At 51.9% G+C, this 66129-nt stretch overlaps 3 protein-coding genes across 3 annotated transcripts in view; all 3 read right to left on the reverse strand.

The window, feature by feature from the left end:
• ZIM2 (zinc finger imprinted 2) overlaps positions 1-594 on the reverse strand; it is a 17644-nt gene extending 17050 nt beyond the window's left edge. Inside the window, exon 1 of the mRNA XM_059876526.1 lies at positions 537-594. The gene's annotated coding sequence lies outside the window, so the exon portion shown is untranslated. The remainder of the gene's footprint in view (positions 1-536) is intronic.
• Positions 595-12719: 12125 nt separating this feature from the next.
• Positions 12720-21626, reverse strand: LOC508098 (uncharacterized). The gene is given in 8 exon segments (NM_001130749.2): positions 12720-13056; positions 14201-14292; positions 14751-14840; positions 17076-17226; positions 18471-18562; positions 19146-19172; positions 19174-19236; positions 21531-21626. Coding segments are annotated over 7 exon segments (708 nt in total). The 5' UTR covers positions 19217-19236; positions 21531-21626; the 3' UTR covers positions 12720-12843.
• A 5471-nt stretch (positions 21627-27097) lies between these two features.
• On the reverse strand, positions 27098-39513 carry MGC157368 (uncharacterized LOC789809). The gene is made up of 7 exons (NM_001083801.3): positions 39345-39513; positions 36997-37086; positions 36157-36248; positions 34089-34194; positions 31741-31830; positions 29582-29673; positions 27098-27404 (listed from the first exon to the last, which is right to left on the reverse strand). Exons 2-7 carry the CDS (start codon positions 37067-37069, stop codon positions 27222-27224), a joined length of 636 nt encoding a protein of 211 aa, NP_001077270.1. The 5' UTR covers positions 37070-37086; positions 39345-39513; the 3' UTR covers positions 27098-27221.
• Positions 39514-66129: the final 26616 nt, after the last annotated feature.

Consider the following 66129-nt stretch of genomic DNA (forward strand, 5'->3'; position numbering starts at 1 on the left):
TCGAAACGGGGGGGGCGGAAGGGAAGGGCGGAGTCCTCAAGGGGGAAGGAGGGTTTTCTAGGGCAGGCGTCCTTGAGGAGGCCAACAGGTGTCTCTGAAGGGGAAGGCCCGTGGGGTCCTCGGGGAGGGTCCTCAAGGACCAAGGAGCGCGTTCTTGGAGGGGAGAGCGGAGGGGCCCTGAAAAGGGGGGTCTGCGGGGTCCTGGCTGTGGGGAGCAAGGTGCTCGACGTGGGAGGACGAGGACGGACGTACCCCTCCTTCCGGAAGGCCTTCAGGCCGAGGCAGCATTGGAGAGAGGGCGTGAGCAGCAGGGAGGCCGCCGCGTCCTCCTCAGAACCGACTTCGCCCGCGCGGCCTCCCGCACCCCTTCCCCGCAGGGCCGCGACTTCGCGCCTCCCTCCCCATCGACTTCCCCGCGAAGGGGCGCGTCTGCCCCGGCGTCCTCTCAGGGACGCCCGCGCCTCCCTGCCCGCGAGCCGGCCGCTCGCCCCCAGGTCCCCTCCGTCGCGTCCGGGCCCGGGTCACCGCGCGCTCACCTCGCACACGGACACCCTCGCCTGACCGAACCTCGCCACCTCAGACTTGCCGCGCAAACCCGCGACGCATGCGCAGCGCGGTCTGCGCGTGTGCACGGCGGGACGGCCGCAGCGCCGCTCGGAAAACGCAGGCAGCTTCCGGCCAGCTCCGCCGGGGGGCCCACGAGGACCGCGCTGCACAGAGAGCGCTGGGAGGGGCCGGGGAACTACTTCTTCTAGGTGCTTTACTAATTTTTTCAGTAGTTAGCACGTGGTTTAAAAATTTTTTTTAAATAAACAGTATGCAGTGAAAAGCCTTCTCACTGTGGGTGTGCTGCTGCTGTTGCTGCTAAGTTGCTTCAGTCGTGTCCGACTCTGTGCAACCCCATAGACGGCAGCCCACCAGTCTCCCCCGTCCCTGGGATTCTCCAGGCAAGAACGCTGGAGTGGGTTGCCATTTCCCTCTCCAATGCATGAAAGTGAAAAGTGAAAGTGTGCCACCGACCAAATTTTCATGCTATAAACAACGTAACACTCAGGTGACAGGTGTAATTATTTGAATATTTATGAATAATTATATTGAATAATTATGAAAGCTTGAACATGTTTTCAGTGTCCTTCCACAGTGTCTTTGTTTATATGTAAATAGAGATATATGTATATACATATGTGCATTATACACACATACATGTGATTATTATTGATATAAATATATATACTATAAATTCGGCACATATATATCTGTAATAGATATAAATATTTTAAAATATAAAATATATTTTCTAAATAAGAAATGTGATGATATAACACAATCTATAATGTGACACAATGTGGTATATACTGTAGCTTAAAATTTATACTTAAGTCATATAAGTACTTCCTTGACAGTAATATAAGGCTTCCCTGGAAGCTCAGTTGGTAAAGAATCCTCCTGCAATGCAGGAAACGCTGGTTCGATTCCTGAGTCAGGAAGATCCGCTGGAGAAGGGATAGGCTACCCTCTCCAGTATTCTTGGGCTTCCCTTGTAGCTCAGCTGGTAAAGAATCCGCCGGCAGTGAAGGAGCCCTGGGTTCAATCCCTGGGTTGGGAAGATCCCCTGGAGAAGGGAACGGCTACCCACTTACTATTCAGCATTGGCTAATGGCTACCCAGTATTCTTGCCTGGAGAATGTCATGGACTGTAGAGTCCATGGGGTCTCAAAGAGCCAGATACGACTGACCGACTATAATACATATATCATGATGACACACAGATTCATATTATATATAATTATATATTTGTACAAATATAATACATATATTTTTATGTTTGCAAAAATACTCATAGTCTCATTTCCTACCTGTTTTATACAAAAGGTGGCAGACTGTACACATTGTTCTATGCCTTAATTCTTTCCTTATCTCGGAGAGCTTTTTACATCAGTACAAAGAGAATTTGCCTACTGTTTTTGAACAGCTGTTTGAATTCTGTTGTCCTGTTGTTGTGACTTGATTTATTTAACCCGTTCCTGACTACTGGGTGGTTGAGTTGTTTTCATCCCTTTGCTACCAGTATTTATGGAAAACTATGAGCTTCAGCAGTTCTGCTGGTGTGTACACCTTCTGGGAAGATTAAATTCCCTGGAGTGGAATTGCTGAGCCACGGTGCAAATGTGTGTGTCATTTTGATAGAGATTTCTAAGCTGCCTTCCATAGACACTTGCATCTCAGACCCCCACCAGCCTGTGTGAGCAAACCTGCATTCTCAGGATAATAGGATGCTTTTTCAGTTTTTCCAAAACTAGGGTTGAGAAATTTTTCATGAGCAAGGTAGAATATTTTTCTGTGTTGAGGAGCCATTTGTATTTAACTAAAGAACATTTATCAGGGCCTCAAGATATGTAGGGAAAGTACAGTGAAACGTGCAATAATTATTTTATGCATTGTGATGTTGATTATGATGATGATGACATAATGGTTAGTATTCTTATCACTGACCTTATACCTGTGACAAAAATTAACTCAAAATGGATCACACACCCAAATGTAAAACCAAAACTAGAAAACTCCAGGAAGAGAACATAAGAGAAAACCTATAACCTGAGATTTGGTGATGACTTTTTAGGTATACACATGCAGTTCACAAACCCCTGGTGTGGGGGATTCCCCAGAAGGGCTCTCCTATGTATTTTATCTGAAAACCTACAATTTGGAGGTCATTTAAGCTCTCTGAGCCTCATTTTGTCCTTCTAAAATAAAAGGACAGCAAGTAAATGTAAGGATTAAAATTCGTAGAGGTGGAAAATCTTTTCTTCCATCTGCTGAGGGTCGCTGGGTGGGTCTGAAAATTAACCAACAAAGACAGATTAACAGGAAAAAAGCTTACAACTTATTTTGATATGTTTTAACTGACACAGGAGCCTTCCTAAGGAAATGAAGACCTAAAGAAACCGACTTGAGTATTTCAAACTAGGTTTGATGAGGCATGGACAGTTGTGGAAGAATATGATAGATTAAGGAATAAGAGCTAAGTGTAGTAAGCTGGCAGAAACTTAGCAAGGCCCGTGTGTTAGTCTTCTTCTTGGAAGTGTTCCTCAGCCTTTACAGATAAGAATGCTCCTTTGCTCCTGGTATAGGGAGGGTACCTCTCCCATTAGGGAATTATGACTTGCTTTACGGAAGAAGGGGGAAGGGGAAGTGAGAGTGAACTTCCTGCTTCTGCTGTTTTCTCAAACTGCTTCACCTTCAATATGCCAGGTGTCATATTTTGGGGTGAGGTATTCTGAACCCCATCATATGTCAAATGATTAAAGTGGTGTCTGAGATCTATACAGGCAGTTTATATGTTGACTACAATTTTATTAGAAGACTCTTGAGAGTCCCTTAGACTGCAAGATCAAACCAGTCAATCCTTCATCGGAGGGACTGACATTGAAGCTGAAGCTCCGATACTTTGGCCACCTGACGCGAAGAGTCGACTCCTTGGGAAAGACCCTGATGCTGGGAAAGACTGAAGGCAGGAGAAGGGGATGACAGAGGATGAGACGGTTGGATGGCATCACTGACTCAATGGACAAGGGTTTGAGCAAACTTTGGGAGATGATGAAGGAGAGGGAAGCCCGGCGTGCTGCGGTCCATGGGGTCTCAAAGAATCGGACATGACTTAGTGACGGAACAATAACAGCAACACAAAAAGTAAGAAATAACAGTGGTTGAGGAAGGAAGGGAGATAAGGGGGCAGCAAGATGGGCATTTCTAACAGGGATCGTTGATTCCTGATTAGAAGTCATCAAAGAGTTAACACAGCTTGGGGTCCAGAGGAAAAATAGGTCAACAACCCAGCTTGGAATGTCCCCGGGAGTCATGCACTAAATGCCAGACCTGATGCAAAGCTCTCTGTTGTGTACATTTCCATCTAATTAAAGAAGCAGACATTTTTCTCAGAATCCACTTGAAACCAGAGAAGGCAATGGCAACCCATTCCAGTACTCTCGCCTGGAAAATCCCATGGACGGAGGAGCCTGGTAGGCTGCAGTCCATGGGGTCGCTAAGAGTTGGACATGACTGAGTGACTTCACTTTCACTTTTCACTTTCATGCACTGGAGAAGGAAATGGCAACTCACTCCAGTGTTCCTGCCTGGAGAATCCCAGGGACGAGGGAGCCTGGTGGGCTGCCGTCTATGGGGTCGCACAGAGTCGGACACGACTGAAGCGACTTAGCAGCAGCAGCAGCCACATGAAACATCCAGAGGTCAGGAGACTCCCACTTCTAAGTCACACACTTGTCTTAAGTGCACGTCAACTTCTTGGAAGTTCGTATCTTGTTCTGGATCTTGTTTTTCTCACTTTTTCTTATTTTCTAGGCTGAAGGTAACTCACGAACATTTTCTTATGCATGGGGGTCTTGTCCAGGGTGCCTGCCAGGGGCACGACACAGAATCAGAGTTAAAAAGCTGTATGTTCAACTTACGGTTGCTGAGGGGAAGGATGGGGGAAAGGGATGGTTAGGGAGTTTGGGACAGACATGTGCACACTGCTGTATTTAAAATGGAGAACGAACAAGGACCTACTGTAAGCATGAGGAATTCTGCCCAGTGGTAAGTGGCAGCCTGGATGCGAGGGGAGTTTCGGGGAGAATGGAAAAATGTGTATCTATGGCTGAGTCCCTTTGCTGTCCACCTGAAACTATCTCAGCATTGTTAATTGGCTATACTCCAATATAAAATAAAAAGTTAAAAAGTTTGTGTTGAATATATTAGCAGCACCTCTTAAAAGATCATAACTAGGAGGTTACACTGTCCTTAATGGTTTTCTAACTCCTTATGTTAAAATCAGAGCAGCAAGAGTAGATACAAGGATATGTGTTCATACATATTTAAGATGTCACAATATGGAATCACCTAAAAACAATGTATGCACATTTTACTCTTGATTTTTATTTGCTGAAAGAGAATATTATTAAGACAAAAAGGAAAAATCATCCCCCCTGAACATGATATTACCCCCGTGGTTCTTGCTGCCATGCAAATACTTTATTTAGTCATCGTATCTTTATACAACTTAAAAAAAAAAAAAACTTTTTGTTTTGTATTGAGGTATAACCAGTTAACAATGTTGTGATAGTTTCAGGTAAACAGTGAAGGGACTCAGCCATATATATATATATATATATATTTACCCATTCTCCCTCAAAGACCCCACCCATCCAGGCTGCCACGTGACATTGAGCAAAGCTTCCTGTGCTATACAGTAGGACTTTGTTGGTTATCCATAAGTTTAACCATAAGAATAAACCATAAGTTTGTTCTCTAAGTCTGAGAGTCTGTGACGTAACTTCATTTATATCATTTCATTTTAGGCTCCACATGTGAGGGATGCCATATGACGTTTCTCCTTCTCTGTCTGATTTCCTTTGCTCAGTATGACGATCTCTAGCTGCATCCATGTTGCTGCAAATTGCAGTATTTCATTCTCTTTAACGGCTAACATTCCATTGTGCTGTGTACAACTCTTATTGTATGTATATATTTTACACTTTACATAACTTACTATGTTGTCTCTTTAAAATGAGTATCCCTAAGATCTAATAAGAGTACATCATGAGAAATGCCGGGCCAGATGAAGCACAAGCTGGAATCAAGATTGCTGGGAGAAATATCAATAACCTCAGATGACACCACCCTTATGGCAGAAAGTGAAGAAGAACTAAAGAGCCTCTTGATGAAAGTGAAGGAGGAGAGTGAAAAAGTTGGCTTAAAGCTCAACATTCAGAAAACAAAGATCATGGCATCCGGTCCCATCACTTCATGGCAAATAGATGGAGAAACAGTGGAAACAGTGGCTGACTTTATTTTTGGGGCTCCAGAATCACTGCAGATGGTGACTGCAGCCATGAAATTAAAAGATGCCTACTCTTTGGAAGAAAAGTTACACCCAACCTAGACAGCATATTAAAAAGCAGAGACATTATTTTGCCAACAAAGGTCCGTCTAGTCAAGGCTATGGTTTTTCCAGTACTCATGTATGGATGTGAGAGTTGGACTATAAAGAAGGCTGAGTGCTGAAAAATTGATTCTTATGAATTGTGGTCTTGAAGACTCTTGAGAGTCCCCTGGACTGCAAGGAGGTCCAACCAGTCCATCCTAAAGGAAATCATTCCTGGGTGTTCATTGGAAGGACTGATGAAGCTGAAACTCCAATCCTTTGGCCACCTGATGTGAAGAGCTGACTTATTTGAAAAGACCCTGATGCTGGGAAAGACTGAAGGCAGGAGGAGAAGGGGACGACAGAGGATGAGATGGTTGGATGGCATCACCGACTCAATGGACATGAGTTTGGGTAAACTCTGGGAGTTGGTGATGGACAGGGAGGCCTGGCGTGCTGTGGCTCATGACGTCACAAAGAGTCAGACACGGCTGAGCAACTGAACTGAACTAAAGATCTAATAAATACCCACATCCATAAAAAAGCTGAAAGTTCAAGTGAATTTTATAACATTCAGCCTACAACATTCAGGGCTCCTTAACCTCAGAGCATTGCTCACTAGAGCCTGGATGACTGGGGGGCCATCCTGTGCATCACAGGCTGTTGGAAGCAGCGTCTTCCGCCTCTACCCACTAATCCCCTGTCCTCAAACTGTGATAAAATGCTGCCAGACACCCTCTGGGGACAGGCAACCACTCCCAGATGAGAAACAGTGGCCAGAGTGATGTGAAGAATGTGTTTTTGTACAGTGTGATCTATCTCCGGCATATCTTTGAACATTTATGAGCCCGAGCACAGACGCAAACATGCACCACATCTGAAGGGCCGTGAGCCGAGTGATGGAGAATGTTGAGCGGACGATAAACATCACCCTGACCTCCAGGGAGGAGGAGGCACAGGAGATGGAATTCAATCATGTGGCAAATGATGAAATCAACCCAGCCTGCATGATGGAACGCTAACAAAGACCTGGGACCCCCATGATGGAACACTAACAAAGACCCGGGACCCCCATGATGAAACACTAACAAAGACCTGGGACCCTCAATGCTTGAATGAGCCTCCCTGGGGACACTCCTGGATGTGCAGGAAGGGGAGGCGCCCCGAGGACCCCAAAGCCCAGTGCATCTCTGCATTTGAGCATCACAGCGACTTCCCTGGTGGTGCCAGGGCTGGGCCTCCCCGCTCCCAGTGCAGGGGGCCCCGGTTCCATCCCCGGTCAAGGAACTAGATCCCACATGCTGCAACTAAGAGTTTGCCTGCTGCAACTTAGGCCAGGCACAGCTAAATGAATAAAAATAGCTATTAATGTATATATCCACATATATAACATCACACTGTGAGCACGGCGCTTTCCTGAATTCTGTGAGCCCCTCTAGTGAATAACAGAACTCCGAGGGAATTGAGGAATCCCAAATTTGTGGCCAAATGATCAGAAGAGTGGGCAGCCTGGGAACCCGCAGAACACTTGTCTGGTGTCTAAAGAGAGGGCAGTCTTGTGTACCCCCCACCAAGTTAGGTATATAGACCCCAAATTCTGTGACAGAAACTGGGACAAGGCAGGTGAATGAGAGCGAAACCCACAAAGACTTATTAGCATGTGTCTTGTAGAGTGTGAGACACACGGAAGCACCCAGAGATGAGTGACTCAAAGAGGGGTCAGAATTTGCAGTCTACGTACCTAACTTGTGGGCTTTCTGCTGGCTGAGACATTAAAGAATCTCTCCCGCTGGCTGGGGAGGCTGGAGACTGTTGCACAGGTCTGTGCTGTGTATCAGCTTCAGGTGTACAGCGAAGGGACTCAGTCAGACAGATATACGAATCCGCTCTCAGAAAGGCCATTTTGATACCTGGCAAAAAGGTGGCAAACATGAGTTCATTTTTCCCTCACGGGGACACAGCAAACACAGGTTCCCAGGGGGCTGTGAAAGGAGTCACTTCCCGGCCCCCCGGGGGAGAGGAGCCAGGCAGGTCCGGCAGGATGGAGACCTTCGAGCACGGCGCTCATCTCCCCTTCTCGCCTCATTACTCCCGAAAGCAGAGCGACATCATTTCCAAAAGCCCTCGAGGATTTCCCCAGTCGTGACTTTACATTCATCTCAGGAGGCCGTGCCTCTAGGTGACTTTAAACCCTGGACTGAGTACCACTGTGTACCGGATGGCATTTCTGAAACCAGAAGTCCACGTTTATTATTTTAAAAATACACACTTGGCAGCCGATGCCTGATGGAGGGTTTGCACCCCTTCCCCTCCCCCATCCTGTTCTCTGCCCCTCAGGGGGTTCAGCTCAAGGATTCAGGGTCTCGCTTTGGGTGACTGCAACTGGAAAATCTCCAGCAGGAGTTAGAAACCAGCCTCAGTTCCTTCCCCTTCAATCCCTTTCCTGCCCCTTCCCGGCTTGGGAACAGAAACAGCGGGGAGCTGCACACACACACCTGCACCTCTCCCCCACCCCCCGCTGCAAGCCCCCGGGGGCATGTCAGAGGAGCCTCTGCTTCTTTTATACATACTTGCAAAAGTGAAAAATTCTTACTGCGTACGTGTCACTCGGGCTTCGCCTGTGGCGCAGGGGTAAATATGCTCGCTATTGCAGGAGACGCGGGTTCGATCCCCGGGTGGGGGAGATCCCCTGGAGGCGGGCGTGGCAACCCGCTCCAGTATTCCTGCCTGGAGAATCCCACGGACAGAGGAGCCTGGCGGGCTACTGTCCACGGGGTCGCACAGAGTGGGACAGGACTGAGCGACTAAACGACAATTTTATTGTTCTTAGCCGGTGAGGGTCAGAAGACCTCTCCCGCCACCCGCTCTCCGGGGGGCGGGTCTCAGATCCCCTGCTGTGGCCCCGGCCGTGAGCCCCGCGCTGCCCGCCAGCCGGGAAGACGCAGCCGCGAGGGCCCCTCGGCGCCGGCCCGCTAGGTGGCAGCAGGCCTCCGCGGGAGCCCAGGCCGCCCGTGCGCCCGGCCCGGCCGAGAACCGCGGGCCTTCCCGGGAGACCACCCCGCGCGCCCGCCCAGCCGGTCGGCCCCTCCCAGGCTCCCGGGCAGCGCCCCCTCGAGACCACCCCGCACCCGCACACCCGCTCCCAGGGCGCCCCCTCGCCTTCCCTCTGCGCCTGCAGCGCCACCCCCTGCAGCCCCGGCCCCCTCCGCCCCCCAGCCGTGAGCACCGCCCCCTACCCTTCAGAACCGCAGCGGGGGACTGACCCCGCCCCCCCAACCCGGCTGAGACCCGGCGCTGGTGCCCGGGGGCACGGAGTCGGGGAGGGGGGGCGGTTGGCGCAGTGCTGGCCCTGGCATCCCGCGTGGGGCGGGGGTCCTAAAAACGTGCCTGGGGACCACCAGGACAAAAGCGCGGAAGGAGCGGCTCACGACCCCCGCACCCAACCCGGGTCCACACGGGTACTCGGATCGAGCGGTTAAAACAGTGGCTGAAACAAATTTGTTGTTCTCAGGGTTGGAGGACTGGAAATTCTGGCCTCACACCCACTTTGTGAGCCAGCCTTCCGGCATCACTGTTTCCCTGGCGGGGGTTCCACCTGGGCCCCGCCAGTGCCCTTTCCCCATCTGGCCCACCGCCCCGCCCCCCCCCCCCCCCGCCCCGGGCCCAGGTCTTCCAGGAGATGGCAAGTGGGGTTCACAGGGAAGAACCGTGTTATAGTTCAGAGCCACGAAGACCCAGGGGCCTGGATGCCCGGGGCGGGGGTGGCACTGGGGTCTGGGGGCCCACCCCGCACAATCTTCAGATACACAGAGACCCCCCAGGCACGCGGTGACCCCTCTCCCAAATACCCACACACTCACTGCTGCTCACAATGGCCTACTCTCAAACCCCCAAGATGGTGGCAACTGAGACGCTCTTGAGATGGGCACACAGTTGTCGAAACACACCCCGCCTGGCCTGTCTGTTAAGCATGGTCCTTACCCTTAAGGATGGTCTCTGGTCAGACCTTAATTAAATGGACTCCCAGGACAAAAGATGAGAAATAATGTAAGCATTTGGGTAGCTGGCACTTTGGGACTATTATGAATGGGCCTGTTATGAACATTCTTTATACACATGCATGTATGTATGTAAAGTTTATATATACATACATATATGTATATATATGATTCATTGGAAACACTGATGCTGAAGCTGAAAGTCCAATACTTTGGCCCCCTGATATGAAGAACTGACTCATTTGAAAAGACTCTGATGCCGGGAAAGATTGAAGGCGGTAGGAGAAGGGGATGACAGAGGATGAGATGGTTGGATGGACCGACTCCATGGACATGAGTTTGAGTAAACTCTGGGAGTTGGTGGTGGACAGGGAGGCCCGGTGTGCTGCAGTCCGTAGGGTCGCGAAGAGTCAGACGCGACTGAACTGAACTGATATATATATATGAGTTAACCTCTATTTTTGCAGGCAAATTCTTTACTGTCTGAAACACAAGGGAAGCCTATATATACTGGCAGGCTGCAGTCCATAGGGTCGCAAAGAGCAGACACTACTGAAGCAGCAGCACACATATATATGAGTTAATTTTTGTTTTTGTTTTATGGAAGTATAGTGGATTTATGATGTATTAGTTTCTGGTGCACAGCAAAGTGATTCAGATAGAAATATATATGATTTTTCATTACAGGATATTAGATAGAGCTCCCTGGGCTATGCCACAGGACCTTATGTATTTTTGTATATAGCAGTTTGTATCTCCTAATACAGAATGCTTAATTTATCCCTTCCCCAACCCCTTTCCCTTTTGGTAATTATAAGTTTGTTTTCTATGTCTGTGCATCTGTTTCTGTTTCCTAAGTTCATTTGTATGAAATTCCATCTATAAGTTATATCATAAGGTATTTGTCTTTCTCTGACTTCACTCAATATGATCATCTCTAGATCCATCCATGTGGCTGCAAATGGCATAATTTCATTCTTTTTGATGGCTGAGTAATATTCTGTTGTATGTATGCACCGCATCTTCTTCATCCATTCATCTGCTGATGGGCACTTCAGTTGCTTCTATGTCTTGCTATTGTAAACAGTGCTGCTCTGAACATAGGGGTGCATGTATCTTTTCCAAGTAGTGTTTTCTTCAGATATATGCCTGGGAGTGAGATTGCTGGATCATATGATAGCTTTATTTTTAGTTTGTAAGGAACCTCCACACTGTTCTCTAGAGTGGCTGCACCAGTTTATATTCCCACCAATAGTGTAGGAGGTGCCATGAAACATTTTTGTACATACCCTCTGTTAGCTTAATATGCATTTGTATTGGGAATATACCCAAGAACGGGGTTGTTGGGGTCGGACATGCATATGTGCAGTTATGCCGGCCACCAGTTTTCTCTTCTAAAGAGCAGCACCAATCTACACTTCCGCAACAATGTGTGAGAGTTCTAGGAGTTTCACTGCCTCACCAACCCTCATGTTTTTCCTTTAGTCAGTCTGAGGGATATGTGCTTGTACCCCTGAAATCTGGTTTTTGGAAAGCAAAACTTTTGAAAGACATTTCTCAAGCTGAATAGATTATAAATATCAGCAAAATTAAAACTGCAAAAAATAGAAGATAGAGAAAGAGAGAGAGACTTTTTTTGTTTTAATGAATCCACCTTGTTATGACTTGGGATTCTTGTGAAATGCATGTATTATCTTACAGAGAAAACTCACTCTATAGTCTTCTAAATTGTTGAGGTGCTGAAGCTCACGGGTGATCATTTTACTTCTCAGAAATGAGTGGGTACTTTCCTATATAACAGAGGGCTGGAAACTGGTGATAATCTTAAAACGAGCCAGCACCAAAGAACTGTCATAAATATCTCATAAGCCGTAAAGTCACCAATACCTGCATAGAATGAGGAACTGGAAAAGATTCGGATTGAGTCAACAACAGAAAAGCCCTGGAAGAAGCGCACTGCAGGGGAGTAAACAGCCAGGGCAAAGGCCCGGAGTCAGGGTTTTTGTTGCTTGCCACCGAAGGAGTCTGATACAAAGGATGGTTGTTGTTGTTTAGCTGCTGAGTCCTGTTGACACAGACTCTGGAGTCAGCCTCCCTGGATTTGAATCCTGGCTTGGATGATCTGTGTGACCTGAAGCAAGTGACGGGCACTCTGTGCCTCTGTTCTCTTATCTCAGAAAGAGACAGAATAACAGAACTGGCCACATGGTCGTGAGCATTAAGGGGATCAAAATGTGTAAAGACACTGGCTTGCGGCCTACCGCATGGTCAATGCCCAAGAAAAGTTCCTCATTCTAATTATCTGCATAAAAAGGGAGGAGATTCTGGTCAATGGAGGAGAGATACAGAATTGAAGAATACATTTATTCACTTGGGTGTTCATCACAACACGTGCTGGGGATAAATTAACATAACACACCCAGTCGGAGGTGAACACATTATCCATTCTCCTTTGCTATAGTGATAGAAGCTATTGGATGGCACATGATTGCCCGGCTAAGGACTACAGTTCCCGGCATCCCTTGCAACTAGATGTCACCATGTGACCGTCTCTGGCCAATGAGCTGTGAGGAAAAGTGATCTGGGCTTCTTGTAGGAGTCACCCTTTGAAGGACTGAAGCATGTCTTCCTCTCTCCTCATCCCCCTACTTGCCCCGAACCAGAATGTGGACTGGGTGTCGGGGTGAGCCCTCTCCAGCCACGTGGCACAGAGCTCCGAGGTCAAAGGACCCTGGCTGCCCAACTCCACAGAGCTGCACCGCCCCGGTCCTGGGAGTTTCACACACAGACCACACACAGCCTTGAGAGAGACAGCAAGTTGGGTTTATTGAAGCCGCTGTATTGGGGGATTTTACACTACGGTAGCCCAGCATGCATGATTCGGGGGCGCGCGGTCAGGAGCGGAAAGCGGAGGGCCCTCAGCATTTAGGAAGCAGTGACGAAGCTGAGGCAGCACAGGGGGCACTCGCACACCTTGACCTCGCGGAACTCCAGCACAGGCATAGGAACGACGGTGCAATTCGGGTCCGATTTCGAACCGTCAGGAGCCGCCTGGGGCTCGGGCTCGGGCTCCGGCTCGGGCTCGGGCTCAGGCTCAGCGTCATCCGGTTCCAGGTAGTAGCTGAAGCAGACACTCGGCTGGAAGGAAAGAGAACAAAGAAACAAGAGGGGAATGTCAGTGTCACACTAGTGACATTTTGGGGTCTTGTCATTCCTTGCAGAGTGTGTGTGTGTGGGGGCATCCTGTGCTTTGCAGAATCTTGAGTACCATCAATATTATATCTAAATATATATTTTAAAAAACATGCAAATAGAATATGTGGCAACACTCGGTGAATTTTGATAATCTTTGTACTGTTTTTTAAAAAATCTTGGATTCTCACATTAATTCCTAATACGAAAACTTCTTTAAGAGTAGTACTAGTCACACTAGTAGGTAAGACATTCTCGCAGGCAATCTGACCCAGGGCCTCCCCTGACCTCTCCCCAAGGGCCTCCTGGTTCTCACCAGGGTCTCTCCAGCCTCCCCTCCTGCCTGTTAAGAAGACCCAGAGACAGAGCAGACGCCTCATTGGCCAAGGGTGAGTCACGTGCCCAGCCCAGGCCCAATCACTGGGAATCTTGGCACTGCCGGCTCTGATTGGTCAGGGACGTAGGCTCTGATTGGTTAGGGACGTACCTGGAGCTGGTCTGAGGATGGGATCAAATCCATCCAAAGTGCGTGGGGACAGGAGCGCCCCCCAGAAAAGTCAAGGGGGTTAGTAGAAGGAGGACTGGTACCCAGGTAGACAAGGCCATGCTTGCCTCCGCAGGAAGGACCGTTCCCTAATTCATTTCTTCATTTAATCAGCCCGAGTGTATACAGTGGCTGACACTGGTTACATCTGATCTAGACAGGGGATATGTCACTGAACAACTTCTCTAGGAGGGGAGACAGATGATGAACACACAGATTCAAGGTATGTTCTTAGGTAGCAATAATTATCTGATGAAAATTCAGCATGGCAGGGGGTTAGAGAGAAATGGTGCAAAAGTGAGCAAGGGAGGCTTCGTGGAGGAGGTGGCATTGGAGCCGAGATTGGAATTTAGGAAACAGAAGGAAGGCAGGAAAGAGGGCAACACCCCCCAGAGGATGGTGGCCATATCCTGGGGGGGGGGGGGGCATGGACAAGGGGCACCCAGCCACCCAAGGGTCTCTGCTGCACAGAGGAAGTGGTAGATGTGCCTGACCTCTCATAACCTAGGGGATCTCAGGTCAAAGAAAGGAAACAAGCAGGCTTACTATGGGACAGAACGGCAGGACCTTGAAAGACAGTCTTCCCTTCATTCCTCTGGGCTTCTTCTTAGGCTCATCAGGGTTCTCAGAAAGCAGAGCTGTGTGGGGGGGAGGAAAGAGGTGTGAGACCATCTTGCCTGCTGGGGCTTGAGAAACTCAGTATCTTCATCATCATGAAACCAGTGACAAAAGCTAACACGTACTGAGTGCTTGCCATGTCCAGGCGCTCATGTACTTTACATGTATTAGCTTAACTGATTGCTCATAATGACTCTCTGAGACGGACACTATCATTGTCCCGCTTTAGAGATGAGGAAACTGAGGCAGAGAGGTGAGGACCCTGCTGCAGGCTGCAGACTCTGAGCAGAGGAGTGACAGACAGCCTGACACGAGGTGATGTCAGTGACTTCATCCTGTGTGTCCTCAGGGCCCCCTCCACAGGGGGAGACGCCTGCGTGGGACTGAGCCAGTCTCCAGAGTCAACCCCTCCTCATCACCTTGCCCTAGACCCTCCCATTCCCACCTGCCTATACTTTCCACCCCACGTGGGTCTCACCTCCTTTCTCCGGAGGCTTGGTCTGCACCTCCTCGGCTTCCTTGTCCTCGATGGTGCTCAGAGGCAGCATCATGACGCGGCAGGCCCTCCCTAGAGACAGGAGACAGCGCAGTTAATGCCTGGGCTGTGGAGCCGGGGGGCCTGGGTGTGGCTCTCAGAGCTCGGGTGGACTCAGACAGCTCCATCCCTTCCCAGGTCTCCAGGTCCCCAGCATCCAAGGGGACGTGCTGGCAACGGCTCCTGCTGGTTTCCTCCAAGGCCCAGGGTGTGATCTGGGGAGAGCGGTTGTCATGGCGCCTGACAAGGACAAGGGCAGGGCTCGTGGTACCTGGGGCTCACCCCCCTTTAAAACTAGAACAACTGTGACACCAAGTGCTGGGACCGGGAAGCTGCAGCTCGGCTAACTGGGTATCCAAAGGGCCTCTGGAGGCTGGCATACAGCAGGCACTCAGTAAGTGCACTCGTGGAGCAGTCTCAGTGCTGTCTTTCAGCTCCGTCCCAGGGCTACCAGGCAGCCTGCCCAAGGGGTTCAAACAGGCCCTCCCCTCCTGTCCTGGGCCCCTCCAGGTACAGGAGGCATCAGTCCTGCTCTCAGGACCATGGTGAGGGGAGGGGCCGGGCCCTAGACCTCCCAGCACAGCCCTGGGGCGGGGCCAGCCCTGCAGGAAGGGGGCTTGGCACAGGCTCAGTGTGGGGACCCCACCTCTGCCCCAGCATCACCCTGGGCAGGACTTAGGCTGTGTGTCTGGGGAGTGGACTTGGGGGAATTCCAGCCTGCTAGTCACTAACTGGGGATCTCAAGGATCAAGTTTGCCAGATTTAACAACTACATCACAACAAATACACAGCACACTGAGATGTGACTTTCATACACACGGGTCATATTGCACTGTAACAAGTCCCAAACACTGCATGGTAAGTATCTACCTAAAATCATTTATTTAATATACTAACCTATGTTTACGTATATATCCCTGGAGATACTTGGGACATACTTATGGCCAAAGGTAATTCATTATTTGCCTGAAATTCAAATGTAAGTAACCCTCCTACATTTTGGATGGCACGGAGATCAAACCAATCAATCTTAAAGGAAATCAATCCTGAATATTCATTGGAAGGATTGATGCTGAAGCTGAAGCTCCAATATTTGGCCACCTGATGAGAAGAACTGACTCATTAGAAAAGACCCTGATGCTGGGAAAGACTGAAAGTAGGAAAGGAAGGGGACGACAGAGGATGAGATGGTTGGATGGCATCACCCACTGGATGGACATGAGTTTTGAGCAAGCTCCAGGAGTTGGTGATGGACAGGGAGGCCTGGCGTGCTGCAGTCCTTGCAAAGAGTCGGACAGGACTGAGCAGCTGAACTAAACTGATCCTGCGTTTTACCTGATAAGCTCTAATTCAGGGGTTATTAACTCTTGTTATGTCAATTCTCCCTTCCAGAAAAAAATGAGTAAAATTAATTATTAAACATGAAGCTTAAATATGGCTAAATTGACACATATTCAGAACACATTATCTGGAAACAAAATCAACACCTCTGCCTTCTTTAAACCTTCTTTAAACATTTTAAAGAAACATAAGATGCAATCAGAGACCCTCACATATAATCCCGCAAAGAAAAGATGCATCAGTTTCGGGGAACTCTCTCTGGCGGACTCCCAGGCCCACCCTCAGCTTCGCCCGGGCCCCTCCCCCAGAGGCTGACCCTCAAAATCTCGCGCCCCAAACGTGCTCCCAGCCCCCACCCACAGCCACACAGGCGCACAGAACCACTGGAGGCGCAAAAGCTGTTTTCCACGCGCCCTTCTCATCAGCGAACTTCTCATGCGTCTTCCGTGAAACCCCAAACACATCCATAGGGCCTCCTGCCTCCTGCAAACTGCCCTCTGGACTCCCCATAAAGTCGTTAGCCTATGTTTCATTCTGCACTCGCTAGCTGACCCCTGACACCCCGCGGGCCTCCCAGGTTGGGAGCAGCCCCCGGACCTCCGCCTCCCCCATCAAACGGCAAAGTCCCCGGGTCCGCCCCTCCCGCCCCCAAAAGCTGGGAACTAGGACCCGGGCCCCCCTCCGCCTGTCCTGGAGGGGGTCCCCGCCATCCCCGCCTCCGGACACCCAACTCCGCGGGGCACCCACTCCTCTGTCCCCTCCAGGATTCGCTCCCCACAGTGGCCCCAGAAATCCTGGGGCCCGGAGTCCCCGCGCGGCTCGGAAGGGTCCGAGGCCTCCCGCCGCCCTCGGGGAGCCCCCACCGCGCCCTCCCCGCGGAGATCCCCCTCCGCCCTCCCGCCGCCCCCCGCCCCGAACTGCTCCAACCTTGATGGCCGGACCCTTCGGAGCTGCGGCCGCGGGAGCGACCTGCGGCCCCGGCCTCGGGCTCGGTCTCGATGTCCGGGCTGGAGCGCGCCGGCTTGCTCACCGCTTGTCCTGGGGGCGCGGGCAGGGCTGGATCCGAAGTCCAGGGCACCTGCGGGTGAACTCGCAGGAATGAAGAGCGCCGAGCGGCTCCGCATCACTCACGACGCCCCACCTCCACCCCCAACACAAGCGGGTGGTTAACAGCGTGCCTGCCGCCAGCACGGGCGTGCTGGCTTCACTTTTATTTTGGGGGGAGGGTCCCGGGCCTCCTCCTCCTCACCGCTTAGAGAAACTGATACAGAGGGTGGCCTTGGGCGGCTTTAGGTGGAGGAGACTCAGTTGTGCAGGTAGCAAGGTAAGCAGTGGCTCTTAAACTTGTTACTCAGATACGAAGAAACACAGGCCCCACACGTAGAAACATGTATGTCTCATATGTGCTGGACCCAAACAGCAAGTATCCACCCCGTGCATCAGAGTCACAAGAGTTTAAGAGTTTCCCTCCTTTTTCTAAGCATTCTCACACCTTCTCCTGAACTGATGCCAGCCTGCATCTATTCGAAGCACCGTCATTCACCACTGTCGTGGAAAGTGTCATGGCAAATTGCATAGCCTTTCTGGATCATCCAGTCTGCGTCTCAGCTGCTGGATTTTACATGAAAACAGCCCTGACTCTACCTAAGGTTGGGGGTGGATGTGCCAAGAAACCCTTATTCACACAAACAAGCTGTGGGCTGAATGACCGTAGTCTGCCCACCGTTGACCTAGGGAAATTTTTGTGCTAGCTCCTGCTGGAAAAACAAGGGTGTTGTAGAAGGAGGACTGGTAGCCAGGTGGACAAGACCACAGCTGCCTTCGCAGGAGGGACCGTTCCCTGACTTATTCCCTCATTTAATCAGCCCGAGAGATTGCGTGCCTGGCGCTGGTTACATCTGTGCTAGGCAGAGGGGATATGTCATTGAACAACAGAAGAGGCTCTTGACCCCACAAAACTACTCTAGTAGGGGAGAGAGATGGTTGAAAAATAGGTACAAGGTATGCTGTCAATAATTACTCTGAAGAAAATTCAGGAAGGCAAGGGGCTGGAGAGGAACGGGGTGAAAGGGAGAAAGGGAGGCCTCATGGAGGAGGTGACATTGGAGCAGAAGTTGGAATTAGCAAGGAGGAGGCAGGAAAGAGGGCAGCACCCTCAAGGAAAACCATCCCGCCCCACAGGCTGGGGCCACATCCAGGACAAGGCAGGGGCAAGGGCCACCTGGGCACCCAAGGGTCTCTGGTGAGCAGAGAGGGTGGCAAATCTGCGTGATCGCTCAGCCAGGGGCCTCCGGTGAAAAGGGAGGGAGCAAACAGGCTTACCGCCGGGCAGAACGGCAGGACTCTGAAGGACACCGTTCCCTTCATTTTCTTGGACTTCTTCGGCAGAACATCAGGCTTCTTAGAAAAGAAGCCTGAGGGAGGAGGAAAGAGTCATGAGACCATCTGACCCTCTGAGGCTTGAGAAACTTGGTGATAATAGTCTTCATCATGAAACCCGTAACGGAGCTAATACGTGTGGAGTGTGTTCCAAACGTGCTTTTAAGTATTGTACACGCATTCGTTTATGTGGTTCTTCATAATAACTCTCTGAGATGGGTATTATCATCAACCCACTTTAGAGATGAGCGGACTGAGGTACAGAGAGGTAGGGACACTTGTTGGAGGTCACCTAGGAGTGAGTGAGACCTTCATTCAGTTGTAACCCAAAGGCCCCCAGGGAACAGACAGGAAGTGTCAGGGAGGGAAGGGTCTGGGGTAAGAAAACAGGGGTGTCCAGGCCACAAAAAGGGGCCCAAACGGGCTCAGCTCCCAGGAGCTCCCAGCGGGCCGTGATGGGACCCGCTGACGGGAGGTGATGTCAGGGAGGTTGTATCCTGGGTGTCCCTGCCCGGAAGAGCCAGTGGAGACATTTGGTGACAGGGCCAATCTTCAGGATCATTGCTTTGCCCTGGAGACCTCCCCACTCCCGCCTGCCCACAGTTTTCCGGGTCTCACCTCCTTTCTTCGGCGGCTTGGTCTTCACCGGGCTCGGTCTCCTGGCTCTCGATGGTGCTCAGAGGCAGCATGGTGACTCCACAGGTGCTCCCTACGGACAGGACACACAGCAGTTAGTGCCTGGGCGGTGGAGCCGAGGGGCCCGGGTGTGGCTCTCAGAGGTCAGGTGGACTCAGACAGCTCCATCCCCTCCCCAAGTCCTCAGGTCCCCAACAGCTGAACGGACATGTTGGCAATGCCACCCGCATAGAGTTGCTTCAAGGTCCAGTGTGTGATTTGGGGAGTGTGTGGCATGGTGTCTGGCAAGGGAAAGGGCAGGGTCCGTGGGTTTATGATCCTTTAAGAAACACAAGAAATATGACACGAAGTGCCAGGACCCTGGATGTGCAGCTCAGCAAACTAGTACAGAAAGGGCCTCTGGAGGCTGGCATACAGCAGGCACTCAGTAAGCGCACCCGTGGAGCAGTCCCAGGGCTGTCTTTCAGCTCCGTCCCAGGGCTCCCAGGCAGCCTGCCCAAGGGGTTCAGACAGGCCCCCCCTCTCCTGTCCTCGGCCCCTCCAGGTACACGAGGCTTCAGTCTCACCCTCAGGTCGGCGGTGAGGGGAGGGGCCGGCCGCAGACCCCCCAGCACAGCCCTGGGGTGGGGCCAGGCCTACAGGGAGGGGGCTCGGCACAGGCTCAGTGTGGGCTCCTCACCTCCGCCCCAGCATCACCCTGGGCAGGACGTGGCCAGTGTGTCTTGGGTGAGAACTGGGGGATTCCAGCCTGCCAGTCACTAGCTGGGGATCTCAACGATCAAGTTGGCCACGTTTTAACAACAGCAATGTTATAATAAATACACAGTAAATGGAGATTTGAATTTCAGATACACGAATCAAGTTTTAGTTTAAGTAGTCTTTTTAAACACTGTGTGGGTCATATCTACATTTAAAAAAAATTATTAAAAATGTATTAGATTATCTTTACAGATGGGCTCCCAGGAAATATTTGTGACACATTTATACTAAAATGTAATTCAGTATCTGTCTGAAGTTTGAATTTAAGAAAGCAGCCTGCATTTTAACCTGGCAGGCCCGGATTCTGGGTTTTTTAACCTCTTGGGCTGTCAGCTTTCCCCTCCATGAAAATTAAGACTATAAATGATTAAACATGAGGATCAAATATGCTTAAAAACATACTGAGCACACATTATCTGGTAACCTAGCGTCAAACCTCTTCCTCTAAGCCTTTTTCGAAGAGGCATGAGACCCATCGCAGACCCTCACGCATAATCCTGCAAATACAGGGTGCGTCAAACAGCGCGGGACCCGCAGGCCAGATACGCACACGCTCACACACACACAGTCAGTGGAAACACACGTTTTCAGATGCAGACTGCGGGAACCAGGGCCTAATGACGCAAACACACCTGCAGACAAGCCCAGGGAAATTCAGAGACCCCACCACGCAGGCGGGCAGGCCTGCCGCTCAGTGCTGAGCACCCTCCTCACAGGCAGTCCTGATCTCTCTCACACACTCTCACACACACACACACGCACACACACACACCCTCCAGACAGGCACAGAGGCAGACCCACAGGCTGGAGTGACCCCCCACCCTCGCCAGTACACTTTCCCTCTGGGGGACCCCAGACCCACCCTCAGCCTCCCCCGGCCCCTCCCCCAGAGGCTGCCCCTCAAAACCGCGCGCCCCAAACGTGCTCCCAGCCCCCACCCGCAGCCACGCAGGCGCACAGAACCACTGGAGGCGCAAAAGCTGTTTTCCACGCGCACTCCTCATCTGTGAACCTTGCTCTGCGCCCTTAGTGAACCCCAAACTCACCCAGAGGGTCTCCCCGGCTCCCCACCCATCACACCGCCCTCTGGATCCCCCCAGAATCATGTTCCCATCTTCTGTGTGGCCAGTTCCTTACCTGAGCCCGATACCGACTGCCCTCTCTGGTGTGCAGAGCAAACCTGTGCCTCCCGCCTCCTCCAGCAAACTGCGAAGTCCCGGGTCCGCCCTCCCGCCCCCCAAAACCTGGGGACCAGGACCCGGGCTCCCCGCCGCCTGCCCTGGAGGGGACCCCTGCCATCCCCGCCTCCGGACACCCCAGCCTCCTCTGTCGCCTTCAGTTTTCGTTTCTCCCAGTGACCAGTGAAATCTTTAGACCTGGAGTCTCCCCGAGGTGGAAGGGATCCGAGGGTCTCCATCGCCTCCAGGGGAAAACTTGGATTTCTCCAGGGCCCCCACCGCCCGCGCCCTGGGGTCTCGGGGCCCCCAGGCGGCAGCCCCCGCTCCCGCACCTCCTCCCGGGGCGCCCCCGCCCTGCTCGCGGGGACCCCCGGCCCGCGCCCCCGCCCTGCGGGCGCAGACCCCGCGGAGCGGCGGCCGCGGGACTGACCTCGGGACCGCTTCGGTCTGGGCGGCTGGGCAGGGCAGGCGGGCTGGTTCCGCGAGCGTCCTTGGTGCCTGAGCAGAGCCGGCTCCGGAGGCGCTCGGGGACGCGGTGGACAAACGCGCGCTTATGTACAGGCTGAGCCGCTCGGCGACTCGCGCAACCCCCAAGCCCGCCCCCAAGGCCGAGTCAGGTGGTTCAAACCGCCTCTGACACCAGCACAGGCGTCAGAGGTTCGCGGCAACTTGGTTATTAGGGGGGAGGGTCGGGGGCCTCTTGTTTTCGTTGCTTCGAGAAACCGATATAGGAGGTCATGATGGGCAGGTCTTAAGGGGACGAGAATGACCTTGTGCAGGTCATAAGAGTAAGTCAGTGGTTCTAAACTTGTGCTTAGAGTAAGAAGAGATGCCACACAGGTCGAAACACACGTATGTGTTAATAGCATGTGTCCTGGACTCAAACACAAAATATCTTTTAACGTTGGGCATCACGGGCACGGGAAGTTCAAGAGTTTCCCTCCTTTTGCTGATCATTCTCACACGTTCACCCGTGTGGATCGCAGTTTGCGGCTATTCAAGTCCGGGTCAGTCACCTTTCTTGGCCAGGGTGTGTGGCAGGTACTTTAGACTCCTGAGCCATCAGGTCTGTGTCGCAGCTGCTCCTCTTTGCATGAACCCGTCCTAGACAGTCCTAAGGATGGATGGAGTTATGTCAACATGCCCTTATTTACAGTCTGTGGGCTGGATGGTCATCATCTGCCCATGCTTGTCCTAAAGAATTTTTTTTGTGCCAGCTCCTGGAGTAGATAAACCAAAAAGTTGCTGTGAAAAGTGCAGTTTGAACAGAAAGGTGAACAGATATGTGTTTTTAATATATATATATATATATATAGTTTATGGAAATTTAAATCCTGTAAAGTATACTATAAAAATAGTAATATAGTCTTGGTATATGTGCAAAATTTGAAACAACCACCTTTAAAAACAGCTCTGGTGAGCCTGGGTGACTTCCCTATACGTTGGGGATCATTTTAGTTCCTATTTCATAGGATTCTGGTGAAGGTTACATGAGCTCATCTGTGGAAAGTGCTCAGCACCGGACCTGACAGATGGAAAGTGCCCGCGAAGTGTTAGAGTTTATCTAACACTATCAGTAACCACTTGGTTAATCTCTCCCAGGAGAGGGGGTGCCCTTTGGGGCAGGCACTGGCCACTCTGAGACTCAAAGTGCCCAGAGGACCGTGCAAGGAGCCAAGAGTCCCCAAGATGCACTGATAAGGTTTTTTCAGGAGACTGTGCTCCTTCACGTTCTCATAGCTGCAAGCCCACACCCTCGCTTTCTGGGGGCCACGGTAAGTGATAACCTAAGGGATCTAAACCAGTCCTGACGCAGACCCTTCAGTGACCACGGAAATGTTGTGTATCTGCAGCGTCCAGGGCGGTAGCCTCTGGCCACATTCGGCGGCTGAATCCTACCCTGAGCTGCCAAGAAACTCTGTTTTGAATTTTACTTAAGATTGATTTGTTTACATTGATTAGCTTCATGTGGTTACTTAGTGATTACTGTGTTGGAGAGCCAGAAAATTGTACCTAATTCCTTCTGAAATGCATCCCCCAGAGTGTCACTGACATTTGCGACCTGAACGTTCTTTGTTCAGGGGGTCTTCCTGGTCCACCGCACCGTGTTTAGAATGGTCTCTATCCACTAGAGTCTAGTGTGTTAGTTGCTCAGTCATCTCTGACTTCTTGCGACCCCGTGGACTGTAGCCCACCAGGCTCCTCTGTCCATGGGATTCTCCAGGCTAGGACCCTGGAGTGGGTTGCCATTTGCTTCTTCATCAGAGCCTAGTAGAGGGGCACCAATTTGGGACAACCTGAAATAGTGCCAACATTGCAGACAAGTTCCAGGAGGGGGCGCTGAAGTATCACCCCACATGAGAACTTCTGGTCTACCCAAAGATGTTGGCGGTGAAATGAAAGAAATCTCTATTCCCAGAGGTTCTCCATGGTTTTCATGTGCGTTTCAGTTATAGGTTTTTTCCACACTCAGAAAGTTTACTGTCTTTTCCAGCTTGAACTCTCTGGTGGAGCAGCAGGGAGGAGACCTGCCCGAAGCCCACCCCCACCCCCCATCCTCGGTGCATCGTCACAACTTCCCCGAGGTGTGGGTTTTGCCGTGACGATTAAGGGGTGAGCCCTCTGTGAAAGCTTCCCCACACTCAGGACTCCTGTGGGCTTCTCTGTGGCATGCAGGCTCTGAGGTCTCTGGACATTTGACTTACACAGAAAGTCTTTCCTCCTCATCTCTCACACTGATACCTGCATCCTCCCAGAGGCTCTTCTGATGCTTGAGAAGGGTCACCTGGCTGCTGAAGGCTCTCCCCCATTCCTGGCTTCCCTCCCAGGTGCCAGGCTGGGGAACCCTCTTGTGTTGTGACAGGTGGAAGCCCATGGACGTTGGGGATGTAGTCACAACTCTGCATTGAAGTAGACTGCACACATGGCCTGTTTTCCACCCTGCCTTCTTTCTATCCCCTTTGTGCTTTAAGTGTGCAATGCCCCCTTGTTCTGAATTTGCATTTGGCCATGGAACGTGCTCTCAGCAGAGGAGGCTGGCAAAATATGATCCAGCAGGAGGTTGAAAAGTGCTTGTGAAATGACATTTGTTTCTCCCCTGCACCTCTACCAGTGCCATGAGGATGAACCTGCCCAAGCCAGCCTGTTGGAGGAGAAAAGACATTGAGAGCAGGGCCAGGTCTCCCCAGTCCCCCAGGAGAGGCCAGCCTAGGAGAGCTGAGGACCAGTGTCCACCAGGCGCCGGAGGAGCTCAGAAATGGCACCACAGCCTCCTCCCTGACCTCATATGTCTTGTCCCTGAAGTTTGCCAACTAAAGGATGTTCCCCACCACACACCACCACCTACAGTTCACCCTGAAAGGAATTCAGAGTGAAGATCTGGGTGAGGCACTTATGTTCTGGGAGAAGTGGCAGAAAGAATCCTCTGAAAGCAAGTCCTTTGTCCGTTTCCTGTCTGCTCAATTATGTCCCGCCTCTAAAATAAACTAATCATAGGAATGAGATCACTAAGTAATTGAAATTAACTCCTGACTTATGAAGAATTGACACTTTTGAACTGTGGTGTTGGAGAAGAATCTTGAGAGCCCCTTGGACTGCAAGGAAATCAAACCAGTCCATCATAAAGGAAATCAATCCTGAATATTCATTGGAAGGACTGATGCTGAAGCTGAAACTCCAACACTTCGGCCACCTGATGAGAACAAACTCATTGGAAAAGACCCTGATGCTGGGAAAGATTGAAGGCAGGAGGAGAAGGGGACGACAGAGGATGAGATGGTTGGATGGCATCACCAACTCAATGGACATGAGTTTGAGTAAGCTCCGGGAGTTGGTGATGGACAGGGAAGCTTGGTGTGCTGCAGTCCATGGGGTCGCATGGAGTCGGACACGACTGAGCGACTGAACTGAACTAATATCCTCTCCTGAATGCCTTGTCTAACCTGTTGATACTTTTCCTGGATAAATAGAAACGTGACTAGCTCTCTTCCTCCAAAGTGCCCCTAAGCATCCAGAAGGCAGATTGAATGGGCAAGCTAACATCTGAAGAGACCTCAGCCAGTTCTGCATACAATGGAGAATGGTGTAGAACCCAACCTCCTGCCTTGACGATTCACAGAGATTCCTCCATTTTCCCAAAGGTCTGTATAATCAAAGCTATGGTTTTTCCAGTAGTCACGTACGAATGTGAGAGTTGGACCATAAAGAAGGCTGAGCACCGAAGAATTGATGCTTTCAAACTGCAGTGCTATAGAAGACTCTTTAGAATCCCTTGGACAGCAAGGAGATCAAACCAGTCAAGCTTAAAGGAAATAAACCCTGAATATTCATTGGAAGGACTGATGCTGAAGCTGAAGCTCCAATACTTTGGGCACCTGATGGGAAGAACTGACTTATTTGAAAAGACCATGATGCTGGGAAAGATTGAAGGCAGGAGGAGAAGGGGACAACAGAGGATGAGATGGTTGGATGGCATCACCAACTCAATGGGCATGAGTTTGAGCAAACCCTGGGAGACAGTGCAGAATAAGGAAGTCTGGTGTGCTGCAGTCCATGGGTCACAGAGTTGGACACCATTTAGCAACTGAAAAAACAAAAGGCTGAGAAGAATGTCTTGAGTTGGTCCCTGGACACAAGCCCACCATCTTCCCAGGTGTCATCTTTTCTGATAAAAGCACCTTTCCTATCTGCTGACACCTGCCTCTTGAATGATTGACTTATGAGTCCCAGGTGGCCAAACTTGGGCTCAGTTACACCTCAGATGCTCGATATGTTCAGGAGAAAATAATAGGACGCAAGAGCCTTAGATTCTTCCTTACTTAGAAAAGCACTAATCACATTAACTGAGATGTCCATGTATCATGACCAACATGAACCGTGTACTGAGTTATGTACTTCATTGCATGGACCCCCCTTTCCAAAATCACATGCAAACTGACCTCTCACCTACCTGTTTGGAGCAGCTCCTCACAGCTCTCCGAGAGACTGTCTCCTGGGCTATAGTCCCCACTAAACCCCCAGATAAAACAGAAACTCTCACATTGTGCATTTTCACCTCAGTGAACACCCTCTATGGATTTTGTGGTGGTGGTTGTTAACTGGCACTATTGTGGCTACAGATACGTGCTACACACATATTCCAAGTATTTCTGCAGCATCTGAAGAGTTATGTGAAGGGAATTGGAAGGTCTGAGTGTTGAAAGAGGCTCTTTGACTCACAGGTGTGTGGCCATCTGGGAATCTCCCTGTCTCCACCTCTGTGAGGCGGATACCATGATGGTTAAGGGCGTAGACTCTGGAGCCAGCCTGCCTGGGCTTGAATGTTGGCTTGGCTCCTTCTGATCTGTGTGGCCTGAAGCAAGTGACGTGGACTCTCTGTGTCTTGTTCTCTTATCTCAGAAAGAGGGATAATAGAACCAGCCACAGGTTGTGAAAATTAAGCAGCTCAAAATGTGTAAAGACATTAGCTCAGTGCCTAACACAGGGTCAGTGCTCAAAAACATTTATCCTGCTAAAAACGGAGGGGATCCTAGTCAATGGGAGAGAGATACAAAACTGAAGAATATATTTATTCACTCATGTGTTCATCACAACATGTGCTGGGGATAAATTAACATAATAGACTTGATCCGAGGTGGACACATTATCCATTCTCCTTTGCTATAATAACAGAAGCTATTAGATGACACGGGATTGTCCAGCTAAGGACTACAGTTCCCAGCATCCCTTGCATCTAGATGTCACCATGTGACCGTCTCTGGCCAATGAGCTGTGAGGAAAAGTGATCTGGGCTTCTTGTAGGAGTCGCCCTTTGAAGGACTGAAGCTTGTCTTCCCCTCTCATCCCCGCACTTGCCCCGAACCAGAATGTGGACTGGGTGTCGGGGTGAGCCCTCTCCAGCCACGTGGCACAGAGCTCCGAGGTCAAAGGACCCTGGCTGCCCAACTCCACGGAGCTGCACCGCCCCGGTCCTGGGAGTTTCACACACAGACCACAGCCTTGAGAGAGACAGCAAGTTGGGTTTATTGAAGCCGCTGTATTGGGGGATTTCACATCACGGTAGCCCAGCATGCATGATTCGGGGGCGCGCGGTCAGGAGCGGGAAGCGGGGGGCCCTCAGCGTTTAGGAAGCAGTGACGAAGCTGAGGCAGCACAGGGGGCACTCGCACACCTTGACCTCGCGGAACTCCAGCACAGGCAGGGGGACGAAGGTGCAATTCGGGTCCGATTTCGAACCGTCAGAAGGAACCTGGGGCTCAGGCTCAGGGTCATCGGGCTCCACGTAATAGGTGAAGCAGACGCTCGGCTGGAAGGAAAGAGAACAGAGACACAGGGAAAGAATGGTGGTGTCGCACTCTCAGGCCGTTCTGTGCAGTGTGAGTGTTTGGGGGGCCTCTTGTGCATTGCAGGATGTTAAACACCATCACTGCCCTCTACCCACCAGGTGCTAGTAGCTTGCTTCCTTTACTTGTAACAAAGAAGAAACGTGTCCCGACACTGAAGGTGTCCCCCGGGGGGTGAATTGCCTCTGGTTGAGAATCACTGCTTCGTCCCATCCTTACAGCGGTTAGGGAAAGGCAGGGACCGTCTGCCCCATACACGCCCATGGATACAAGATGTAGGGTTCTCATCTCATGAGCTGACGGTTGGTTCCGTGGTGGGCACAGGACCCAAAATGAACTGGTCAGAAAGCTCTCTTTCTAGAGTATTTGGTTCATCTCCAAGCATCTCCCCACTGATTTCTTATTAGTTAGTTGCATAGAGAAAAGAAAAATCAGTAAGTATTCCGTGGAGAAATGTGATAAACATCTTGACTGAGTGGATCTAAATTCAAGTGCATTTAGGACACGGCATCACTTAGGTGGTGCTCCAAAGATCATAGCTTACCCTGAATCTCATTAGGGGGATAGCATAAAAATCAAACAAGTGTAGAAATGAAACAAAACAGAAAAAGCAATCAATATTGTGCGAGGTGTGACTCGGATGTTCAAAATCGTCTGTCATAAGAGGCAAAGGAAGACTGAGGAGATTGTCTAGCTCAAAGAGAACTAAAGATATATTGTGTGCATGCTCAGTTGCTTCAGTTCTGTCCACCCCTTTGCGACCCCATGGGCTGTAGCCCCGCAGGCGCCTCTGTCCATGGGATTCTCCAGGCAAGAAGACTGGAGTGGGTTGCCATTTCCTCCTCCAGGGGATCTTCCCAGCCCAGGAACTGAACCCATGTCTCTTACATCTCCTGCACTGGCAGGCGGGTTCTTTACAACCAGTGCCACCTGGGAATCCCAGGTGGCACCAAGTGCAATAGCTGGCCCCAGTTTTCCCCCAGGTAGGAGGGAAAAGAACACCAGACTGCATGTAGTGAGTGAAGAAACCAAGAATATGGAGCAGGTGAGATGGAAGTGCATATCACGGTTAAGACCTCAAAGGTCACAACAGGCCCACAGTTATATAAGAGAATATTCTTCTTCTAAAGTGAAACACACGGAGGAATAGGAGCATATATACATAGTACATATATGAGAAACATGCAAATAGAAAAAAATGGTAACAACTGGCAAACTCGGATGATCTTTGTACTGTTTTTGTAAAATCTTTGATTACATTATTTCTTAACAAGATTTTCTAAAGAGTCCTCCCCGGGACTGCTGCAGGCACTAATAGGAAAGACATTCTCACAGGTGTCTGACCCTCTGCCTCCCCTGACCCCTCCCCACGGGCCCCCTGCTTCTCACCAGGGTCCCTCCAGCCTCCCGCTTTGCAGGTCAAGAAGCCCAGAGACAGAGCAGACACCTCACTGGCAAAGTGTGAGTCACGTGCCAGCCCAGGGCCAATCACCAGGAACGTTGGCACTGCCGGCTCTGATTGGTCAGGGGCGTACCTGGAGCTGGTCTGAGGATGGATCAGATCCATCCAAAGTGCGTGCAGACAGGTGGTCCCCAGAAAAGTCAAGGGGGTTAGTAGGAGAAGGAGGACTGGTACCCAGGTGGACAAGGCCACAGCTGCCTTTGCAGAAGGGACCGTTCCCTAATTCATTCCTTCATTTAATCAGCCCTAGAGTATACAGTGTCGGACACGGGTTACATCTGATCTAGACAGGGGATATGTCATTGCACAAGAGGAGGCTCTCACAAAACTACTCTAGTAGAGGAGACAAATGATTAAAAAGATAGCTGCCAGATATGCTCTCAGGTAGCAATAATAACGCTGAAGAAAATTCAGGAAGGCAAGAGGTCTGAGGGAAATGGGGCAAAAGTGAGCAAGGGAGGCTTCATGGAGGAGGTGATACTGGAAGTTGGAATTAGGAAAGAGAGGAGGCAGGAAAGAGGGCAGCACCCCAAAGAGGACGGGGGCACATCTTGGGGTGGGGGACAAGGGACACCCAGCCACCCAAGGGTCTCTCCTGGCCAGAGAGGATGGTGGAGGTGCCTGACCTCTCATAACCTAGGGGATCTCTGGTCAAAGGGAGGAAACAAGCAGGCTTACCATGGGACAGAACGGCAGGACATTGAAAGACAGTCTTCCCTTCATTCCTCTGGGCTTCTTTCGAGGCTCATCAGGGTTCTCAGAAAGCAGGGCTGGGGAAGGAGGAAAGAGGCATGAGGCAATCGTGCCCTCTGAGGCTTGAGAAACTCAGTAATAATAAGATCTCCATCAGGAAACCAGTGACAAAAACTAACGTGTTGAGTGCGTGCCCTGAGCCAGGCACTCTTGCATACATTATACTGTAATATCTGATTTGGTTATTATCTTCATCCAACTTTACGGATGAAGAAACTGAGGCCCAGAGAGGTTAGGACACTTGCAGGAGGTTGCACAGCAATGCCTGCAATCACACATTAAATTGCATCCAGGGAACAGACAGAATGTCAGTGACCGAAGGGGCTGGAGTCAGACAACAGGGGGCTGTGGAGATGTGACGCCCTGGGGTGCCCGTGTGCAGGAGGGGGGCACAGCTGATACACAGGTACCACTGAGGCATATCTCTCCAGAAAATACTTAGGTTTCCCCAAAGGTTTCCCCAAAGAAGGTTTCCCCAAGGAAGACAATACTTTGGCCACCTGATGAGAAGAACTACCTCATTGGAAAAGACCCTGATGCTGGGGGAGGCTGAAGGCAGGAGGAGAAGGGGACGACAGAGGATGAGATGGTTGGATGGCATCACCAACCCGATGGACATGAGTTTGAGCAAGCTCTGGGAGTTGGTGATGGACAGGGAGGCTTGGCGTGCTGCAGTCCATGGGGTCGCAGAGTCGGACACAACTGAGCGACTTAGCGCGCACAGCACAGACAGACGGCGCAATGCCAGGCAGCTGGAACACACACCGGGCGTCTTGTGGGGGAGGGTCCTCGAGATGGACAGGGGACACAGTGCTTAAGGTCAAAGACCCCCAGGCAAGACGGGCTCAGATCCCACCGTGAGCTGATGATTCGCACCTGTCACCCTTCAGATTTCCCACCTGCAACATGAGGTCATTGGTGTCACCATCTCACAGGGCTGTTGTGGAGTGTGGGTGACTGGACGCAGGGGAAGCACTGGGACCGGGCCTGGCACGACATGCCAGATGAGAATGAAGTGAAATAAGATGAAATAGGAAACGGAAGTGAGATACACAGTACACACTGCATATCAGACATAAATGCACAGTGCAGATACACGCACATCCTTGTCTGTCTGAGTGAGCGCAGAACATTCTGGAAGACTGGATGAGAAGCTGGGAAGCAGCTACCTCGGGCAAGAAAGTAGGTAGCTAAGGAAGGGGCTTGCATCTTATTTTGTATAATGGCTACATGTAGCTACAGATGTGTGGAAATAGAAGCAAAAACACGCATGGGACTGTGCCAGGATCAGCGGGCCAGTTTTCACGCTGGACTATCATCCAATAAGATCAAATGGCTGGGGGAAATGGGATAAAGGGTCCATGGAATTTCGATGAATTATGATGGCAATGTCTTGTGAATATAAAATTATTACAAAGTAAAAGTTTTTAAAAAAGGGAGTGTCACAGCAAACCCAAGAGCCCTCCCTCATGAGGCCAGACCACCAACAGGACCAGCAAGGAGCTCTGTGCTCAGTCACTAAATCGTGTCCGACTCTTTGGGACTCCATGGACTGTAGCCCGCCAGGCTCCTCTGTCCATGGGATTCTCTGGGCAAGAACACTGGAGCGGGTTGCCATTTCCTTCTGCAGGGGATCTTCCCCACCCAGGGAAACGTGTGACTCCTGCATTGGCAGGTGGGTTCTTTACCACGAGCGCCACCTGGGAAGCCCCCACCGCACTCCTTCCCACTGCTAAGTCCTTGGTTCAGGCCTCCATCGCGTCTCAGATGAATGACCCTACAGCCCCTTGACCTGGCAACTGAGTGGAGGGTCAGCTGGCCCATGCAGGTGGCCACATGATACAAAGCAGCCCAGACTGATTCCAGCTCCCAGGATGCAGCCCTGCGGGCTCTGAGCAGGGGAGTAATGTACCCACGGACACGGGGTGATGTTGGGGAGGTTCCATTCCAGGCGCCCCTCAGGGCCCTCCCTCCTTAAGAGGAGCCAGCAGCAGACATGCGAGGTTGGGGCCAGTCTTCAGGGTCCATGCTTCCCCATCAGCCTGGAGACCTCCCCACTCCCCCCTGCCCCATGTGGGTCTCACCTCCTTTCTCCGGAGGCCTGGTCTGCACCTCCTCAGTCTCCTGGCCCTCGATGGTGCTCAGAGGCAGCATCATGGCACCACAGGTGCTCCCTGCGGACAGGACACAGAGCAGTTAGTGCCTGGGCGGTGGAGCCGGGGGGCCCGGGTGTGGCTCTCAGAGCTCGGGTGGACTCAGACAGCTCCATCCCCTCCCACGTCTCCGGGTCCCCAGCATCCAAGGGGACGTGCTGGCAACGGCTCCTGCTGGTTTCCTCCAAGGCCCAGGGTGTGATCTGGGGAGAGCGGTTGTCATGGCGCCTGGCAAGGACAAGGGCAGGGCTCGTGGTACCTGGGGCTCACCCCCCTTTAAAACTAGAACAACTGTGACACGAAGTGCTGGGACCAGGAAGCTGCAGCTCGGCTAACTGGGTATCCAAAGGGCCTCTGGAGTCTGGCATACAGCAGGCACTCAGTAAGTGCGCCTCAAGGTCAGCATTACCATCACCATGTTTCAGCTCCGTCCCAGGGCTCCCAGGCAGCCTGCCCAAGGGGTTCAGACAGGTCCTCCCCTCCTGTCCTGGGCCCCTCCAGGTACAGGAGGCATCAGTCCCGCCCTCAAGAGCGGGGTGAGGGGAGGGGCTGGGCCCCAGACCCGCCAGCACAGCCCTGGGGCGGGGCCAGCCCTGCAGGGAGGGGGCTGGGCACAGGCTGACCCTAGCCCTTCCTGGGCAGAGCCCTGGTCAGTGTGTCTGGGGACTGTGGATTAGATGGATTCCAGCCTGTCAGTCACTAGCAGGGAGATCTCAAGGATGAAGTTTGCCAGATTTCCCAAAATGATATTACAACAAATTCAGAGCAAACCGAGACCTGAATTTCAGACACAGAAATCAGTTTTTACTGTAAGTCATATTGAAACACCATACAGGTCAGGTCTACATAAAAACTCATTTTTAAATTTATTTTGCTAAATGATGTTTAAGTATAGGCAAGCCCCATGAAATATTTGGAACATACTTATACTAAAAGGGAATTCACTATTTGTCTTAAATTCAAATTGAAGTAAGCATCCTGTATTTTACCTGGCAAGCCCCGATTCAGGGGTTTTTTAACCTCTTGTGCTGTCAGCTTTCCCGTCCATGAAAATGAGGAAGATAAATGATTAAACATGAGGATTAAATATGATTAAATACACACACACTCAGAACATACTATCTGGTAACTTAGAGTCAAACCTCTTCTTCGAAGCCTTCGTAAGATGCTTAAGACCCATCAGAGATCCTGACACATAATCGTGCAGATACAAGTGCGTCAAATAGCGGGAACACGTGGCCAGATATACTAACACACACAATTGTTACAACACACACAACTGTTGATCACTGTGGAAAGCAGGGCTTACCGACACAAACACACCCGCAGACACACTGCAAGGAAACCCAGAGACCCCCATGACCCCCATGACTCAGGTGGGCAGGCCTGCTTCTCAGAACTGAAGGACGGGCCTCACAGGCAGTCCTGGTCATGCACACCCCCGCGCCCCCCCCCCCCCCACACACACAACTGCAGACGCATCAGCTGAAATTATCAATACACCTCACCCTCGCCAGTACACTTTCCCTCTGGGGGAGCCCCAGGCCCACCCTCAGCCTCCCCCGGCCCCTCCCCCAGAGGCTGCCCCTCAAAACCGCGCGCCCCAAACGTGCTCCCAGCCCCCACCCGCAGCCACGCAGGCGCACAGAACCACTGGAGGCGCAAAAGCTGTTTTCCACGCGCACTTCTCATCTGTGAACCTTGCTCTGCGCCCTTAGTGAACCCCAAACTCACCCAGAGGGTCTCCCCGGCTCCCCACTCATCACACCGCCCTCTGGACTTCCCTCGAGTCATGTTCCTATCTTCTGTGTGGCCAGTTCCTTACCTGAGCCCGATACCGACTGCCCTCTCTGGTGTGCAGAGCAAACCTGTGCCTCCCGCCTCCTCCCAGCAAACTGCGAAGTCCCGGGTCCGCCCCTCCCGCGCCCCAAAACCTGGGGACCAGGACGCGGGCTCCCCCCGCCTGCCCTGGAGGGGACCCCCGCCTCCGGACACCCCAGCCTCCTGTGTCCCCTCCAGGCTCCCCTCCTCCCTCGGACTCGAGCCGCCCCGCGGCTCACGAGGGTCTGAGGACGCCCCCCGCCCTCAGGGGAGCCGGGGTTCCTGCAGGGCCCGCACCGCGCGCGCCCCGGCGTCTCGGGGCCCCCAGGCAGCAGCCCAGAGCGCGCCCGCACCTCCTCCCGGGGCGCTCCCGCGCTCCCCGCGGGACCCCGCAGCGCCCTCCCGCGCCCCTCGCCCTGCTGGCGCAGAGCCCTCGGAGCTGCGGCCGCGGAACTGACCTCCGGCCCCGGGCTCGGTCTGGGCGTCCGGGCTGGAGCGCGCCGGCTTGCTCACCGCGTGTCCTGGCGGCGCGGGCAGGGCTGGCTCCGAAGAAGTCCAGGGCACCTGCGGGTGAACTCGCAGGAATGAAGAGCGCCGAGCGGCTCCGTGACAGGCACAATCCTGCACCCCCAGCCTTGGTCCCCCCAACACGAGCAGGAGGTCAACAGGGTGCCTGCCGCCAGCACGGCGTGTTCGCTTCACTTCTAGGGTTGTGGGGAGGGTCCCAGGCCTCGTCCTCCTCACTGCTTAGAGAAACTGATACAGAGGTGGCCCTGGGCGGCTTTGAGGCGGAGGAGACTCAGCAGTGCAGGCAGCAAGGGAAAGGAGTGGTTTTAAACGCCTTTCTTGAATATAAGGCAACACCCACCCCACACACCTAGAAACACGTGTGTGTAGCATATGCACTGGACCCAAACACAAAATACCTTTTACACCCGGCTTCACACTCACAGTAGTTCAAGATTTCCCTCCTTTTTCTAACCATTTTCACACCTTCACTGGCATTAATTTCAGTTTGCATCTATTCCAAGCAAGATCGGTCACTTTGGCGGTCAAAGGTGTCATGGCAAATTGCCTAGTCTTCCTGAAGCATCCACTCTGTGTCAGAACCACTGGACTTGGCATGAAGGCATCGCAGACTCTCCCTAAGACGTGGGTGTAGTGTGTCAACAAGCTCTTATTTACTCAACAGGCCATGGACTGGGTGGCCTTAATCGGCTCCCCCTTGACCTAGAGAATCTTCTGTGCCAGTTCCTGGAGTACACAATGCCAAGGTGCTCTCTGGTGAACGGGCAGTTAGGGCAGCAATGTGAAAGGGTACACTTTGTGGATTTTCTTTAAAAATAAGAAATACTTTATGAAGATACGAATCCTGAGAATTGAGAGTCTGATATGAAAGGAGCCATTGGGTCTTCACTATGTACAAACTTGAAATAACCTTTAAAAACAGCACTCAGGACACAGGTGTCTCTCCTGTATTAGGGATCATATTAATCCGTGTTTCATAGGACTCGGTGTGGTTACATGAGCTCATCTATGTAAAGTGCTCACACCACGCCTGACAGGTCGAAGCTGCCCAGGAAATACTTTGTAAACCTGTGACTCTCGTGTTCTTTTCTAATAAGATTTTCTAATGCTGGCCAGGATTGCTGCAGGCACTAACAGGAAGACCTTCTCGCAGGCATCTGACGCAGGGCCTCCCCTGACCTCTCCCCATGGCCCCCCTGGTTCTCACCAGGGTCCCTCCAGCCTCCCCTCCTGCCTGTTAAGAAGCCCAGAGACAAAGCAGACGTCTCACTGGCCAAGTGCGAGTCATGTGCCAGACCAGGATCAATCACTGGGAACCTTGGCACTGCCGGCTCTGATTGGTCAGGGGACCAATCCTCAGCTGGTCTGAGGATGGGATCAGAGCCATCCAAAGTGCGTGCAGACAGGTGGTCCCCCCAGAAAAGTCAAGGGGGTTAGTAGGAGAAGGAGGACTGGTACCCAGGTACCCAGGACAAGGCCACAGCTGCCTTGGCAGGAGGGACCGTTCCCTAATTCATTCCTTCATTTAATCAGCCCGAGGGTATACAGTGCCGGACGCTGGTTACATCTGTGCTAGGCACGGAATGAGTCATTGAAAAACAGAGGAGGGCCCTGCCCTCACAGAACTACTCTGGTAGGGGAGACAGATGATGAACACACAGACAGAAGGTATGCTGTCAAGTAGCAATAACTACTGTGAAAAAAAGTTCAGTGAGGCAGTGAATTGGCGAGAAACGGAATGAATGTGAGCAAGGGAGGCTTCATGGAGGAGGTGACACAGGAACAGAGGTTGGAATTAGCAAAGAGAAGGAGGCAGAAAGGCGGGCAAAATCTTCAAGGAAGACTAGCCCCCACAGGATGGGGCCACGTCCGGGACAAGGCAGCGGCAAGGGGCACCCGGGCACCCAAGGGTCTCTGGTGGGCAGAGAGGGTGGCCAATCCACATGATCACTCAGCCCAGGGGCCTCCGGTGAAAAGGGAGGGAGCAAGCAGGCTTACCACGGGGCAGAACGGCAGGACTCTGAAGGACACCGTTCCCTTCATTCTCTTGGACTTCTTTCGTGGAACATCAGCCTTCACAGAAAGCAGGACTGAGGGAAGAGGAGAGTCATGAAACCATCTGACCCTGAGACTTGAGAAACTCGGTAATAACAGTCTTCATCACAAAACCGGTAACAGGAGCTAATACGTTGAAGTATGTTCCAGACATGCTTTTAAGTATTATACACGTATTTGTTTATGTGGTTCTTCATAATAACTCTCTCTTCATAATAACTCTCAAGAATACTGAAGTGCGTTGCCATTTCCTTCTCCAGGGGATCTTCCCGACCCAGGGATCAAACCCTGGTCTGCCATGTTGAGGGCGGACTCTTTACTGACTGATCCACCAGGGAAATCAATAACTCTCTGAGATGGGTATCATCATCAACCCACTTTAGAGATGAGCGAACTGAGGTACAGAGAGGTAGGGACACTTGTTGGAGGTCACCCAGGAATGAGTGAAACCTGCATTCAATTGTATCCCAAAGGCCCCCAGGGAACAGACAGGAAGTGTGAGGGAGGGGAAGGGCTGGGGTAAGAAAACAGGGGTGTCCAGGCCACAAAAAGGGGCCCAAACGGGCTCAGCTCCAAGGAGCTCCCTGCAGGCTCTGAGCGGGGCCGTGACGGGACCCGCTGACGGGAGGTGATGTCAGGGAGGCCGCATCCTGGGTGTCCCTGCCCAGAAGAGCCAGTGGAGACATTTGGTGATGGGGCCAGTCTTCAGGGTCCATGCTTCCCCATCGCCTGGACACCTCCCCACTCCCCCCTGCCACAGTTTCCGCCCCACACGGGTCTCACCTCCTTTCTCCGGAGGCCTGGTCTGCACCTCCTCGGTCTCCTGGCCCTCGATGGTGCTCAGAGGCAGCATCATGGCACCACAGGTGCTCCCTGCGGACAGGACACACAGCAGTTAGTGCCTGGGCGGTGGAGCCGGGGGGGCCCGGGTGTGGCTCTCAGAGCTCGGGTGGACTCAGACGCTCCATCCCCTCCCACGTCTCCGGGTCCCCAGCATCCAAGGGGACGTGCTGGCAACGGCTCCTGCTGGTTTCCTCCAAGGCCCAGGGTGTGATCTGGGGAGAGCGGTTGTCATGGCGCCTGACAAGGACAAGGGCAGGGCTCGTGGTACCTGGGGCTCACCCCCTTTAAAACTAGAACAACTGTGACACGAAGTGCTGGGACCAGGAAGCTGCAGCTCGGCTAACTGGGTATCCAAAGGGCCTCTGGAGTCTGGCATACAGCAGGCACTCAGTAAGTGCGCCTCAAGGTCAGCATTACCATCACCATGTTTCAGCTCCGTCCCAGGGCTCCCAGGCAGCCTGCCCAAGGGGTTCAGACAGGCCCTCCCCTCCTGTCCTGGGCCCCTCCAGGTACAGGAGGCTTTAGTCCCGCCCTCAGGACCAGGGTGAGGGGATGGGGCTGGGCCCCAGACCCGCCAGCACAGCCCTGGGGCGGGGCCAGCCCTGCAGGGAGGGGGCTCCTCACCAGCCCCAGCATCACCCTGGGCAGGACGTGGGCCAGTGTGTCTGAGGGTGAGAACTGGGGGCTTTCACTCCTACAGTCACTAGCTGGGGGATCTCAAGATTTAACAACAGCAGCAAGAAAAACACAGAACCCTGAGATTTGCGTTTTAGACTCACAGATCATTTTTTTTTTTTAGTATAAGCCATATCCAAACACTATATGGGCATGTCTACTAAAAACTAAGTTTTTATTTATTTGGCTAAATCATGTTTAAGTATATGCAAGTCCCACGGTATATTTGGAGTGTACTTATACCAAAAGATAATTCATTATTTATCTGACATTCATGTTTAAACATGTGCACTGCATTCTACCTGCAGCTCCTGATTCAGGGGTTATTTAACCTCTTGGGCTGTCAGCTTTCCCCTCATGAAAATGAGGACTATAAATGATTAAACATGAAAATTAAATGCAATTAACTACACACACATACTCAGAACACTCTGGTAACTTAGAGTCAAACCTCTTCCTTTAACCCTTTTTAAGAATCCTTTGACCCACCACAGACCCTCACACATTAATCGTGCAAATACAAGGTGCGTCAAACAGTGGGAACACTCGACCAGTTAACACAAACACAGGATCGTTAGTAACGCACACTTTGAGATGCAGACTGCGGGAACCAGGGCCTAAGGACACAAACACACCTGCAGACGAGCCCAGGGAAATTCAGAGACCCCACCACGCTGCTGCTCAGTGCTGAGCACACTCCTCACAGGCAGTCCTGCTCACACACTCACACACACATACCCACACACACACCCTCCAGACAGGCACAGAGGCAGACCCACAGGCTGGAGCGACCCCCCCACCCTCCCCAGCACACTTTCCCTCTGGGGGACCCCAGGCCCACCCTCAGCCTCGCCCGGCCCCTCCCCCAGAGGCTGCCCCTCAAAACCGCGCGCCCCAAACGTGCTCCCAGCCCCCACCCGCAGCCACGCAGGCGCACAGAACCACTGGAGGCGCAAAAGCTGTTTTCCACGCGCACTCCTCATCTGCGAGCCTCTGATGCGTCTCAGCGCACCTGCAAACACGTCCAGAGGGTCGCCCCTGCTCCCTACCCCTCAAAGTAACCCCCGCACTCCCCAGAACAGCCCCATGGCATCACTTCCCGTGTTCTGCTTCGCCCATTTGCTCGCTGACCCCTGACACCCCGCTGGCTTCCCAGGTTGGGAGCAGCCCCCGGACCTCCGCCTCCCCCATCAAACCGCAAAGTCCCCGGGTCCGCCTCTCCCGCCCCCAAAACCTGGGGACCCGGCCCCGGCCCCCCCGCCCGGCCTGTCCTGCAGGGGGTCCCCGCCATCCCCGCCTCCGGACACCCTACTCCGGGAGGGGGGCACTCCTCTGTCCCCTCCATGATTCGCTCCTCCCAGTGGCCTCAGAAATCCTGGGGCCCGGAGTTGCCCAGGGGCTCAGAGGATTCGAGGGTCTCGATCGCCCTCAGGGGAGACTCGGGTTCCTGCAGGGCCCCCACCACGCGGGCCCCGGGGTCTCGGGGCCCCCAGGCGGCAGCCCCCGCTCCCGCACCTCCTCCCGGGGCGCCCCCGCCCTCCTCGCGGGGACCCCCGGCCCGCGCCCCCGCCCTGCGGGCACAGACCCCGCGGAGCGGCGGCCGCGGGACTGACCTCGGGACCGCTTCGGTCTGGGCGGCTGGGCAGGGCAGGCGGGCTGGCTCCGCGCGCGTCCTTGGCGCCTGAGCAGAGCCGGCTCCGGAGGCGCTCGGGGACGCGGTGGACAAACGCGCGCGAACGAACAGCGCTGAGCGGCTCGGCGTCACGCACAAGCCCCAAGCCCGCCCCCAAGGCCGAGTCAGGTGGTTCAAACCGCCTCTGACACCAGCACAGGCGTCAGAGGTTCGCGGCAACTTGGTTATTAGCGGGGAGGGTCGGGGGCCTCTGTGTCTCAGTTCGGTAGTGAAACCGACATAGGAGGTCGTGATGGGCAGGTCTTAAGGGGACGAGAATGACCTTGTGCAGGTCATAAGAGTAAGTCAGTTAAGTCACTCAGTCGTCTCCAACGCTTTGAGACCCCGTGCACTGCAGCACGCCAGGCCTCCCTATCCATCACCAACTCCTGGAACTTGCTCAAACCCATGTCCATCAAGTCGGTGATGCCATCCAATCATCTCATCCTCTGTCGCTCCCTTCTCCTCCTGCCTTCAATCTTTCCCAGCACCTTTCCAATGAGCCGGCTCTTTGCATCAGGTGGCCAAAGTATTGGAGCTTCAGCTTCAACATCAGTCCTTCCAATGAATATTCAGGGCTGATCTCCTTCAGGATGAACTAGTTGGATCTCCTTGCAGTCCAAGGGACTCTCAAGAGTCTTCTCTAACACCGCAGTTCAAAAGCATCAATTCTTCGGTGCTCAGCTTTCTTTATAGTCCAACTCTCACATCCATACATGACTACTGGAAAAGCCATAACTTTGACTAAATGGACCTTTGTCGGCAAAGTAATGTCTCTGCTTTAGTATGCTGTCTACGTTGGTCATAGCTTTTCATTCAAGGAGTAAGCATCTTTTAATTTCATGGCTGCAGTCACCATCTGCAGTGATTTTAGAGCCCAAGAAAGCAAAGTCTGTCACTGTTTCCACTGTTTCCCCATCTATTTGCATGAAGTGATCGGACTGGATGCCATGATCTTAGTTTTCTGAATGTTGAGTTTTAAGCCAACTTCTTCACTCTCTTCTTCCACTTTTATCAAGAGGCTCTGTACTTCCTCTTCGCTTTCTGCCATAAGGATGGTGTTATCCGCATATCTGAGGTTACTGATATTTCTCCCAGCAATCTTGATTTCAGCTTGTGCTTCATCCAGCCTGGCATTTCACATGATATACTCTGCATATAAGTTAATGAAGCAGAGTGGCAATATACAGCCTTGACGTACTTCTTTCCCAGTTTTGAACCAGTTCGTTTTCCCATATCTGATTCTGTTGCTCCTTGACCTGCATACAGATTTCTCAGGAGGCATGTCAGGTGGTCTGGTATTCCCATCTCTTGAAGAATTTTCCACAGTTTGTTGTGATCCACACAGTCAAAGGCTTTAGCCTAGTCAATGAAGCAGAAGTTGATATTTTTCTGGAATTCTCTTGCTTTTTTTATGATCCAACAGATGTCAGCAATTTGGTCTCTGGTTCCTTGGCCTTTTCTGAATCCAGCTTGAATATCTGGAAGTTCTCAGTTCATGTACTGTTGAAGCCTAGCTTGGGGAATTTTGAGCATTACTTTGCTAGTGTGTGAGTTGAGTGCAATTGTGTGGTAGTTTGAACATTCTTTGACTTTGGCTTCCTTTGGGATTGGAATGGAAACTGACCTTTTGCAGTCCTGTGGCCACTGCTGAGTTTCCCAAATTTGCTGTCATATTGAGTGCAGCACTTTCACAGCATCATCTTTTAGGATTTGTAACAGCTCAGTAAGAGTAAGTAGTGGTTCTAAACTTGTGCTTAGAGTAGGAAGAGATGCTACACAGGTAGAAACGCATGTATGTGTTAATAGCATGTGTATTGGGCTCAAACACAGAATATCTCTTACAGTGTGCATCGAATTCACGGTAGTTCCGGGTTTCCCTCCTTTTCTAACCATTCTCACGCCCTCACCCGTACTGATTTCAGTTTGGCCTCATCAGTTCTGGGTCAGTCACCTTTCTTGGCCAGAGGGTGTGTGGCAGGTATTTTAGAATCCTGGGCCATCAGGTCTGTGTCGCAGCTGCTCCTCTTTTGCATGAAAGCATCCCAGACGGTACCTAAGGATGACTGTGGCTGTATCAACACACCCTTATTTACACAAACAGGCTTGGGGCTGGATGGCCATAGTCTGCCCACCTCTGACCTGGAGAATTTTCTGTACCAGCTCCTGCAGTACATAAAGTCAAGCTGCTCTCTCACAAAAGGGCAGTTTGCGAAGAAAAGTGAACAGATAAACTGCTTTAAAGAAAGAAATATTTTATGAAAATTTGAATGTCTAGTCAAGGCTATGGTTTTTCCTGTGGTCATGTATGGATGTGAGAGTTGGACTGTGAAGAAGGCTGAGTGCTGAAGAATTATTGCTTTTGAACTGTGGTGTTGGAGAAGAATCTTGAGAGTCCCTTGGACTGCAAGGAGATCCAACCAGTCCATCCTAAAGGAAATCAGTCCTGGGTGTTCATTGGAATGACTGATGAAGCTGAAACTCTAATCCTTTGGCCACCTGATGTGAAGAGTTGACTCATTGGAAAAGACTCTGATGCTGGGAGGGACTGGGGGCAGGAGGAGAAGGGGACGACAGAGGATGAGATGGCTGGACAGCATCACAGACTCGATGGATGTGAGTTTGAGTGAACTCTGGGAGTTGGTGATGGACAGGGAGGCCTGGTGTGCTGCAGTCCATGGGATCGCAAAGAGTCGGACACGACTGAGCGACTGAACTGAACTGAGCATACAAATAGGCACATAGTGTGGAATTTGGCAGAAAATTTAAAATGGTGGTGTTTTTAAAAAGCTCCTCTGAGCCATGCTTTTCTCTCCAATAAATTGGGGATCATATTAGCTCCTATTTCCTAGGGCTCTGGTGACAGTTACATGAGCTCATCTACGTAAAGTGCTCAGCACCATGAGTGACAGGCGGAGGCGACTGGGAAATGTCACCATTTATCTAACATCAGCAGTAACCGATCGGTTAATCTGGCCCAGGCAGGGGAGGTGTCCTGTGGACAGGGCACTGGGCACCCTGAGATTCAAAGTGCCCAGAGGACGCTGCACAGAGCCAAGAGTCCCCAAGATCCACTGATGAGATTGCTCCATGAGACTGTGCTCTTTCAGGCTCTCACAGCAGCGAGCCCACAGCCTCACTTCTGAAGGCTGCAGTGTATGATCATTCTGATAATCTAAGAGATCTAAAGCGTTTCCCTGGTGGCTCGTTGGTGAAGAATCTGCCTGCCGTGCAGGAGATGCAGGAGTTGTGGGTTCAATCCCTGGATCAGGAAGATCCTCTGGGGAAGGAAATGGCAACCCACTCCAGTATTCTTGCCTGGAAAATTCCATGGACAGAGGAGCCTGGTGGGCTACAGTCTATGGGGTGGCAAAGAGTTGGACAGGACTGAGCACTCAGCACAGCACAAGAAATCTAAGCCAGTCCCGACACAGATCCTTCGGTGACCATGGAAACGTTCTGTATCTGTGGCGTCCAGTGCAGTAGCTACTGGCCATGTTGGGCCCCTGAAATGTCCTGGATTCCATTACATTGAAGGATCCACATGAAGTGATTGTGCTGGAGGCAAGAAAATTAAACCCGGATCCCTCTCAAATGCAATTCCATGGTCACTGAAGGGTCTGTGTCATGACTGGTTTCCTGGGCACTTTCCATCTGTCAGGTGTGGTACTGAGAACTTTACATAGATGAGCTCAAGTAACCTTCACCAGAGTCCTATAAAATAGGAAAGAAAATGACCCCTAATTTATAGGAAAGATACCTAGGCTCATGAAAGCTGTTTTTAAAGGTGGTTGTTTCAAATTTTGCACATATGTCAAGAATATATTACTATTTTTATATTTTACTTCACAGGATTTAAATTTTCATAAACTATTTTTTTAAAAAAGCATGTCTGTTCACATTTCTGCCCAACCTGCACCTTTTACTTAGAAAAGAACTACAGTCTTTAATTCTTTAATGGAGATGTCCATGCATCATAACCAACATGAACCTTGTAATGAGGGGTGCACGTGATTGCGTGGACCCCTTTTCCAAAAATCCCATGTAAACTGACGTCTCACCTACCTGTTTGGAGCAGTCACTCACAGCTCTCCGAGAGGCTGTCTCCTGGGCTATAATCCCCACTAAATCCCCAGATAAAATGAAAACTCACAGCTCTCACGTTGTGTGTTTTCACCTCAGTGAAAAACCTCTATGGATTTTGTGGTGGTGGTTGTTAACTGGCACTATTGTGGCTATAGATACATGCTACACACATATTCCAAGTATTTCTGCAGCATCTGAAGAGTTGTGTGAAGGGAATGTTGGAAGGTCTGAGTGTTGAAAGAGGCTCTTTGACTCACAATTGTGTGGCCGTCTGGGAATCTCCCCGTGTCCACCTCTGTGAGGTGGATACCATGATGGCTAAGGGCGTAGACTCTGGAGCCAGCCTGCCTGGGTTTGAATGTTGGCTTGGCTCCTTCTGATCTGTGTGACCTGAAGCAAGTGATGTGGACTCTCTGTTCTCTTATCTCAGAGAGAGGGATAATAATAGAACGCAATTAAGGGAATCAAAATGTGTAAAGACATTAGCTCAGTGCCTCCCACATGGACGGTGCTCTAAAATGTTCATCATTCTAAATATTTGTGTAAAAAGGGAGGAGAGCCTAGTCAGTGGGAGAGAGATACAGAACTGAAGAATAAGTTTATTCACTCGTGTAATCACCACAGCCTGCTGCTGGGGATAAATGAACATAAAAGATCTCGTCAGTGATGGAAACAATAGCCACTCTCCTTTGCTATAAAAGGGCTTCCCTGATGGCTCAGTGAGTAAAGGATCTGCCTTTAATGCAGGAGACACAGGAGATGCAGGTCCAATCCCTGGGTCGGGAATATCCCCTGGAGAAGGGAATGGCAACCCACTCCACTAGTGTTGCCTGGAAAAACCCATGGACAGAGGAGCCTGGCGGGCTACAGTCCACGGGGTCGCGGAGTTGCACTAAGTACTACACAACTTTGCTCTAATGATGGCAGCTATTACGTGACACAGGCTTGCCCGGCTAGGGACTACACTTCCCAGCATCCCTTGCAACTAGATGTCACCATGTGACCTGCTCTGGCCAATGAGCTGTGAGGAAAAGTTATTTGGGCTTCTTGTAGAAGTCGCCCTTCGAAGGACTGAAACGTGTCTTCCCTTCTCATCCCCCAACTTGCCCCGAACCAGAATGTGGATTGGGTGTGGGGGGTGAGCCCTCTCCAGCCACGTGGCACAGAGCTCCGAGGTCAAAGGACCCTGGCTGCCCAACTGCACGGAGCTGCACTGCCCCGGTCCTGGGAGTTTCACACACAGACCACAGCCTTGAGAGAGACAGCAAGTTGGGTTTATTGAAGCCGCCATATTGGGGGTTTCACATCACAGAAGCCCAGCATGCATGTTTGGGGGGCGCGCGGGTGGCCTGGAGCGGGAGGCCGGGGGTGTCCTCAGGATTCAGGAGATGTAGAGGACGCTGAGGCAGCACAGGGGACACTCCCAGGCCTGGATCTCCTTATACTTTGCACGAGGCTTCGCAGGGGAGGTATACTTGGAGCCACCTCTCGAACTTCCAGGAGAAGGTTGCGAATCAAACTCGGAGTCTTTCGAATCCATGTAGAAAGCGAAGCAAAAACCCGGCTGGAAGGAAAGAACAGGGAGAAGAGAGGAGAACTTTAGTGCCCTGGGGGGAGGGGCTGAGCAAGGATTTCAGGGGCGACCCACCTAGGGTTGAATTCCTTCTTCGCCCAGTACAGCTGGGGATCCTGAGGCAGATAACCTGCCCTTCCCTGGCCTCAGTTTACATTTCTGTATAATGGACTATAAGTAACTGCTCCCTCACAGAGGCGTGTAAGGACTGAACAAGGTAATCCAAAAAAAGGATCATTAAATGTAACAATGTTTGCCGCTTTGTGAGAGCTGGAAACCCGTCAGCTGTGACAATGTTTGCTTTGCTGGTTTTCTTAAAACCATCTGCTTTCCTAAAAAATTAAACACTTCTTCCCAATAGAAAGCATCACCCACGGTGCTGGCAGTATTGAAGCTGTAGTGATTTCTGAGAGGACTACTATTTCTATCCAATGGTTTTTGAGCATTTAGGACGCTTTAGCGTGAATGACATATCAGGTCCCATTTAATCCTCACGAGGTGGCCTCTGATCTTATTTTTCCATCCTGCAGATGAGGAAATGGGGGTAGGGAGGCACTGGTAAGCTTTCCCACTCTGGCATTTGATCAGACGTATAGGTGGGGAACATGCAGCACTCAGGATTAGAAGTGAGTACATAACCTTGATTCTCCAGGCAAGAATACCGGAGTGGGTTGCCATGCCCTCCTCCTTCAGGGGATCTTCCCAACCCAGGGATCAAACCTGTGTCTCCTGTACTGACAGGTGAGTTCTTTACCACTAGCACCACCTGGGAAGCCCATTTTCCCAGGTAGGCGCAGCACAGATGTGAACCCACTTCTTCCTCCTAGTAACCAACCCCATGTGCGGTTCCTACCGCCCTGTTTCACAGATGGGGAAACTGAGCCACAGAGGAGTTCAAGAACTGGCCCCGGGTCCCACAGCCGGTAGTGGCTGACGCCGGGTTTGAACCCAGCGCTGAGAGTCTGGAGTTTGGGCCCTTAGCCTCAGAGGGCTGGGATGCCAGCTGGGAAGCTTGGGGTGGGCAGGATGGTGTTCCCCCCACACGGTGCCCTCACCTCTGCAGAACCGTCCTTCTCCTATTCCCAGGTTACCAGCCCTTCCCACTTGTGACATTTGGGGTCCAGATCCTTCTTGCGGTGGGTGGGGCAGGGGCTCCTGAGTATTGCAGAAATGCTAAGCAGCATTCCTGGCCACCGGATGCCATTAGCACGACCCCTTCAATTGTGACAAACAAAAATGTTTCCAGACATTGAAGGCGACCCCTGAGGGACAAACTGCCTCTGGCTGAGAATCACCGCCTCATCCCTTCCTTGTGTTCTCCAGGTATGGGGAAAGGGAGGGATCTGATTTCCTTCGCATTACTATGGTCAGGTGACCCGGCCTGAGGCCATTAGGGTCCTGCGTCACCTCAGCTGATTGGTTCCGTGGAGGACACAGGACCTGGAAAGACCAATCAGAATGCTCTCTGCTTCTAGGTTAGCTGATGATTGGTTCCGTGGTGAGCAAAGGACCTGTAAGGACCAATCAGAATGCTCTCTGCTTCTGGATTAGCTGATGATTGGTTCAGTGGAGAGACACAGGACCTGGAAGGACCAATCAAAAGGCTCTCTGCTTCTAGGTTAGCTGATGATTGGTTCAGTGGTGAGCAAAGGACCTGGAAGGACCAATAAGATTCTCTCTGCTTCTAAGTTATTTAGTGCTTCAAGTGTCTCTCCAATGAGTTCCTATTAGAAATGGGAAAGTCAGATATTATTCAGTGGAGAAATGGAACAAGCATCTTGGCCCAATGGATCAAAATTCGCATCACCAGTGATAGCGCACAGACCTCATGTGCATCGAAATGTGATGTTCTGAGAAGGACACGGCGTCACAGGTGGTGCTCCAGAGATCATAGCTTATCCTGAGTCTCATTCACAGGGAGATGGTAAAAAATATACCCAATAAACCACATATGGGATGGGTGTGACTCTGGACTTCAAAATGGTCAGGGCCATAAAAAGCAAACAAGGCTTAGGAGACTGTCTAGCTTAAAAAAAACTACAGATACGTTACTAAGTACAATCTCTGCCCTAGACTAGGCCTTGTGTTGGAGGGAGAATGCCAGATGGACAGTATGTAGCATATTGTTAATATCAAAACCAGCACAGGGATAAGATGCAGCGTGTATCAGGGTTGAATGAGGGAAGGTGACAATAACCCCACCCTGTATAATAGAATATTGTATCTAAGGCGATGCACTTAGGTATGTTATGTGTATATATACTGCAACAAATATACACATATATGCATAATATATACATATATAATATACATATATATTATTTCTTTTATTAAAGAAAATATGTAAATAGAAAAAATGTTAGCAACTGGCGAATTTGGATGATCTTTATACCGTCTGTGACTCATTTTCTTTTCTAATATAATTTCTAAAGAGTCCTCCCACGACTGTTGCAGGCACTAGTAGGAAAGACGTTCTCGAAGGCATCTGACCCAGGGCCTCCCCTGACCCCTCTCACCAGGGTCCCTCCAGCCTCCCCTCGTGCCTGTTAAGAAGCCCAGAGATAGAGCCGACGCCTCATTGGCCAAGGGCAAGTCACGTGCCAGCCCAGGGCCAATCACCGGGAACCTTGGCACTGCCGGCTCTGATTGGTCAGGGGCGTACCTGGAGCTAGTCAGAGGATGGGATCAGATCCACCCAAAGTGGGTGGAGACCGGTGGTCCCCCAGAAAAGTCAAGAGGGTTAGCAGGAGAAGGAGGACTGGTACCCAGGTGGACAAGGCCACAGCTGCCTCCGCAGGAGGGACCGTTCCCTAATTCATTCCTTCATTTAATCAGCCCGAGTGTATACAGTGCTGGACATGGGTTACATTTGATCTAGACAGGGGACATGTCACTGAACAACACGGGGCTTCCCGCTGCCATCCTCCCCCTGAACTACTCTCTTAAGGGGGACAGATTAGGAACAAATAGATAAATGGTATAATCTCAAGCAACAATAATAAAGCTGAAGAAATTCAGCAAGGCAAGGGGTTGGGCATGCAGTGTCAAGGGAGGCTTCATGAAGGAGGTGACATTGGAGCAGAGGTTGGAATTAGCAAAGAGAAGGAGGCAGGAAAGAGGGCAGGACCCTCAAGGAAAACCATCCCCTTCACAGGATGGGGCCACATCTGGGACGAGGGAGGGGCAAGGGGCACCCGGGCACCCAAGGGTCTCTGCTGGGTGGAGAGGGTGGGCGATGAGCCTGACCTCTCAGGCCCAGGGTTCTCTGGTCAAAGGAGAAAACAAGCAGACTCACCATGGGGCACGTCGGCACCTGTTTGGCTGACACTCTTGCATTCTTTCTGGCGGGCTCCCTTCGCTGACCGGTGGTTCTCTCAAAAGGCAGGGCTGAGCGAGGAAGAAAGAGGCATGAGGCCCTCTCGCCTGCTGAGGCTTGCGAAACTCGATAATAATAAAATGTTCATCATGAAACCAGTGACGATGGCTAATACACGTGGAGGACCTGCTGTGTGTCAGGCACAATTTTAAGTATTTTGCAGGTATTAGCTTGTTTGGTTGTTCATGATAACTCTCTGAGATGGGCACTATATTCATCCAACTTTAGAGAGAAGGAAACGGAGAGGTTAGGACACTTGCGGGAGGTTGCACAGCAGTCCCTGCAGAGATGCATGAAGTTGCATCCTGAAGGTCCACAGGAACAGACAGGGAATGTCAGCGAGTGGAGAGGCTGGAGTTAGACAACGGGGGCTCTGGAGATATGACGCCCTGGGGCACCCGTGCCCAGGAGGAAGGCACAGCTGATACGCAGGTGCCAGTGGGCACGTCTCTCCAGAAAACACTTGGGATTCCCTGAAGAAGACAGACATGTCGATTTGGAGTGAAAGTCCCTGCTATTTGAAAGCTGCCCACAAATCCATCTATTTGCTTACAGACTCCTCCACTCCTGAGAATGGAAGCCGGCCTCTCTGGAGGACCATCCAGGCCACCTGTGCAAACGTCCCCTCGGACGCTGCCACCTCCCTTTTTAAACATGTAGTCCTGGATCCACTCCCCTGGTGCAATGTGACCCAAGTATAGTCCTATTTCCATCTGCATTTATTGTCATCGTCAAAGACTGGGAATAACCCAAATGGCCACCTGCAGGAACCTGGTCAAGCTTCCCTGAAGGCTCAGTGGTAAAGAATCCACCTGCCAGTGCAAGAGACACAGGAGACCTGGGTTCAATCCCTGAGTCGGGAAGATCCCCTGGAGAAGGAAATGGCAACCCACTCCAGTATTCTGGCCTGGAAAATTCCATGGACAGAAGAGCCAGGCAGGGTTACAATCTGTAGGGTCGCAAAGAGTCAGACACGACCGAAGCAACTTAGCACACATATAGCACAGAGAGACGTGGAATCCCAGGCAGCTGGAACACAAACTGGGCGTCTTGTGGGGGAGGGTCCTAGAGATGGACAGGGGGCACGGTGCTTAAGGTCAAAGACCCCCAGGCCAGAGGGATTCAGATCCCATCGTGAGCTATTTATTCACTTTCACCCTTCAGATTTCCCATCTGGAAAACGAGGTAATTCCTGTCCCTCCCTCATTGTGAAGCTTGCGTGACTGGATGTGTGGAAAGCCTTGGGACTGTGACTGGAAGATTCTGTGTCAGAGCAGAAATAAATGAAACCAAACACTGAAGGAAGTTGCATGTGCAGTACACACCCGTATATCAGACATAAATACACAGTAACAGATACATGCACATCCTTGTCTCCATGAGTGAGCATAGAACATTCTGGAAGACTGGACAAGGAGCTGGGAAGTAGCTGTCTGGGGAAGGAACTACAAAGCTGAGCGACGGAGAGGCATGTCTGTGTTTTGTGTGATGGTTATAAGCTGCTACAGATTTGATAAAATACGTGGGGGAAGACACGGTGGACTGGACCAGTATCTGTTGTACCATCGTCACGTCAGCTACAACAGCTGGGCGCCCCTCAGGGCCCCCTCCTTCAGAGAGCAGCGGCAGACACTCGGGCTTGGGGCCAGTCTTCAGGGTCATTGCTTCCCCATCGCCTGTGCCCTGGAGACCTCCCCACTCCCGCCTGACCACAGATTCCGCCCCACGTGGGTCTCACCTCTTCTCTGCGGAGGTCTGGTCTGCACCTCCTCCCTTCCCTGGCCCCCGATGGTGCTCAGAGGCAGCATCATGGCACCACAGGTGCTCCCTGCGGACAGGAGACAGTTAGTGCCTGGGCGGTGGAGCCGGGGGGCCTGGGTGTGGCTCTCAGAGCTCGGGTGGACTCAGACAGCTCCATCCCCTCCCACGTCTCCGGGTCCCCAGCATCCAAGGGGACGGACGTGCTTGCAATGCACCCATTTGGGTTTCCTGCTGGTTTCCTCCAAGGCCCAGGGTGTGATCTGGGGAGAGCGGTTGTCATGGCGCTTGGCAAGGACAAGGGCAGGGCTCGTGGTACCTGGGGCTCACCCCCCTTTAAAACTAGAACAACTGTGACACAAAGTGCTGGGACCAGGAAGCTGCAGCTCGGCTAACTGGGTATCAGAAGGGCCTCTGGAGGCTGGCATACAGCAGGCACTCAGTAAGTGCACTCGTGGAGCCATCCCAGTGCTGTTTCAGCTCCGTCCCAAGGCTACCAGGCAGCCTGCCCAAGGGGTTCAGACAGGCCCTCCCGGGTCCAGGTACAGGAGGCTTCAGTCCTGCCCTCAGGACCGCGGTGAGGGGAGGGGCCGGGCCCTAGCCCTGGGGCGGGGCCAGCCCTGCAGGGAAGGGGCTCCGCCCCAGCATCACTTCGGCCCCAGAATCACCCCGGGCAGGACGTGGGCCATATGTCTGGGGTGAGAACTGGGGGATTCCAACCTGCCAGTCACTAGCTGGAGATCTCAAGATTTAACAACAGCAACAAGAAAGACAGCACCCTGAGATTTGCGTTTCAGACGCACACATCACTTTTTAGCATAAGTATCTGCAAACACTGCATGGCTCATGTCACTAATGACATAAAAATTCATTTTGTATTTATTCTTCTAAATTTTGTTTCAGTATTGGCAAGTCCCATGGAATATGTGGGACGTACTTATACTAAAAGGTGGAGAAGGAAATGGCAATCCACTCCAGTACTATGGACAGAGGAGCCTGGTAGGCTACAGTCCATGGGGTCGCAAAGAGTCGGACACGACTGAGCGACTTCACTCACTTACTATACGAAAAGGTAATTCATTATTTATCTGAAATTTCCATTTAAGTATTTATCATATATTTTACCTGGAAAGCCCCAGTTTGGGGGTATTTAACCTCTTGTGCTGTCAGCTTTCCCCTCCACAAAATGAGCAGAATGATGAAATGTGAGGATTAAATAGGATTCAATGCATGTCAAGTGTTGAGAACACAGTCTGACCCAGACCAAGGCAGTCCTGTGTCGGCTCCAACTCTATCACTGTTGGGGGAGGAGGTCAGGGAGCCTCCCCCCACCGGCTCCCACCCACCTTCCCTGAATCACTGTCTCTGATGCTGGGACCCTCCAGCCTGACCTCTGACCTCCCCAGTGCCCCTCCCCACCAGTCCAGGGCCTCCTTTTGGGTCAGGTCGTCCGGGGGAGAGGAACCCTGCAAGAAGGAGAAGCCCCCCGGGTCACTGAGCTGCTGAGGCACAGGGACAAGGGGCGGGTCACCAGGTCAGGTGGGCTTCAGAACTGGGCCGGCCCTCCGGGGCCCTCAGAGCTGGGACGACCCCCCAGGAACGCGGTGACCCTCGGGGCCTCTCCCGCGCTCCGGCTCTCCAGGACGCTCTCCAGGCGGCTGGGGCACCAGGGGCGCCCAGAGGTTTATTCTAAAGAACCGAGAGCCGCCTGCGGACACGCCGCCCCGCCGCCCCAGAGTGAAGACACGCCGCCCGTGCGCCCGCCGTCCCCGCCAGGCCCGGGCGCTCTGAGAGGCGCTCCCCACGGCACCTCCCCAGAGGCTGCCCCTCTGGGAGGCGCCCCCCCCTCCAACCAGACATGACCCCCCAGAATCCCTGGAGGTCGACAAGCCCATTTCCAAGGCCTTCCTCAGCAGCGCATCATCACAGGCGTCCTCAGAGGACCTCCAAACGCCTTCAGAAGTTCCCCTGCCCCAGACTCCCCTCTGGACTGCCCCCCAGAAATAATTTCTGGATGTCCTCTTTGGTCAGGGCTGTGCCTGGACCACGATCCACACCTGACCTCTCCTGGGTCCTACAGCGCCCCCCTCCCCAAAGTCCTGCCTCCTCCCACAAACTCAGAAGTCCACAGGTCTGCCCCTGTGCTCCCTAAAATGAGCTATGGGGTTGGAGAAGACTCTTGAGAGGCCCTTGGACTGCAAGGAGATCCAACCAGTCCATCCTAAAGGAGATCAGTCCTGAGTATTCATTGGAAGGACTGATGCTGAAGCTGAAACTCCAATACTTTGGCCACCTGATGAGAAGAGCTGACTCATTGAAAAAGACCTTGATGCTGGGAAAGACTGAGGGCAGCAGGAGAAGGGGACGACAGAGGATGAGATGGTTGGATGGCATGACCAACTCGATGGACATGAATTTGAGTAAGCTCCGGGAGTTGGTGATGGACAGGGAAGCTTGGTGTGCTGCAGTCCATGGGGTCGCAAAGAGTCAGACACGACTGAGCGACTGAACTGAAAACCTGGGGACCAGGAGGGGGTCCCCACCACCTCCTCTTGCAGACACCCCAGCCTCCCCTGCCCGCTGCAGTCTTTGTTCCTCCTGGTGACCCCAGAAACCCTCAGACTTGGGAGGGGTCGGGAAGCTCAGAAGGTGAGGCTGCCCTCAGGGAGACTTGGTTCCTCAAGGGGCCCCACTGCCCGCCCCATCGGGTCTCTGTGGCCCCCAGCCCACGCCCCTGGGACCCACCACCCAGGAGGCCCCCGCACATCCTCCCTGGGTGCCTCCCTGTGCTCCCCACGGAGACCCCTGCAGCGCCATCCTGGTCGAAAGGCGGAGACCCTTCAGGACTGCGGCCGCAGAACTGACCTCGAGACTGACATCGCGACCCGGGTCTCTCTTCGACCCTGGGCACAAGCGGGATGGGGGGCCCAGTGCTTTTCCTTGACGCCCGGACAGGGCTGGCTCTGGGGATGCCTGCGGAGCCTGTGGACAAACCCAAGAGAATGAACGCGGCTCGGTTGCTCGGAGACACAAGCCCCCCCCAAACCCCAAACAGCAAGTCAGGTGGTTAACACAGTCTCTGACACCCGCACAGGCGTCGGATTGTTCACCGCAATTTCATTATTCGTGGGGAGGGTCCCGGGCCTCTTCCTCCAGGAAGACCCCCAGCCTGCCAGCATCACTGTCCCTCTTCTGAGGTGTCCCTGCTGGACCTCAGCGCACAGCCCTCCCCCCAGCGCCCCTCCCCCACTGTCCAGGCCAGGCCTTCCTGGGAAAGGCACAGAGGCTCGGGCTTCAGAGACCCAGGGGTGGGGGGCGCTGGGGACCCCTCGGGGGTGGGGGTGGGTCCTGCAGGATCACAGACATACAGTTACTCCCTCTCGGGAGCTGACCCCCTGCTCGGGACTCACAGGAGGACACTCTCAGCAACTCCCAGACACACCCCTGGCCCCAGAGCCCCACGTGTGCAAATGAAGACGCACTTATAGATCCTGAAACACACGCAGATGGGCAGTAACATCCTGAGGTTCGGGGAAGCTCAGGCACACGCGCACACACACACACACACACACAGAGATGTGCAGATACAGCTTCAAATACTGGGCACTTCCAGGCACACACACGGAGGACACACACCTTTGCACACTTAGATCTCAAAGGACACCCTAGGGGACACCCAGACCACCTCTGTCTGACACCCCAGGGTCCACCCTATGTCTCACCTGGGGACCCACCCCCAGAGGCCTCCCCCTCTCAGACCCCTGTCACTCCCCTTTACACTCTCTCCAGATGGTTTTCTTTAAACCTCAGAATCACTCCTTTGGGAGTATAGGCTTGGAAAAAATTGAAACCTACGAGGAAATCAAATCAGACAGATATGCAGAGAGACACCCTGGCGTGTCTCTCTCAGACACCCTCAGAGACACCCAGGCGTGCACACAGACACACACATATCCACACCCACACTGCAGTCACAGACATTCCTGGAAAATCAGAGACACCCTCTCAGCTCACGGGCCTTTTGGAAACGCTAAGACCCGCTGACAAATCCACACACACAAACGTGCAGATTCAGGTTCACGGAGCTTGAAAGAGCAGACAATCCAGACAGTCACAGACAGACACATGCACGTATGAACTTGCAGAAACACCGATTTCCAAACAGATACTTTGGACACGGGGCAGGAAGGCACAGACGTTTGCAAAGCCGCAATCGGCCCCCAGACACAGGATCCCCTCGGGCCCCCCCGGGGCAGACCCTCGGTCGCCCCCGGAGGCCGCCCCCCTCAGAGGCGCGCTCCGGCGCGCTCCCGGGCCCCGCCGGCCGCAGGCGCGGGCGCGGACACCCGAGGCTCCAGGACGCTTCGGCAGGCGCGCTTCTCGCCAGCTTGCTCCGGTGCCCCGAAAGGCTCCGGAGGGGCTCCCGGCCCCCCGCACCCCCAGGCTCCCCTCGAGGCTCCCCAAGCCAGCCTGCTGGGCTCCCTCCGGCCGCTCCGGAGGGAGCCCCGGCCCCGCCGCCTCCCCGGAGCGCCCGGCCGCCATGGGAGCCGCGCGGCGCGCAGACCGGCCCTCGTACCTCCGGGCGGCTCCGGGCCGGGCGCCTGCTCCTCCTGCACCTGCCCGGGGAGGAGGCCCAGCCAGGCCCTCACCCGCACGGCCCAGTCCTCCTCGCTGCCCTCCAGCCTGCTCGCTCGCCGGCGGCCCGAGGAGCCCTCGGACCACGAGTCGCCCGCCTGGCGCTCAGAAGGGTCTGAGGACTGCGGCGCCCTCGGGGAGCCGCGGGCTCCTCGGGGTCTCCCCGGCGCGCGCCCGCGCCCCGCCGCCGGCACGCACCGCACCGCCCGCGGGGCGCCTCCGCCTCCCGCGGCGACCCCGCAGCGCCCGCCCGCCGCCCGCCGCCCCCCGCCCGCACTGCGCACTCGCCCGGATGGCGCAGACCCTCGGAGGCGCGGCGGCGGCTCGGCCCCGGGCTGCCCAGGGCTGAGTCGGGGCGGGCGGGCGGGCCCGGCGGCTCCCCGGCGTCGCGCGGCGGGGCTTCCCTGCACACGCGCCTGGGGACCCCGGCACAAAAGCGCGGAGGGGGCGGCCGGCGACCACCGGCCCCGCCCCGGCCCACGGGGACGCAGACCGAGTGGTTCCAGCCGCGCCCGCAACAAAGTGCAGCAGGGGCTCGTGCTGGCTCCGCTTTTGTCGTCTCAGGGTTGGAGCGCTGGGAATTCTGGCCTCACACCCCCTCTGTGAGCCAGCGTCCCGGCATCACTGTCTCCCTGGCGGGGGTTCCACCTGGGCCCCCCAGCGCCCCTCCCCCACCTGGTCCCCGCCCGGGCCCAGGTCTTCAGGAGACGGGACGTGGGGTTCACAGGGAAGAACCGTGTTTCACTGCCGAGCCACGGAGACCCAAGGGCCTGGATGCCCGGGGCGGGGGTGGCACTGGGGTCTGGGGGCCCGCCCTGCACCATCTTCAGATACAGTGACCCCCAGGCACGCGGTGACCCCTCTCCCAAATACCCACACACTCACTGCTGCTCACAATGGCCTACTCTCAAACCCCCAAGATGTCCCCTCAACTTCTCAGGCCTGCTGGTGACAGTTGAGACCCTCCTATGGATGGGCACACACGTGAGGAAACACACCTCGCCCGGGCTGTCTGTTATGGATGGTCCCTGAGCGCAGGCGCCGTCATGGTCAACTCTTGCAACCCCATGGACTGTAGCCCGCCAGGCTCCTCTGTCCATGGGATTCTCCAGGCAAGCATACTGGACTGGGTGGCCATTTCCTCCTCCACCGGATCTTCCCGACTCAGGGGAACCCACATCTCCTTCACTGGCAGGCAAAGTCTTCACCACTGAGAAACTGGGAAGCCCAGGGATGCTCACTGGCCAGACCTTAATCAAATGGACTCCTGGGACAAGAAGTGAGAAATGCTGTCTTGCCTTCAGGGAGCAGGATTCCAGCTGAGATTCAGGGCTTTCATGTCCTGGAAGAAAGGGGGAATGGATCGAGGGGAGACTTGCTTTCAGCAACAGTAGTGAAACCTTCCAACAGGATAAAATATTATACAGAAAGGAGTACATCTCCTTCCCCTCCAGCTCTCCCGGCCATGTTTCCTACTGAAGGTAACCTCCACTAGCATTAGCCAATTTCCTATCCATGCCATCAGAGATAAATATGTATTCATTTATTTGTATGCTTAATTATTACTCACCTAGAGCCAGACATCCTGGAATGTGAAGTCAAGTGGGCCTTAGAAAGCATCACTACGAACAAAGCTAGTGGAGGTGATGGAATTCCAGTTGAGCTATTCCAAATCCTGAAAGATGATGCTGTGAAAGTGCTGCACTCAATATGCCAGCAAATTTGGAAAACTCAGCAGTGGCCACAGGACTGGAAAAGGTCAGTTTTCATTCCAATCCCAAAGAAAGGCAATGCCAAAGAATGCTCAAACTACCGCACAATTGCACTCATCTCACATGCTAATAAAGTAATGCTCAAAATTCTCCAAGCCAGGCTTCAGCAATACATGAACTGTGAACTTCAGATGTTCAAGCTGGTTTTAGAAAAGGCAGAGGAACCAGAGATCAAATTGCCAACATCTGCTGGATCATCAAAAAAGCAAGAGAGTTCTAGAAAAACATCTATTTCTGCTTTATTGACTATGCCAAGCTTTTGACTGTGTGGATCACAATAAACTGTGGAAACTTCTGAAAGAGATGGGAATACCAGACCACCTGACCTGCCTCTTAAGAAACCTGTATGCAGGTCAGAAAGCAACAGTTAGAACTGGACATGGAACAACAGACTGGTTCCAAATAGGAAAAGGAGTACGTCAAGGCTGTATATTGTCACCCTGCTTATTTAACTTATATGCACAGTACATCATGAGAAACACTGGGCTGGAGGAAGCACAGGCTGGAATCAAGATTGCCAGGAGAAATATCAATAACCTCAGATATGCAGATGACACCACCCTTATGGCAGAAAGTGAAGAGGAACTAAAGAGCCTCTTGATGAAAGTGAAAGAGGAGAGTGAAAAAGTTGGCTTAAAACTCAACATGCAGAAAACAAAGATCATGGCATCTGGTCCCATCACTTCATGGGAAATAGATGGGGAAACAGTGGAAACAGTGTCAGACTTTATTTTTTGGGGCTCCAAAATCACTGCAGATGGTGACTGTAGCCATGAAATTAAAAGACGCTTACTCCTTGGAAGGAAAGTTATGACCAACCTAGATAGCATATTCAAAAGCAGAGAGATTACTTTGCCAACAAAGGTCCATCTAGTCAAGGCTATGGTTTTTCCAGTGGTCATGTATGGATGTGAGAGTTGGACTGTGAAGAAAGCTGAGTGCCGAAGAATTGATGCTTTTGAAGTGAGGTGTTGGAGAAGACTCTTGAGAGTCCCTCAACCAGTCCATTCTGAAGGAGATCAGCCCTGGGATTTCTTTGGAAGGAATGATGCTAAAGCGGAAACTCCAGTACTTTGGCCACCTCATGCGAAGAGTTGACTCATTGGAAAAGACTCTGATGCTGGGAGGGATTGGGGGCAGGAGGAGAAGGGGACGACAGAGGATGAGATGGGTGGATGGCATCACCAACTCAATGGACATGAGTTTGGATGAACTCCGGGAGTTGGTGATGGACAGGGAGGCCTGGCGTGCTGAGATTCATGGGGCTGCAAAGAGTTGGGCACGACTGAGCGACTGGACTGAACTGATGCATGTATATGCATGTGTGTATTTAAATAAACAGAAGTACGTTTCATCTGCCCCTATCCCTCTGTTTCTTTCTTTAACATGAACGATATCCTACCATAAACACTCCTGCTTTTGTTTTTTTTAGCTAACAAATGAATATATTTTAGAAATTTTGTCATATCCATCCATACAGTACTGCCTCATTCTTTTTAATAGCAGTAGACTATTCCACTGAGTGACTTTACCATGATTTGTATAACCAGTGTCCAAAGGCTGGACATTTAGTTGGCTTCTGGTCTTTTCTTACTACCAACATGACTGGAATAACCTTCTTTCAAAGTGTGTCATTGCACATAATTGGAAGCTTATCAGCACAGGTTTTAGAACGGAAGGTACTGCATCAGAGTATATGTACATTTCAAATTTGGGAGCAGCTCTTTCCAAATTGCCCTTCATAAAGAGGACCAGAGGAGACTCTGACTAACAGTGCATGTGGACAGGCCACGTCCGTATATAGGAACACATTTTAAAATCTTTACTGAAAGCTGGGTCAAAACACTATTAGAAACAGTTTCATTTCTTCACTGTTAATTACTGTTTCCTCTGTCCCCACTTCTGATTGGGTGGTTGGTCTTTGTCTTATCTATTTATAAGAGTTCTTTACATATTACAGATATTGATCTCGTCTACGTACTGTGTACTGAAATTACCTTTGATGACTTTCTTATTCATACATTGACTTTCTTTATGGTGTTGGTAAAATATTTTTGAATACATGAATGAATAACTTAATCGCCATCAATTTCTAAGCTTGATCTGCAAATCAGAAATCATGGGCAGAGCTACATTCCTGGACACGAGGTAATGGGTGTATATGAAGGCAGCTTAAAAAAATATTTGCAGGTTTAAACACACACTCCTTGCACTTGCTAAGGCTTACTTGGCTCTAATTCAATTTAACACATCCTAAATTAAATGAACCCTTATAAACCCACTGGTGTGTCTCCCAAATCATTCCCACCTTGGAACCTAGCACCTCCGGTGGCTCAAGCCAGAATCCATGAAGCTATCCAAGATGCTCACCTCCCCCTTGGTCTTCCACATCCAATCCCTAGGACACCCTTTGGCTCAACCTTTTCTCTTTGAATCCTGAAGCTATACAGAAGCAGCGATTAGTCACCTTTCTTTTCAAGGGTCTCATGGCAAGATTTTTAGCCTTTCTGGGCCAATAAGTCTCTGTCGCAGCTAAAGGACTTTGCATTAAAGCAGTCCAGACATGACTGTGCCAAAAAGTCCTTATTTGCACAAACAGGCTGTGGGCTGGACGGCCGCAGTCTGCCCACCTCTGACCTAGAGAGCTTTCTCTGCCAGCTCCTGCAGCAGACAAAGCCAAGCTGCTGGCTGGTGGAAGGGCAGTTTTGGCAGAAATGTAAACAGCTATATTTTATTTCTTTAAAGATATATTTTGTGAAAATTTGAATTCCATGAGGCTGAAAAAGTGTAAAGAGTAGCCAGAGAGTCCTGGTTTAGATTCAGAAACTGAAATAATAATCTTTAAAAACAGCCCTCACAAGCCTCGGGTTTCTCCCACATAAACTGGGGTCATATTAGCTCCTATTTCCTAGGGATCTGCTGACGGTTACATGAGTTTGTCTACGTACAGTGCTCAGCACCATGAGTGACAGGAGGAAGTGCCTGGGGAATGTCACCATTTACCGAACATCATCAGGAACAGACTGGTCAACCTGGCCCAGGCGGAGGACGTGTCCTGTGGGCTGGGCACCGGCCAAGCTGAGACTTGAAGTGCCCAGAGGGCCCGCGTGCAACCAAGAGTCCCCAAGAACCACTGATAGGATGCTCTGTAAGACTGTGCTCTTTCGGGATCTCACGGTGCTCAGCCCAAATCCTCGTTTTCTAGGGCCTATAGTGAAAGTGAAAGTTGCTCAGTTGTGTCCAACTCTTTGCGACCCCATGGACCATACAGTCCATGGAGTTCTCTAGGCCAGAATGCTGGAGTGGGTAGCCTTTCCCTTCTCCAGGGGATCTTCCCAACTCAGGGATCAAACCCAGGTCTCCTACATTGCAGGCGGATTCTTTACCAGCTGAGCCACCAGGGAAGCCCAAGAACACTGGAGTGGGTAGCCTATCCCTTTCTCCAGGGGATCTTCCTGACCCAGGAATCAAACTGGGATCTCCTGCACTGCACGAGGATTCTTTACCACCTGAGCTATCAGGGAAGCCCTAGGGGCTCTAGTGTAATAATTCTGAAAACCTAAGTGATCTAAGCCAGTCCTGACATAGACCCTCCAGTGACCATGGAAATGTTCTGTATCTGAAATGTGTTCAGTGTGGTAGCCACTGGCCACATCTGGCCACTGAAATGTAGCTGGTGGGGCTGAGAAACTGTTTTGAACTCAATGTTTAATTCATTTACATTGAAATGTCTTTTTTCGACAATCACAGGTTTCTGATAACCTCCAGCTCATACCACTGCACTGAATAAGGAATTGAAGAATCCTAACGGAGAAGCCGATGGCTTCATAAGCTGCCAACAGAAGTTTAAGATCAACAAGGATTCATTACACAGGACTGAGTGAAGGGTTGAAGATACTTTCCATTTTTACGGCCCTTTGTCTGAAATGCTGGCTTTTAATCTTTGTTTTTCTAGACATAAGGAAACATTTCGCTCTCATTTAATTATGACAACAGTTTGGCAAATTATACCTTTGTAAGCTGAAGTGAAACGTTTATATTGTCTCTCTACCTGATCCTTCCAGAATTTGGAAACTCTTAGCAAGTATTCTTTTTTTATGGCAGTGTAGTTACCTGCATAAATTCAATAAGAATCTCTTCTTTTAATGGGGTATAAATGGAAACATTGTTGAGAATATGCACAGACTATAACCAGACAGCTTTAAAGAGCTTAGGTGAACTTTAAGGAGTTACAAAGCTCCTGGGAAAAATAGCCTGGTACCTTGCTTCAGAGTTCCTAGTAGCACTCCCAGGTAAATAAGGAAGGACAGCTCCTGGCAGATGCAGGAATCTCAACTTACATTAAGGCCTTCCTTGAGAAGACAGGAAACTCCCCAAATCTGTAGATTCTGCTATGATATCTGACTCATCTATGGAGAGGACTGCTGGCCTCCAATCTTCTCACATCCATGCTCAAGCACAGGAGAGATTATTCTCAGACCAGGAAAAAAGGAAATGGCATCAGAGGTAGACAGCTATCCCAAGAGGCCAGACCTGACCCATGTGAGCTGGAAATGTTAGTCACTCAGTCGTGTCTGACTGTCTGCGACCCCATGGACTGTAGCCCGCCAGGCTCCTCTGTCCATGGAATTCTCCAGGCAAGAATACTGGAGTGGGTTGCCATTTCCTTCTCTAGGGGAGTCTTCCCCACCACAGAATTGAAACCTGGGTCTCCTGCATCAGAGGCAGATTCTTTACCACCTGAGCCACCAGGGAAGCCCAGACCTGACCCATATGACTCTTTATCATTTTTTTGTGTGTGAGGACTTTTGCATGTGAATGAAATGTTTTTCTATGATAAGCAGAATCATATGCAGAGTTTAGAAACTATTCCAGCGGTTGGGCTTACGGTCAGTTACCTACGTGGAGGACTACTGGCTTAGTTTGGTGGATTTCTCTTCACCAATGCTCTCATTGGATGGGCCTTAAGAAACTTATTCTAGAGGAAAGAAATATTCTTCTGCTGGGGCCGTTTTTTAAACTGAAGTATAGTTGGTTTATATTAGTTTTGGGTGAACAGCACAGTGATTTAATATTTTTATAGATTATTTTATTATTTACAGTAGATTATTTATATGATTTAAAGTTATTAAGCTCACTGCAAAATAATGGCTATATTTCCCTGTGTGTATAATACACCCTTGTTGCTTATTTGCCTTATAGATAGTAGTGTGTGCCTCTTAATCAGATACACGTCTCTTGGCCCTCCTCCCCTCCCGAGTGACCACTAGTTTATTCTCTACATCCGTGACTGTGTGTTAGTCATGCAGTTATGTCCAATTCTTTGGGTCCCCATGGGCTGTAGCCCGCCAGGCTCCTCTGTCCACGGGATCCTCCAGGCAAGAATACTGGAGTGGGTTGCCATTCCCTTCCCCAGGGGATCTTCCTGACCGAGGGATTGAACCCAGGTCTCACACACTGCAGGCAGATTCTTTATCATCTGGGCCACCAGGGAAGCCTTCAGTGTGTTTCTATTTTGTTCTATTCATTTGTCTGTTTTATTGTTTGGATGCCACATGTAAGTAATAATATAGAGAGTATTTATCTTTCTCTGTCTGACTTATTTCACTAAGCCTAATACTTTGGCCATCTCATGCAAAGAGTTGACTCATTGGAAAAGACCCTGATGCTGGGAGGGATTGGGGGCAGGAGGAGAAGGGGACGACAGAGGATGAGATGGCTGGATGGCATCACTGACTCGATGGACGTGAGTCTGAGTGAACTCCGGGAGTTGGTGATGGACAGGGAGGCCTGGCGTGCTGCGACTCATGGGGTCGCAAAGAGTCGGACACGACTGAGCGACTGAACTGAACTGAACTGAACTGAATACCTTCCATGTCCATCCACATTGTTGCAAATGGCAGAATTTCATTCTTTTTTTAATGACTGGGTAGTATTTCAGTGTGTGTGTGTGTGTGTGTGTAAGATGTTATATGTGTAGGGATCCAACCCACAGCTCCTGCATTGGAATTTCAGAGTTTTAACCACTGGAAGAAGTCCAAAGAAATGTTCATTATTGTAAATATTTGCTTAAAGGCAGGAGATCCTCATCAGTGGGAGAGAGATACAGAATTGAAGAGTAAATTTTTTTCATTCATGTGTTCATCACAGGCTAGTGCTGGGGGTAAATGAACATACCAGACCCGGTCAGCAGTGGACATAATGGCCATTCTCCTTTGCTATAACAATAGGAGCTATTAGCTGACACAAGATTGCTCAGCTTCTCTTGCAGCTACTTATGGTCATGTGACTAGGCTCTGGCCAATGAGGTTTAAGGAAAAGTGGTCTGGGCATCTTGGAGGAGTTTCCCTTTGAGGGTCTAAAGTGTGTCTTCCCTTCCCCTCATCGTCCCCCTTCCCCCTAAGCCAGAACATGGGCTTGGTGTGGGGGGTGAGCCCTCTCCAGCCACAGAGCCCCCAGGTCAAAGGACCCTGGCCGCCCAGCTCCACAGGGTGGCCACACCTTGGCCCCTGAGAGGTTAACACACAAACCATCCACACGAGAGACATGGCAAGCTGGGTTTATTGAGGCTGCTGTATCGGCGGTCTCACATCACAGTAGTCCAGCACGCGCCTCTGGGGAGGGTGCAGGTGCTCTGGAGCAGGGGCAGGGGTGGGGGGGGCAGAGCACAGGTGCTCTGGAGCGGGGTGGGGGGGGTAGTGCAGGTGCTATGGAGCAGGGGCGGGGGAGGTGGAGAGCTCAGGTGCTCTGGAGCAGGGGGGTGGGGGTGAAGGGGTGGGGGGGACAGGGTACCCTCGGGATCTAGGAGAGGCAAAGGATGCTGAGACAGCACAGGGGACACTCCCACGCCTGGATCTCCTCGTGGTCCACGCCAGGCTTGGAGGGGGAGCTGCACCTCAAGCCGGGTTTCGAGGTGTCGGGGTCAGACTGGGAATCAGAGTCAGAGTCATCCGTTTCCAGGTAGTAAGCGAAGCAGACACTCGGCTGGAAGGAGAGAGAACAGAGAAGCAAGAGGGGAATGTTACGCCGGGGGCGTCCACTCACCCTTAGTGTGGGAGCTGAGCCCTGGCACCCAAGGGCGACCACTGGGGGCTGGATTCCAAGTTGCTTACAAATAGCTGGGGGCTCCGGGGCAAATGACCTGACCTTCCCCCACTTCCGTTTATAATTCTATTTAATGAAATAAAAGTAACTACTCCCTCAGGGCCGGGTGAGGACTGAACAGGATAATCCATGAAAAGGATGGTTAATGTCTGATGCTTAGTGAGAGAGGGTTTTGCGCCTACCCAGTGCCCTCATCTTGGCAAAACCATCCTGCCTCTCTTCCCAGGAGTCTCAGCCTCCACACTAAGGATATTTTGGGTCCAGATCATCCTTTGCAGTGGGGGTCAGGGGGCCATGCTGGGCTTTGCAGGGTGTTGAGAGATATCTCTGGCCTCTACCTGTAGGGTTCCCTGGTGGCTCAGTGATAAAGAGTCCACATGCAATGCAGGAGACCCAGGTTCGATCCCTGGGTTGCATGCCTGGGTCAGGAAGATCCCCTGGAGAAGGGAATGCCTACCCACTCCAGTATTCTTGTCTAGAGAATCCCATGGACAGAGGAGCCTGGTGGGCTACAGTCCATGGGGTCGCTAAGAGTCGGACACAACTGAGCAACTAACATTTTCACACTTTCACAAGAAGATACATTACTAAGCACAATATCTGGCCCAGAATGGACCCTGTGATCTGGGGGAAAGAATGGAAACAAGGCAGCATGTAGCTAATTCACGAAACAGGAATATGGACAGAGATTAGATGAAGGTGTGTCTCAAGGTGAAAAGCCGGAATGTTAAAACAGCCCACACTTATGGAAGAGTATATTCTATATCTAAGGTCATAAAGACTGAGGAACGCATGTATAAATATATTTATTAGATAGAACAAGCAAATAAAATATTAACAGTTGGTGAATTTGGATGAACTTTATACCATTTTTGCAAAACCTGTGACTCTCACGTTCTTTTCTAATAAGATTTCTAATGAGTCCTTCCTGGGACTGTTGCAGGCACTAACAGGAAAGACTTTCTTGCAGACATCTGACCCTCTGCCTCCCCTCACCCCTCTCACCAGGGTCCCTCCAGGCTCCCCTCCTGCCTCTTAAGCAGACACCTCACTGGCCAAGTGTGAGTCATGTGCCAGCCAAGGACCAATCACCAGGAACCTTAGCATTGCCGCTCTGATTCGTTAGGGGCGTACCTGGAACTGCTCTGAGGATGGGATCATATCCATTCAAAGTGCATGGAGACAGGTGGTCCCCCCAGAAAAGTCAAGGGGGTTAGTAGGAGGAGGACTGCTACCTAGGTGGATAAGGCCACACCTGCCTCCACAGGAGGGAGCGTTCCCTAATTCATTCCTTCCTTTAATCAGCCCGAGTGTATAGAGTGCCGGACACGGGTTACATCTGTGCTAGGCAGAGGGGGATATGTCACTGAACAACGGAGGAGGATATGTCACTGAACAACGGAGGAGGGTCCTGCCCCCATAGAACTACTCTAGGAGGGAAGACAGGTGATGAACACACAGATACAAGGTATCTTCTCAGGTAGCAATAATAACACTGACGAAAATTCAGTAAGGCAGAGGCTTAGAGCCAGATCCGGAGGAAGAGTGTAAGGGAGGCTTCATGAAGGAGGTGACATTGGAGCAGAAGTTGGAATTAGGAAAGAGAGGAGGCAGGAAAGAGGGCAGCATCTCCAAGAAAACCACCCGCCAGAGGATTGGGGCCACATCCTCAAGGGTATACAAGGGATGCCTAGCCACCCACAGGTTCTCCTGGGCAGAGAGGGTGATGTATGCGCCTTTCTTCTCAGAACCAAGGGGGCTCCGGTAAAAGTGACGAAAGAAGCAGGCTTACCAAGGGACAGATGGGCAGGAACTTGGCTGACATCTTCCCCTCCTCTTTGTTTAGCAGATCATCAGGGTTCTCAGAAGGCAGGGCTGAGTGGGGAAGAAAGAGGCGTGAGGCCATTGTGCCCTCTGAGGCTTGAGAAACTCAGTAACAAGGTCTTTATCATGAAACCAGTGATGAAACTCACCCGTGTTGAGCACTTGTCATGTGCCAGGCATGCTTTTCAGCATTCTACAAGCAGGGGAGTCATGGAACCTACTACAGGAGGTAGTGTCTGGCGGTTCCTCCCAGGCACTGCTCAGGGACCTCCCTCCTTTAGAGGAGCCAGGGGCAGATATTTGGGGCTGGAGACCCACGGCCCGGACACCTCCCCACTCCCGCCTGCCACAGTTTCTGCCCCACGCGGGTCTCACCTCCTTTTTCCGGAGGCCTGGTCTGCACCTCCTTGGTCTCCTGGCCCTCGATGGTGCTCAGAGGCAGCATCATGGCACCACAGGTGCTCCCTGCGGACAGGACACACAGCAGTTAGTGCCTGGGCGGTGGAGCCGGGGGGCCCGGGTGTGGCTCTCAGAGCTCGGGTGGACTCAGACAGCTCCATCCCCTCCCACGTCTCCGGGTCCCCAGCATCCAAGGGGA

This window comes from Bos taurus, chromosome 18, assembly GCF_002263795.3.
Source record: "Bos taurus isolate L1 Dominette 01449 registration number 42190680 breed Hereford chromosome 18, ARS-UCD2.0, whole genome shotgun sequence".
In the NCBI taxonomy this organism is placed as follows: Eukaryota; Metazoa; Chordata; class Mammalia; order Artiodactyla; family Bovidae; genus Bos; species Bos taurus.

Bases quoted from the DNA above. Each gene is read 5' to 3' on its own strand.
- MGC157368 (NM_001083801.3), bottom strand. From the start codon at position 37,069: ATGATGCTGCCTCTGAGCACCATCGAGGGCCAGGAGACCGAGGAGGTG. The intron at 34,195-36,156 runs GTAAGCCTGCTT...GTTCACCCGCAG, and splicing joins TCCTGCCGTTCTGCCCCGTG to GTGCCCTGGACTTCTTCGGA. The intron at 29,674-31,740 runs GTGAGACCCACA...CTCCTTCCCCAG, and splicing joins CAGGCCTCCGGAGAAAGGAG to CCCTGCTTTCTGAGAACCCT.